We start from the raw sequence: 52,500 nt of genomic DNA, 5'->3' as shown, positions 1-52,500 counted from the left end.
ATACTTCTTGAAGCCACATACTCTGGAAAAAGGCCTATACAGCTGAACACACACACACTGCGGCTGGACTCTGTGTGTGTGTGTGTGTGTGTGTTAGGGAACTAAACACATGTTGTGTGTTCTGGTAGGAATGAACTTCTCTGGGTCGGCGGATGTGGTCTCAGTCTGAGCCTCAATCAAGAGCGGCTAAAATTAGTGGCCAACTCGCTTTCCGGTAAGAAGATAATTCCTCCTTGATTGGAGAAAAAAAAGAAAGAAAGAGGCAGAAGAAAGAGAGAGAGAGAGAGAGAGAGAGAGAGAGAGAGAAGGCCAGAGGTCAGATGTTGACTGAACCATACGACCCGGCACACACACACACACACACACACACACATGTTTGTTTTTGTGTAAAGTGTGTTCATCCCATAGGTGTAATGGTTTTTATTCTGTACAAACTGTATATTCTATGGTCCTTCACCAACCCTACACCTAACCCTAACCCTCACAGGAAACTTTGTGCATTTTTACTTTCTCAAAAAAACTCATTCTGTATGATTTATAAGTGTTTTGAAAAATGGGGACATGGGTTATGTCCTCATAATCACCCTCTCCTTGTAATACCTGTGTCATACCCATGTCATTATACAGAGTTGTGTCCTGATATGAGACACACACACACTCTCACACACTCTCACACACACTCACACAGACATACACACAACATGACTTACTTAAAATGGACAATTTATAAATTCATATTCTTATGTTTTTTATAATATGTAAATATATTTAATATAAATGTAACATATATTTTTTTGAATACATACATATGTTTGTTTTTATAGATGCATAATAAACATGCACAGTATACACACATGCATTATGTAAACTAAAACTTTTATTATGGATGCGATTAATCGTTTGACTGCACTAATATAGATAGATAGATAGATAGATAGATAGATAGATAGATAGATAGATAGATAGATAGATAGATAGATAGACAGATAGACGGATAGATGGTTTCCCCGTCGTTGGCTGTGTGTCGCTGGAGGATGGTTTCTCCTGGCCGTGTTTGTGTCTGAGGGAAGACAAGGCTGTAATCAGAGTTTCAAATGAAGGCCACGAGGGGAAGCGCCGTGTCTTTTCTTAGCTCCAAACTTTACCACGCTGCAAAAGAGACAAATTTTGTGGCTCCCCGCGCGGAAGAGACAAGCTCTGGTGTGTTCGACATCTGTAACGGGTTTGGAAAGCCTAGTGCTCTCGTCTAGAGACCTGAGAGCTGAACACATCTGAGGAACTCAAACTGTCGGAGAGGACAGAAACAAACTCTGAGCTGCTGTAAGTGTTTGCCATCGCCTGCTCGAGTCAAAAGAGTTTTCAGACGTGTTTGACTGCACGGATTAAAGCTCCTCTGATCCACCTGGAAGAGACTTTAATGTGTTCGGAGGATCCCGGCGCTCCGGGACAGACAATGGGGTGTTACTGAAGAGATCTGCCCCCATCTGTTACTGCATGTGTGTGTGTGTGTGTGTGGAGCGGTGTGAGGTTTCACACACACTCATTCACTACGATCTGTAGCTTTGACTATCAATTAGCATGATAACAGCATCATGTGCTAAACAAAGCCAAGTCACATTTCTTTCTATAGCACTTCATGCAATACTAAACTAGAAGATTTAAACAGCATGCAGTTTATTTCACTAAAGTTCACTAAATATAAACCCATAGAAAATGTTTGTTAAAAAAAAAAAAAAAAACGTTAATTGAAATAAAAATCCATTCAACTTGTTGCCAAAGAAACATTTCTTGAAGTACTAAAATAACTAAAAGTAAATAAATAAAAAATGCATAGAAATTTTATTAAAAAACTAAAACAAATACAGCAAAAATTACAAAAACTTTCATTTGAAATTAAAGTGAAAAAAATTTAAATATGTAAAATAAAGTACAATTAAAAACTTGAACAAAAACTGTGAATAAAAATAAAAACTAATTAATAAAATGAGTAAAAATTACACATACATATATATAAAAAAACGGATAAAAAAATATAGTAAAATGACCAAAACGTCAACTGAAAACATGAGAAAGTATAAATAAAATTCAAACTAATAACTAAAAAGTATTACAAACTATAAAGACAAAAATTTTACAAGGTTTTAGGTAAAATTGTAGTAATTAAAGGGAAAACAGAAAATACACAACTAAAATATTATTCAAAGTATATATATTAAAAAATTTTTAATTAAAATGAATTAATAAAACTGAATAAAAACAATACGGACACTTGAAAACAGCAATACATACTAAAACTCTAATTTAAGTGACAACAGAAAATATTTTTAAAAATCAGTTTCAAAACATGAATAAAACTATATTTAAAAATTTAAAATATATATATACAAACATAAAAAAGTAATAAATATGCAACAAAATTTGTATACTAAAATGAATTCAAAATATGCAACTAATTATACTAATAAATAACAATTAATAAAAACAATATAGACATAAAAATACAGCAAAATTACTAAAACATAAACTAAGCTTTAAGTGAAAAAAAAAAAACTTAATAAAAAACTATACAGACATTGCAATACAGCACTAAAATTTTAACTAAAGTTTAAGTGCCAACAGCAAATATCAGTTAAACTCTATGTCAATGCTTTAAATGTGATCCTGCACAAGTGTTCAGTTTTGAGGTTTAGTGGCCTGTGGACGAGCTTTAATCTGGAGGAGGGAGATTTCCTGCAGCTGTGGTGGTCTGATCAGCCCAAAGACAAGACTGCACATGCTGGAAATCCTGCCGCACAAAGAGCCTTCAGTTCCTGCCTCGCTCGACCTGTCGTCTCTCTAAAGAGCTAAGCCCAGCTTCGGAAGCGCTGTGTTTGTGCGCCGCCTCGTCTTTTGTGTCGTCTAAACCCAGTTCCGTTGAGCTGAGCCCAAACACAATGTTTTCAACCGTCGCTCCAGTGCAGACGTACACAACATCGACGACAGCGACACCGTGAAGATCACCGTCACACCACAAACACCTCAGAAAAACAGAGCTGACAGATCTCATGCACTCGCTTCATATAACAATCAAAGAAACAAACAGAGTCATATCTCACCCTCAAATAAAAAAGTATGATATAAAATGTATTTGCATTAAGAATGAGATCAGGAACACTGTTTACACATTTACTTGCAAATTATCATTACTCATTCTCATCACAGTCCTGGATATCATCCTGGTCAATGTGTTTTTTTTTTTATCTTTTATTATGTTTTTTTTTATTTTGGAGTAATAATTTTTATTAATTTGTATTATTTTTAATTAAAAAAAATATTTGTAATATTTTCATTTTATTGTATGAATTTAATGAATGAATTTATTAAATATTTTTTAAATAGTTTTACTGTAATTATTATTACATTTTACAATACTCATTTGTATTGTATTGTTTTTTTGTAATGTTTTAATGACTTTATTATTATATATTATTTTATTTTAAAGGAATAGTTTCATTTTTTTTTGTTTATTTAAAGTATTTTTTATTCATTCGTATACACTGTTTTTTCATTGTACAAAGGATTTAATTTTTTTTTAAATTTATTTTATTTTTTGTTTGTTTTTCTTTTACTTTGTTATTATTAGTTATTGATATTTAAACTTTATCATTACCCTTATGATAATTACAATTTTCACATAATAATAATAATAATGAAAAGGTGAATGAAACCCCCCCCCCCCCCAAAAAAAAAAAAATAGGCTTGATTTCATCACACAACATATAATCTCTTGATTAATTCCAGTGAATGTGACCTGCACGTGTTCTTGAAGATGATTTATTCGACACAATCCTCCAGTCATGTTCCAGAGGAGGCTGAGATGTGTTCTTCAGCGTTTGCTGTAATCAGACACCGACCGGCTGCTGAAGTCTGAGAGCCGTCGGGATCTTTGAGCTGGATTTACAGGATTGTTCCTCCCTCCACAGATCAGTTACCTGTTCACCACACACACACACACACACACTTCCTGCTGTTTTTCCTCTGTGAAACATCTCAAACATGCGTCTCTGTCCAGAACAAACACTCAAACCTTCACATTCCTGCTGTGAGCTCTAAGTGCTTCCCGTCCTGGAGCTCTTCCGAGGTTCTGGATCCCGTCGGGAGGAATCTGGATCCGCTGTAGATCTCACATTCTCTGCTTGTTTTTCTGAGCGCTTTCCTCAAACCGCTACGAGTGTTTGGTTAAAACAAGAACAAATGTCTGTCAATGGAGTCACTAAAATGATCTTGTTTTCCCTTGAATTAAGTTTATTCTTGACTTTATTATGCTAGCTAAACATCTCGAGTGCATCTATCATATTATATTTTACATGGATATTATTCTTAATTTGCATTATTTTCATCTAAACATAATTTTATTATTTTTATTTTACGAAGTACTTTGTATTAATTTCTAACATTTTATTCTTTTAATTTATTATATTTTATTCATATTTTATTTTTCAACTCGAATTTGCAGTGAACGATCTTTCAGAATGACTAAAGTTTACACTTAAAACAAAACAATAATATCTGCCAGGGGAAAACTGCACTTTTCTGACTCCATTAACAAATCATTATTCATGTTTACAGCAAAAATGCACTTTATTGTAATGCATTGCTCAGAAAACAAGACAATATCATGAGCCATTCTTCAGGAGACTCACCTGTCAGACAAACACACAAACCCTGCAGCCACACTGAAGCATTATTAATTGTTAATAATAAACTCATTAACTGAGTCAAAATCATCTTAAATTATAATTGATTCTCTGTGGAAATCTAAATGATGTTTGCTGAAGGAGAGAAAGCTGCTTTATAGAAGGTCTGGAGACATGTGAAGTGTGTGTGTGTGTGTGTGTGTGTGTGAGAGAGAGAGAGATGTGTGTGTTCCTGCAGCACAGAAGCAAGGAGGGGACAGTTTAAGGGACAGTTTTGACACCAAACTATAAACTGCAGCAAAATAAACACACACACACACACACACACACTCACTCATGGCAGCTGAGGAGAGTTCAGGTGTGTGTTTAACACTCACTGTGTTTCTCCATTTGCTTGTGTGAGATTCAAATGAGGGTGTGTGTGTTTTATTCTGCAGGGGTCTGAGACTGAAAAAGGAGCTGTCAATCAGGATGAGTGACAGCTGCTGTTAGCCTCTAGCTGCAGGAAGTGGAAGCACTCAAACACAGCAGGAGGAAGTGTGTGTGTGTGTGTGTGTGAGAGAGAGAGAGAGAGATTCTGCTAAAAACACATCTCTCCCATCTTTAATTGACCCTCTAACTCTAGCACACTCTATTCTGATTCTATTTTTCTTTTAATGTTCCCCTTTTAGTCATGCACTCTATTCATTTACTAACTGTTTTCTTAAAATAAATAAAAAACAACAACACTAGCTTCTCTATTCATTTTGTATTCTATCTATTTGTTTTCTTTTTATTCATTACACAATTAACATAAGCAAAAAAAGGCGTCTAACACGAGCTTGCTCTATTCTATCTGTTTTCTGTTTATTCATTATATAATAATAATAAAAGAGCCTTGTTCTAGCACTATTTTGACGGCTTCCATTGTCCTCATTTGGATAAAATGATGTGGTTTGGTTCGGTAGAAATGATGATTTAAACAGCTTTACTTTGAAGTCAAACATAAGACAGAATAGTCAAATTCTGCATCCTCCAGAATTGTAAAAGTGTGTTTTTGCAGGTTTGTACACCATTTTAGTAATTTAATTTAATTTCCTGTGGTAAAAGACACGAGTTTAACTTGCACTGGAGCTGGAAAATGTCCACATTGCAAAGTAAAAAAGAGAAACAAGTATGAATTCTCCTGGAGCATTTCCTGTAAGAAAGAGAGTCGTGCAGGTTTAATATAAGATGAGGATCAGTGACAGTGATTTTGAGGCTCTTATTGACTCGTGTATTTACTCAGTAACTCTGAAACCTGTCGAGACACAGTCAGCATCAGCAATACTTGAATCAATCTCCAGTGCATCACAGAGCTGTAAAGATGAAACCGAGCGTCTAAAGTGCATCTTAAAGTACGGGACATGACGCATCCGTCTGTGTTTGCATACTTGAGTTGAGTGTGTGTGCTTCTGGCCTAAACAGCAGCAGATAAGAAGCGAGCGAGACTGATCTGAGCACGTGAGAATAAACGGCTCGTTAAACATCAGCAGCACAGAGATTAATGAGACCATCACCTGGACAGAAACCTGAGACAAATAACAAAGACTGCAGGGCAGAGCCGGGTAAATACTCTCTATGAAGTCAAGCTCGCTTCCTCTCGTCCTACAATGCATTTCAACACCTCCTGACACACACACACACACACACACACACACACACAGGCTCTGGGCTTTCTCTCTCCGAGTGTGTGTTTTCTGTAACTTGCTTTGAGAGATTGATATCGGCTCTGCTGCAGAAATGTGAGCGTCTCTCAGACTAAACATCCTCCGGTGAGGAGATTCACTCCCAAACACGTCTGATCTGATCGAGATCACACACATTCACACAAACACATCTCCAGCTACAGATGATCTGGAGATTAATGAGCAGACTCCTAGCGTTTTCATATCAAGGTAATTCAAATGACTCCAAACCAACACAATCTCTACAGAAGCTCATTTCCAGCACTGAATTAAAAAATGCTAATTGCGATTCTGTATCTTACAATTCGTACTCTAAAAGACTGATATTGGGATTTGAGAATTGATATCGTTTCTTCAGAAGTGAGGTTTTTGAACAGTAAGGTTTTCAGTGTTTTATAAATGTGATCGTTGAACAAAATGAGTAGTTTTACACATCATCATCATCCTGTTCAAAAGTTTACACCCCCCAGCTCTTAAAGCGCCGTGTTGTCTTCTGCAAGGGGTGTGTAAACTTATGAGCATAACTGTATTTCACCTAAATCCTTAACAGATTAACAAAACAAAAGTAAAAAATGTGCTGAGTTTCGACTGTGAAGCGGCACACGCTCCAAAGTTACGGAAACAGAGAGAGAAGAAATCCATTTTCTTTATTTTACAAAAGCTTTAAGATCCTTGCACACAAAGTCTGAAATTTCCACATGCGTTTTAACTGTATTCATCATCTTTTCCTACATCAAAATGCATGCTATTAATGCGAAAACGCTGAAAATTTGTTTAGATCTGTTTAAACGCTGCTTGATCTGTGCAGATTTCTCTCCTGATTCAGACCAGAACACTTTTTCACTGGAGGAAGTGTTATTATGGATTATAGACTCTATGTGTTTGAGTTAAAATCATCTTAACGCTGGATGTGTTTCAGGTTTTGTCTTCTCCAGATGTTCACTGATGGACTGGAGTGCTGTGGATTATTGTGATGTTTTTATCAGACTCTCATTCTGACGGCACCCATTCACTGCAGAGCATCCACTGATGAAACACTGATGCAGTGCTACATTTCTACAAACCTGATGAAGACACACACTCATCCTGATCTCAGATGAACTGAAGTTGATCACAAAGCGGATGAACTATTCCTTTAATGTTGGGGAGGATGCGGTGGATCCGGTCAGGTGGAGTGTTTCAGTGTGTTTCTCTGCAGCAGCTCATTCAGAGGAAACTGTGCATTATTGATCAGACACTGACTGGAGATCAGTTTCAGTGAATGAGAGAGATTTGAGCTGAGTGACTGCAAGCTGAGCACACACACACACACACACACACACACACAGCTGTCTTGACCTTGCTAAAGAAAACCAACCTTCAGACTCACTGATGGAGGCTATTTTTACCTCTCTCTCTCACACACACACACACACACACACTCTCTCTCTCTCTCTCTCTCTCTCGTCTGCATGCATACAGGTCATTGTGACCTTAAAGACACATTCAGCCTTGAGAATACGAGGAGAAGCACAAACATCTGCAGCAGAGAGTGAAAGAAAGGAGAAGAATAACTGAAGAGATAAAGAACAAACATTTGTGATCAGTAAATTAATGCTTTTATAGAACAAGGCTGCATTAAATTGATTAAAAGTGACAGCAAACACATGTATGGTGTTATAAGAAAAGAAAAGAAAGCCTTGCCACCCCTGCTGCCACCCAAGTTGGCAGCAACGAATTAAAGGTTATGGCCAATTTGAAACTGACTCAAATGATTCGAACCCGCTCAGAACTCTCAAACTGATTCAAATGATTCGCGATCCCCAAACTGACTCAAATGATTCGCGATCCCACTCCGAACTCTCGAACTGATTCAAATGATTTGCGATCCCCAAACTGACTCAAATGAATCACGAACCCGCTCCGAACTCTCGAACTGATTCAAATGAATCGCGAACCCGCTCCGAACTCTCGAACTGATTCAAATGAATCGCGAACCCGCTCCGAACTCTCGAACTGATTCAAATGAATCGCGAACCCGCTCCGAACTCTCGAACTGATTCAAATGAATCGCGAACCCGCTCCGAACTCTCGAACTGATTCAAATGATTTGTGATCCCCAAACTGACTCAAATGATTCGCGAACCCGCTCCGAACTCTCGAACTGATTCAAATGAATCGCGAACCTGCTCCGAACTCTCGAACTGATTCAAATGATTTGCGATCCCCAAACTGACTCAAATGATTCGCGAACCCGCTCCGAACTCTCGAACTGATTCAAATGGTTTGCGATCCCCAAACTGACTCAAATGAATCGCGAAACCCGCTTTGAACTCCCATTATTACAAATGCCATGTGATTGCTGCTGTTACACATACAGGACAATCAAATCCTTGTTTAGGAGACTGACCAAACATTTCATTAAATATTCACTTAATCTTTCATTTTTGGACACCTTTTTGCTATCGATGACACAGGCTTTATAATTACTTCAACAAAAAACAACCCTTACAAAAATAAAACCATGGTTTTTATCATAGTAAAACTGCTTAGTTTCCTTTTGCATGATTTCTGAATGCTTGAGACTATAAAATAAATTAGAGTCATAATAAAGTTATAGCCACAGGTAAATGTCGAGAGCTACAATTGTGACTTGTAAATAATAAAAATAAATTTTTATTTGATATAAGTTATTTTTTCCCCCCTATAATAGTTTTTTTTCCATCACCATATTTGAGGAAGGGGGCACAACAATAAATCCTGCTTATGGGAACCCTGAAGGTGTTTAATACACGTCTCTGGGAATGTGTGCTCTACTACACACACACACACACACACACACACACACACACACTGAAGCACGCGTGGTGTTTTCAGCTCTTCACTATATTAACACATGATGAATGCTACACATGTGGACACAAGCGCACTATGAGAGGATTTCACCATTTCATTTGATAAAACTATCATCATTCGTATCGTATCGTATACACAGACTGACAGAAACGGCAATGTCTTTACGACAACCTGTCAAAATAAAATTTTGGTATAACTTGAAGAAACTCAAACAGAAATATAGGACTATTGCACAGAAGAGTATGCTATACTTCAAGAAGGCCTAATAGCTAATAATAATAGTTAATAAAAAAAAAAAAACACAGAAACTCAAAAGTTTGGTCTAACTCAAAGAAATTGTTGAAATTGAAACGGTGTTCAACATTGATAATAATCAGAAATGTTTCTTGAGCAGTAAATCATAATCATATTATATATCAATACGGCTATAAAACAATCCTAAAATGTTGGTTTAATATGATTTTCTTCATGAAACAGACAGCACATATTTATTTAATTAAACTGCAATGATTGAATTAAATAAATATATATATATAAAAATGTCAATATATTAATATACACAAGTAATTACATTGAGTTTATTTCTATTGAGTGTGTCTCTAAAGCACCTAGATTACTTTTCATTTTCATTTATCTTTTATCATCATTATCATGCAAATTTGTGCCAAGGGGGAAAAACGGGGAAATAAAAATAGATAAATTAATTTCAAAGTGCACAAATAAAAATGTACAAACATACGAACAGTGGATTTCTTCTTTTAAACTTTCAGACACTATTGGCCCGTTTACTTTCTTTATAAGTGTGTAACTGTGCACGTGAGTTTTGGGACGGTGTTTGATGACATGTCGTAAATGTATTATTGTCCAGCTTTCTCTAACCAGTCAAATCATTAAACCCTGGCCAAGTGTGTGTTTGTGCTCTCCAGCAGCAAGATGGCGACATTCTCTCAGTCTGAAGACTGCATCTTCACTGATGTTAGTCTGATGATGATCTCTGGTGAGCTCGAGCTGAGCGCAGTGTTGCCAGATTGAGCGGGTCAACATTAGTTTGGGCGGGTGGATAAAATTTGGGCTGGTTTGGGGTCAGTTTGGCGGTTTTCAAACATATAAACTGAATAGGATGACTGGCTAACAAACAAGCCCAAGTGTGCATATACTGCATCACGCAAACAGTCATCATGACGCTATATAAACACACAGAGGCGATGCAGTGCAGAGGCTGACGCTGATGTGACGTCACGGCCGCACTTTTAGCCAATCACTTTGGATCTGAGTGATGGGGTTTTAGCGTGATAACGGACCTAATTTTAAATGAATGAACTGTATGAGTGACCAATATAACCCCAATATAAGTGTTTTAATCTCAAAACGTGAATTTACACCTGTTGAGGGATAGATGACACGAAGGATTAAATATCACTGCAGCTCCGAAATTAGAGCACAGTGCAATTATTTAATCAAAAATATTTTTATATTTAATCTATATATATATATATATATATATATATATATATATATACATACATATACATATATATATATATATACATATATATATATATATATATATATATATATATATATATATACGATCATTTCTTTTATCTTCTAAACTGTCCAGACTGGTATATCTTGAAAGCAGCTGGACTTGTTACTTTTGACTGCAAACAGGGACGGATCTACCGGGGTGGCATAGGGTGGCAAATGCTCTGAACTCCCGAACTGACTCAAATGATTCGCGAACCCCATGACTGACTCAAATGATTCGCGATCCCGCTCCGAACTCCCGAACTGACTCAAATGAATCGCGATACCCATGACTGATTCAAATGATTCGCGAACCCACTTTGAACTCCCGAACTGACTCAAATGATTCGCGATCCCGCTCAGAACTCCCGAACTGACTCAAATGATTCGCGAACCCCATGACTGACTCAAATGATTCGCGATCCCGCTCCGAACTCCCGAACTGACTCAAATGATTCGCGAACCCGCTCAGAACTCCCGAACTGACTCAAATGATTCGCGATCCCGCTCAGAACTCCCGAACTGACTCAAATGATTCGCGAACCCCATGACTGACTCAAATGATTCGCGATCCCGCTCCGAACTCCCGCACTGACTCAAATGAATTGCGATACCCATGACTGATTCAAATGATTCGCGATCCCGCTCCGAACTCCCGAACTGACTCAAATGATTCGCGAACCCGCTCCGAACTCTGACATATATTCAGATATAAATGTAATTTAAAAAATAAATGTATAATTTTTGATTTTCAAATATTTCACCTGTCAAGCATAGTCTACTGTTGACGGTGTCCTTCATCAGTAGGCTTTATATTTATGCTCAACATGAAGTATTGCTGTCGTGAAGACAAGATCCTGGTCTGTCGGTGGTCTCTACAATGCACACCTTATACATTTTTATATATATTAAAATAAATTATAAATCATTTAGGTAAAAACGAGGCCCGTTTATCACTTTCAGGCACATTCCTGTGAAAGATTTTTTTTTGTTTTTTTTCAGGTTCCCTTAAGAAAATTACCCATGGTTTTAAAAATAACACCACAAATCATTGTTCTTGTAGCCATGGCAACTGCAAAGTAACCATGGTTTTGTTACTTCAAATAATAATTTACAAAGTATTAATATAGGCTACTGTAATATTTTTGTTGTTGTTGCTATAAAAACAGATCTAAGCCATCACTAGCCTTTAAAATGGCTTAAAATGCATTATATAAAAAATAATGAGGCAATAATGATTGGTTAATAATAACACTACTTAAAATACACAATGTAGGCAAATACAAAATAAACTATTTATGTACACGTTATTACAAATGCCATGTGATTGCTGCTGTTACACTTACAGGATGATCAAATCCTTGTGTAGGCCATGGTTTTATCACAGTAAAACTGCTTAGTTTCCTTTTGCATGTTTTCTTTATGCTTGAGACTATAAAATAAATTTGAGTCATAATAAAGTTATAGCCACAGGTAAATGTTGAGAGCTACAATTGTGATTTGTAAATAATACAATTTATTCATTTAGTTTTTTAGTTGATTAAAAGTTATTTTTTTCACCCCTATAGTAGGTGTTTATTTCATCATCATATTGAGGAAGGGGGGCACAACAATACAGTCCTGCTTAGGACACACATTTGGCCAGCAGTTGTTATACACGTCTCTGGGAATGTGTGCTCTACCACACACACACACACACACACACACACACACACACACACACACACTGAAGCTCTTCACTATATTAACACATGATGATGCTACACATGTTCACGTCAGTGCGCTATGAGAGGATTTCACCATTTCATCTGATAAAACTATCATCATTCATTCGTATCGTATCGTATACACAGACTGACAGAAACGGTAATGTCTTTACGACGACCTGTCAGAATAAAATTTTGGTATAGCTTGAAGAAATTCAAACAGAAATATAATACTATTGCACAGTAGAGTATGCTATACTTCAAGAAGGCCTAATAGCTAATAATAATAGTTTATTAATAAACACAGAAACTCTGGTTACAACCCACCAAAATAAAAGTTTGGTCTAACTCAAAGAAATTATGTAAGAAATTGCTTAGTAAAATATACTTAAAAATATATACTAAAACATTATTTAGAAGGAATATCACACAAGTTTTCATAGAAGTTTTAATTTTAACTTGCAAAAACAATAACACCATATTTTTCAGAAACATTTTCTAAAAGTACATTTGTATTTGTGCCTATAATGTTTATTTATTTATTATTATTGTCAGCTAATAAAAGCTATGCTTCAGGATCATATTCATATAACATCGAAGGCTAAATGTAGCTCTTGACTGGTTGAGTTAGATGATGATTAACACTAAACTGTAGAAAATCAGGTGAGTCTCCCCAGCTGGAAATGTCATTGTCTGTTAAAATCTTGTGTTTCTTATAATAAATTAACATATTGATAACACTGAATCTTTTATAATGCTCTTAATAACATGTGGATGCATACTGTATGCATTAGTGAGTGTGAGGGGCTTATGGGTGATGGTCACTTATTCCTGATATGAACTGTTTCAAATGCAAGACATTGAATGCATGAGATTAAGTTTGTAAATGATAGCCTGTGTCCTTTTGTAGTGTGCACATATATTTATCATCAATCTGTGATAACTGTGACTAAATCCAGTACATAAATGTCTGCCATATGTTGCCACCCCTCAAAATTCCTGCCCCCTTCTCGCCACCCCATCAATATTTTACTAGATCCGCCCCTGACTGCAAATATAAATGTTCAACAATATGAACTTCAGGAAAGACAAGCCCGCTTCGGACAGTAATTGTTTCTCATGGGGGACCTGTGTAAAACATACATTTACATATCACCTCATTGATAAAACTCATGGATAATAATAATAATAATAATAATAATAATAATAATAATAATTATTATTATTATTTTGTAGTGTGCACATATTAATGAATGACGACACAATTTTGATTGTCATATGTCTGCATGAACAAGTGTGAAATAAATAATGATGTTGCTTTTTCCACTTATATTGGGCACTTTTTTTTTTCATTTAAATTCTGACTGTTGACCTTGAAATTAATGCATGAGTTTTTTCGAGGGTATCGGTGAATGACAGCTTGCATATTTTAGGCAAAGCATATTTGGTCAATCTCTTTAATATATTTGCCCCAATTTTATCCATGGGTAATATATCTAACTTTATTATATATTATTTTGTCTTCATTATTTTGTTTTAATTAGTTGAAATTTCTCTCAACAACCTTGACTGACATATTCTATCGCACTATTTTGACTTTTAAAATTTTGGGCTGTTTTTTTTTTTTGTGTTGGAATTCGTCCATACAATCTGGCAACACTGGCTGAGCGTCAGCTCTCTCTCTCTCACTCTCTCTCACACACACACACACACACACACACACAAACACACACGTCGTGAATGTAAACTTCCCGATGTGAAAGTTCAGCTCCTCCCATCAGATACCGTAAAACACACAATGTAGAGACCTTAAAACCTCTCTGTTACACAACACAACTCTTAAAGACACAAAACCAAGATGCGTTTACTTTAATCGATATGTATAGTTATTCTGGTATCATGGTATTGCAGTAAGATATAATAATATCGAACTATGGTACCAAAGTGATAAAACCTAAAGCGTTTTTAAGATTAAAATGTATTCATTAATGAATAAATATTAGATTAATACAAAACCTAAAAGTAGACTAAAACTAATAAAAAAAAAAAGACTGTGAAATAAATAGATAATAGACGAAACATGATTGAAGTAATTAAATGTAAACAAACGATTAAAGAAAATAAATAAAGAGATGAAAACAAATCGTTTTTAATAATTAAATGTAATTAAATAATGACAAATACAAAATAAGATTAAAATTAAATAAATGAGTAAATGAAATGATAAAATTAAATAATGAAAAATAGATTAAATTATAAAAATATAAATTAAAAAAGCAAATAAATAATAATAAATTAATAAATAAACATGACGATATATATATATATATATATATATATATATATATATATATATAATGATATTCAAATAAACAATAACTAAACAATTAAACATATTAAACCAACAAACTGATTAAAGTAAATAAGTAAATCAATTCGTAACTAAAAATAATTAAATAAAAAAATGATAATTTAGAACATAAAAAGAAATAAAATAATATTAAAATAATCAAAAATAGAATAAATAATAAATAAAATGTAAAAATAATCATGTAACAATATTTTCAAAACAAACTTTGTATATTTATTAATTAATATTATTTATTACATTGGGTTTTCACATTATAAAATGGGTTCTTATAAAATAATAAATGTGTTTTTAATTCTCGGAGGGGGTCTCTCGCGCGAGGATGATTGTGTTTGGGGCCCGTATGTTAGAGATGACAGCTCTGTGTTAAAGCGCTTGTGTAACTCCTCGTGCGTCAGTACCGCGGTGATTACGCGTCTGCTCGACTGCTGCTGGGTCTGTGTCATGGGGAGCTGGATGTTGTCCGCCGGGGTTCGCCGGGTGTCTTCGGTTCTCCGGCGGGTCTCCTCGGGTGTTTCCCCCGGCTCGACTCGCTTCGGCTCCGGCTGTCAGGAGCGGCTCTGCTGGCCTCCGCTGTCCGGGGATGTGGATCGCTTCGGCGGCGTCACGGTGCGAGACTTTCCGCCGGACATCAGCGAGGACGAGTTCAGCGAGCTGCTGCGGGGTACAGGAGCGCAATCATCAACAAACACTGACATCAGACGCATACCAATGACGTCATGCACGCGTCTGTGAAGGGCATTGCGTGTTATGCATTGATAATAATCAGAAATGTTTCTTGAGCAGTAAATCATCTTATTTTCATGATTTCTGAAGATCATGTGACACTGAAGACTGGAGGAATGATGCTGAAAATACAGCGGAGCATCACAGAAATACATTACACTTTAACACAGATTCACACAGACAACACTTATTTGAAATAATAATAATATAAATTTTTTTTTAAATGCATTTTTGATCAACTAAATGCAACATTTACTGTCACTTTCGATATATTTAATGCATTATTGATGAATACAGGTAATTTCTTGATACTGATCCTAAACTAATGAACTAAGTGCATATAATATAGAGTGTATAGACATGTTTCTCTCTCTCTCTCTCTCTCTGTGTGTGTGTGTGTGTCTCTCTGTATGTGTCTCTCTCTGGGTGTGTCTGTCTCTGTTTGTGTGTGTGTGTGTGTGTGTGTGTGTCTGTCTGTGTCTCTGGTTGTGTGTGTATCTCTCTCTCTCTCTGTGTGTGTGTGTGTGTGTGTGTCTCTCTGTGTGTGTGTGTGTGTGTGTGTATCTCTCTCTGTGTGTGTGTGTGTCTCTCTGTGTGTGTCTCTCTGTGTGTGTGTCTCTGTGTGTGTGTGTCTCTGTGTGTGTGTGTGTGTGTGTGTGTCAGAGTCTCTCGGCCGGTGGAGGTCAGATGGACGTGTCGCTGCATGGCTGCACGTCCCCATCTCTCTCAGCAGACTCTCTGCGGCCGCGGCGCGTCTCGGCTTCAGCTTCCATCACGCTCGGAGACACGAGGCCGTCCTCAGTCTGTGGCTCGGGCCGGGGGAAGACAGACTGCCTGCATTCGCCACACATCAAGTAGGAGTCGCAGGTGAGCGCAGAACCAGTCTATTGGTGTCTGGTGTGTTAGAAGGACAATTACAGACAAATATGGTCCTCCGAACAAACCAGACATCAATAGAGAGATGATTTATTCAGGTTTCAGATACTGTATAAACCTCAGTTTGTGACTGGTTTAGTGGTCCAGGGTCACAGAGATGGGTCAGGTTTAGGGTTCCTCTCCAGCAGGTGGCGCTGGTCCTCCGGTCCACGGTCAGAGAGCTGGACACAGACATGTCCAAACATGCCCAGAGAGACGCATGAGCTCAGTCTGTGTGTGTGTGTTTGATTAAAGCCCAGTGCTGTGAAGGTCAATATTCTAGCAGTGAATAATCCGACCACATTTCCTTTCTGAAGCACTTCCAGACCAACAGCCTCTGCGTGAGATGTTCTGGAGGCTTGTGAAGATCATTCCTCCGCTGAGGAACAGTGAAAGTAAAGCTTCTGGAAACAAACGCTCCTCAGAAGATGTGATCTGATCATCCTTAGACGTGAAGAAACAGAGACTGAGACGGACTCGATCCAGAAGAACTGTGTCTCCGAGACGCTTCGAGAAGCTGAAGTGCACCGAGGACTAAAGCTGCTTTAAACACACCGAATCATGATTTCATTTAGTTAATAGAAGCTAATTGATGAATAAAATATATTTATACATTACTTCTGACAGCATCCTCATTTCAGAGCATTTTTACACAAGTTTCTAAAACTTTTAACAGTACTGGAGCTTTACAGGAGGTTTCTTGAAGCGTCTCGGAGACACAGTTCTTCTGCATTGAGAACCTCTGGTCTGTTTCTGTGGGCAAATGAATGGGGGCTGTGTGTGTGTGTGTGTGTGTGTGTGTGATCGCACGTAGAGGAGGAAGTTGAGATCCGGAGTGGGTCACATAAAACCACTCTCTCTCTCTCACACACACACACACACACTCATCTGGTGTTTTTCTGGTTGACTCTGTGTAATAATGAGTTATCGTGGTCTTGTTTAAAGGTGCTGTTGTGGACGAATCCAACGGCAAAGTCCTTGTTGTCCAGGACAGAAATAAGGTACAGAATCAGTCTCACTTCTAACACTGACGTCTCTCGTGTGTCTGATGAAACGCTCTGCGCTGCTTAAAGACCCGGAGTTATTTTAGTTTGATGTAAACAGGTTCATGTCTGTGTTTGGGCGCACGTCAACAAACATGGAGTCAGCACACTAGTAATGTTTATAAAAATTAGTTTAATGTCCTAACTCAACTATGGCCTAATCATGGCTCAGTCTAAGACCTGTCTGTCAAACCAGGCCTAAATGTCATAATTATAATATCCTAAGGTGTAATTATGAGATCAAAAGTTTAAATTATGACACACAAAATCATAATTATGAGATAAGTAAAAATAATGCAAAATGTAATAATTATGAGATGAAAAAGTCAAAATTATGCCATTCTAAGTCATAATGTACGGAAGTTCTAAGCGGCCATGCATTATAATTTTTTTCCTTTTTGTTTTCTCGTTATAACGACTTAATTTTCTCATTATCTCGACATAACGAAGCTCGTTTTCTCGTTATAACGACTTAATTTTCTCGTTATCTCGACATAACGAAGTTCGTTTTCTCGTTATAACGACATGACAGTTTTACTGTTGCTATAGTAACAAACTCAACTTTGACAGGCATCTGATGGACACCATGCAGGCGCTCTTACTGGAACCTATATTTCAGCAAATTTAGCTTTGCCTAGGTAATAACGACTACAATACTGTATATAAATAAAGGCTGATCAATCACTGTTGATTTTTCCAGAGACAGTACAACTAACGTTTTGTTTTTGTAATTAACATGTTTAAATGGCTACACCATGAAATTAGAGCTGCTTGGATTAAACTCACTTTTCATTTTCCCTTTATTTTACATAAAATTATATATAATTTGTCATTTGTAGTAGTCATTATATGATGTGGCAGATATCATGTGTGTTACAAGCTTCTATTTGAAAAGAGCGTTCATGTGTAGCCTACATGTAGTGTGTGTGTAGAAAAAAATGATTACAACATTATAGGATAAAACTGAATTAAATTAGCCTATGGATTTTACATATACATCACATTTCTCATCAATATGGTTAACAATAAAGATTAGTAATAAGGAAAAGAAGCACATCAGCCTACATCGTTAAATCCCGTCCTACTGTAGATAAGCAGAATACAGTGTTGTCAACCTTGGTTTTGATAAGCAGTTATTTTATGACACAGAACGCGTTGGTGAAACTCATGCATCTAGCAGGAACTTAATACACAAAATATTCATATTGATTCAAGCATTTAACATTTATGAATTAATTAAATGTCAGTAATGAACAAGACTGCACAAACTGTAGCGATCACGAGGAAAGTCCGCGTACAGTAAAGTGGATAGACAACAACCCATCAGTTATATTAAGGTCTATAGTGCCACCTGCTGGCGCAGTTTTGTAACTTCTTAGAGAAAACTAAGTCGTTATAACGAGAAAACGAACTTCATTATGTCGAGATAACGAGAAAATTAAGTCGTTATAACGAGAAAACGAACTTCGTTATGTCGAGACAACGAGAAAATCAAGTCGTTATAACGAGAAAACGAACTTCGTTATGTCGAGACAACGAGAAAATCAAGTCGTTATAACGAGAAAACGAACTTCATTATGTCGAGATAACGAGAAAATTAAGTCGTTATAACGAGAAAACAAAAAGAAAAAAAATTATAATGCATGGCCGCTTAGAACTTCCGTAATAATGAGATTATGGCAAACTAAGTCAAAATTGTTGCAAAAAGTCATATTATGAGATAAAAAAAAATGATGGCACACTGTAAAAACTGATGACAGAAACTTAATTATGGTATAAAAAGTGAGAGATTATGGCAAAAACGTAAATTATGACAGTCATAACTATGAAATAAAAAAGTCAAAATTATAGCAAAATGTCAATTAAGAGACAAGTAACAAAACACAATTATGACACAGGCCTGCTTAGTCATAGATATGAAATAAGTCAAACTCGAAATTTGACATACAAAGTCAGTTATCCCAAAAGGTCATAATTATGGCATAAGAGATAAAAAGTTGAAATTGTGACAAAGTGAAATTATAAGATTTTTTAAGATGTACAGAAACAGCTCACAGTGCATGTCTTATCAGATTCTTTAACTTTTACTCTCAGATTCCTTAACACACTGGTTTGTGGCACAAATAGTTTTATCGTTTACCGCACATTGATATTCGTCTAGTTATTTCCTTCGCTAATGGATTCTGTGTAACCTTGTTAAACCTCAGTCTGGTCCTGGAGAGTGTTTCCCAGTTAAACACACAGCTGGGTTGAGCTGGAGGCAGCTCTGGGACGGAAACTCAAAGGATTGTTTAATCCAGCAGCCAGCAGCTTTTATCTTGCGTCACAGCCGTCATTTACTGGTAAAACGGCCTGCGTGCTCCGGTTTAAAATATCTCTGGGAGTATCAGAGGACTTATTTATCCTGCATGGAGATGTTTCTCTGGTGTGGAAATGATTAAACCCCTGCTGAGCGGTTCATCTTTCACCAGTGGAAAACAGTGACACATTGCAATGCACTCTAAAGCAATAAGATGAGCTCCTCGGCTGCGTCCCAAACCCTGTGAATCTCAGTGTTCTTAAAGTTACTAATCTAATACTCTAATATACAGGAAATATAAACGGCGCTATAAGGTGAAATAGTAATTACAAGGAATATTTCACCCTAAAAATGAAAATGTGCTGGTAATGTCCTCACCCTCAGATCATCTGAGATCAGGATGAGTTTTGTTTCTTCATCAGGTTTGTAGAAATGTAGCACTGCGTCAGTGTCTCATCAATGGATGCTCTGCAGTGAATGGGTGCCATCAGAATGAGAGTCTGATGAAAACATCACATTAATCCACAGCACTCCAGTCCATCAGTGAATATCTGGAGAAGACAAAAGATGATACAAATCCAACATTTTAACTAAAATTTGAATTTCAAAATGTCTTGATGGATTTATTATCCAGATGTGAACAGATGGACTGGATTGCTGTGGATTACTTGTGGATTTTTGTGTTATTTTATTAGCTGTTTGAACTCATTCTGATGGCATCCATTCACTGCAGATGATGGGTTTGCAGACGAGGGGGAATTGTATGAAGTTATTTTTGATTCAAAACAACTGAACACCTGTGGCAGTGCGATTTGTAGTTGTAGAGAAAAGCCACACATGTGTATCAGTAAATTTGAAGTCACAGAGAGAAATGTTTTAAGAGATGTAAACCTGTAGACTTTTTTTCTCTCCCACAAACACAACACAACAGTTACACCTTCTCAAATTTTTCATTGCAGGTGCACAAATCCTATTCTGCAAATCACACATTTAGAAACTCGTACGCTCACATTTTTGAAACAATTGCTGCAGTGAATGTGGTGCAAAACGCATTTACACACCCGCATCAAGAAATGTGCAATCGTGGAGGAATGTTGAACATCCGCAAATCAGTACTTGAATTCATCAAATGAGAGTTGCACACTTGTAGAATATTTTCTCAGAAATGTCTTGTATATTTTTCTAAAACAAACACAAAGTATGTAACTACAGCTGTTTGAATCTGCTGCGATGAATCTCAAACACTGTTTTTCGCTTTCAAGTCACAAGTTTCGCGCTCTCCCTTTTGCACCGAGATATTTGGTTCAAACGTGATTTGTGCATCTGTAGAGGTAGTGGGCGGGGCTGTTTAGAGATTAGAGAATTTCAGCCAATCACAAGAGCTGCTGAGCCGGTAGATATACGCCCCAAGCAGTTTTACGCCCCTGTTGTTCCTCATGCGTCCAGTAGGGGAAGGCAGTATATTAGTATATGAGCCCAGTCATATATAAGAACAGCAGACCATATCTATATGTATGATAGCAGCAGACCTTCTTGAAGCGATACGTATGAGGTATGTTAAATAATCTGCTAAAGTTATTGTTGTTGATTGTATTGTGTAATGATGCAACATTTATTATTTATAAAAGATTGATCAATTAAATATCAATTAGCGATATCAATTCAAAAGATGGGTCAATTTATTTCGAGAGGCAAAAGTAATTGATTGAGTCAGATGTTCTGTCTGACTCAAACTTAACTAACCACAGTTCATCATCAATGGACAAAAAAAAAAAAAAAAAAAAATCAAAGTGGCTTGACACTTTTTCCAAGTGTTCCATCAATATTGTTCATTGAAGATCAGGAGCGAATTGATGTTATCTACACTCAGATGACTTCAATTCTGGACGGCACACCTACACACACCCACAGTGACCAGATCAGATTCATTATGGATGTCCCTTTTCCAGAGGTAGGTCTTGTGTGTTAGTTGTGCTCTGCATGGTGTCATATTCACATTGTTTTTAATGTCAAATAGTTTATCCATAATGTTAGATCATTGCTATACTATAAAATAATAGTTTTGTGCTTAATATAGAAAAGGCACTTTTGATTTTGTTGTAAAAAAATAAAAAATAAAAAATGCAAAATGATGCTTGGCTTATTTGGGCTGTGATAAATCTTTCTCTGGTAGTCCATCATCTGTGCTCTTGCTGTTGTGAAACATGTCCATCTTGGAGGCTGAGGAGAAATTCCTGCGAGGACCTGTCATTGACGCAAGGTACTGTAAGGATCCAAAGAAAAAAAAAATGGAAACATGACATCCTGCCATTATTTATAAATAACCATTGTTTCTACCACTATGCAACTTTTGCTTTTTTATTTATTTTTATCAGTGAGTGGGAGCACTTTGACAGCAGGATAAAGAAACAATTAAAGAAGAGTGGCAAACCATTGGAGAGTCATCTACAGGAGTCATGCTGTTAATAACCAAGTCATGATGTTAAGAAATATTTTTTTTGTGTGAACAACAATATTGTCTCTTTCTTTTAAATGACCCTTGGAATTTTAGAAAAGGATTAAATTGTGTTTGTCTTCATAAAATGCTATGTAGAACATGTTCTGTTGCTGTATGACGAACAATTGTGAATTGTACAGCAAATATTTCATTTAGGATCCATATGATTACACAGTACTGTATGTCTAATGGCCTGAATATGGTTAATATCAAAATATAACTTAATATAAATTAAATTCATAACATCATATATCAGTCAGTCTCATTTATATATAAACAGTTTATAAATAAATATAAATAATACATTTTACAGTAGGTCATAGGTCTGCAGCCTCCCCCTACTGGACGCATGAGGAACAACAGGGGCGTAAAACTGCTTGGGGCGTATATCTACCGGCTCAGTAGCTCTTCTGATTGGCTGAAATTCTGTCATTTCTAAACAGTCCCGCCCACTACCTCTACAGATGCACAAATCACTTTTGAACCAAATATCTCGGTGCAAAAGGGAGAGCGCGAAACTTGTGACTTGAAAGCGAAAAACAGTGTTTGAGATTCATCGCAGCAGATTCAAGCAGCTGTAGTTACATACTTTGTGTTTGTTTTAGAAAAATATACAAGACATTTCTAAGAAAATATTCTACAAGTGTGCAACTCTCATTTGATGAATTCACGTACTGATTTGCGGATGTTCAACATTTCTCCACGACTTCACATTTCTTGATGCGGGTGTGTAAATGCATTTTGCACCACATTCACTGCAGCAATTGTTTCAAAAATGTGAGCGTACGAGTTTCTAAATGTGTGATTTGTAGAATAGGATTTGTGCACCTGCAATGAAGAATTTGAGAAGGTGTAACTGTTGTGTTGTGTTTGTGGGAGAGAAAAAAAGTCTACTGGTTTGCATCTCTTAAAACATTTCTCTCTGTGACTTCAAATTTACTGATACACATGTGTGGCTTTTCTCTACAACTACAAATCGCACTGCCACAGGTGTTCAGTTGTTTTGAATCAAAAATAACTTCATAGAATTGGATCCAAATGCAGTTAAAGTTTATCAAAACAACAAAATCATTAAACACATAAATCTAGGAACTAAAATAATTCAAACTAATCCCAAGTTACAGGAAACAGCGAGAAATCCTAGACCCTGATCACACCGAACGCAATTTTTTAAGGTCTGAAAATGCGAGGCTGATTTTTTTTGTTGTGTCAATCTAATTGAAGGATTATAGCACGAGCGCTCTACAATCTTTGTTTTTTGTTGTTTAGTAAACTGTCATGTTAACAGACTCCTAAAAATAAAATACTACTTTGGGTAACCCACGACAGACAACTAAAGTTTGTCCTCCATCATAGTAGTTTCCAGACTTTCTTTCAGGGCTTTATAAGCTTTAAAGCAAGGGTAAACTTTGTCATCACAATGGAATGCCATTCATTCGATTGGATAATGGCAAAAAAAACCCACAAATGACGTTGGGGCGCTTTTTTTTTCAACTTCAGGCGCTCAGATGCAGAAGCGAGGTGAACAATTAAATAAAAAACGCCTCTCACTGCAAATACTACATTCTGTGTGATCAGGGACCTAAGCACACAAACAATGAATAAATCCTGACAAAGAATAGTGAAAAATCAAGGGCTTAAATACTCGGCGTAATAGACTAACAAGACACAGGTGAAAACAATCAGGAGTTGTGTGTGTTTGACAAGGAGAGCATGAAAGAGGAAAAAGGAACAAACTACAAATCTCTTTAATACTTCCTGTTTACTTTTTTGTTGTTGTTAATTTTTTTTGCTAATTTATTTTAAAAAATCGAATCTTTTAAACAGTATGTAAGGTATTATGAGCTACAAATTGATAGTATTTAGAAAACAATGTTAAAGACATTTTCATTGTTTTCATTGATGTTCAATACACTGATTTCTTTTCATTCATTTGCAAATTAAAATACACTCTTCAGACTTAATTGCCCACAAAAATACTGGTTGATTTTTATTGATAGTACAAAAGATTTTCATGTCACAAACCTTTAAAGCTGTTACATTACACTGTATATATATATTTTTAATTGACCAAAAACGACTCGAGTAAGAATCAATGTTTCATTCATAACTAGCAGCATTTTCTATATTCTTTTAAAACTCAATATGGAAATACTTTGTACTCTCTCAAATCTAAACCCTACAAGACAACATTTTTATGAAAATATTTGAGATTGTGTTGATAGATATAAATACTATTTAGATAATCTGTGAATGTGGAATGAAAACGATAAAATAGCAGAAAGATAAAACGACTAATTTCCATAAAAATATATTTCTAAGAAGTACAGCTAAGTGTACAGCTAAAATAACATGCACGGGTTAAACATGACTTTTCTTCCCTTCTCAGACTACGAATGCTTGGAAGTTTCCCGGTGGTCTGTCAGATCTTGGAGAAAACATCGGTAAGATTCAGATTCAGATCCAGAACTGATGTTAAACTGAATCTAAATTCAATCACAACAGAACGTTCTGGTACACAAGGCTAAAGCAGTAAAAGCAGAAACTTACATTTATAAGAACATCATCTAATATATGAGACTCTCAAGACATTCAGTTACTAAAATAACCTTCTTCAAATAAAAATATGCCTTCTCTGTCAAACAATGACTTGTATATAAACAAAATAGTTATCGATTACATCCTTGCGTAGATCACAAAAGCTTTCTCCAAAAAATAAATGTTCTGTATAAAAGTTCAGTAAATGACATTGTGTTCACAAGCGAACAATGTTGACCTTATGTTTTATCCTACTCAATGTTTCTCTAAATATCATGATCTAAGATACAGTATTAGTCAAACTGATTGAGTTAAAGTATTTAAAAACAATTCACCCAAAAGTTTAAATTAGAGACAAATGTACTCAGGTCATCTACTGATGTAGATGAGTGTGTGTCTTCATCAGGTTTGTAGAAATGTAGCACTGCATCAGTGTCTCATCAATGGATGCTCTGCAGTGAATGGGTGCCGTCAGAATAAGAGTCTGATAAAAACATCACAATATTCCACAGCACTCCAGTCCATCAGTGAACATGTTGGATGTGTTTTAGCTTTTGTCTTCTCCAGATGTTAACTGATGGACTAGAGTGCTGTGGGTTACGGGGTGTGGATTCTGACGGCACCCATTCACTGCAGAGGATACTTTGCCGAGCAAGTGATGCAATGTAAAATTCCTACAAATCTGACGTAGAAACAAACTCATCTACAAACTGAATGGCCTGAGACTGAGCAGATTTCTTTTTCAGAGCTAATTTTCATTCTTGGGTAAACTATGCTTTAAAAACGTTTTGACAGCTTACACGTCTCCGAGATTGGAGAGTTTATTTTGGATTATAAAACAGATTGATTCTGATTGGCTGTGCCGCGTTCAAAGCTGTTGTATATTACTCTACAAACACACACCTTTGTTTACATTTTTGTGTTGCTCGGCAACCACAACGGTTTCTGCGGAACTATATTGTTTGGTGGAAGAATACTGTTTGTATTAATATCATTACACTATATTTGCTCTGTTTTATTTTATATTCTATTCTAACTGGACGCTCTATTTCAGGCGAGACGGCCGTCCGGGAGGTTTTTGAGGAAACGGGCGTCCGATCTCAGTTCTGTTCGCTCCTCAGCGTCCGTCAGCAGCACAATCATCCGGGAGCGTTCGGGATGTCCGACCTGTACCTGATCTGCAGACTCCGGCCGCTCTCCTTCCACATCGACTTCTGCCCTCACGAGTGTCTGCGCTGCGAATGGCTGGACCTGACTGAACTGGCCCAGACCAGCGACAGCACGCCGGTCACCAGCCGCGTCGCCAGACTCCTGCTGTACGGACTGGAAAACGGCTTCCAGAACATCGACCTGACGATGGAGCAGATGCCGGCCGTTTACTCCGGCCTTTTCTATCAGCTCTACCACAGACGACTTCCAGAGACGGCATAGAGCAACCCCACACCACACTAAACCGTTTCAGTACAGTACAATCAAGATACATTCACTGGAGAAGCTCAGTGGCTTGAGACATTTAGGCCTGGTTCCACAGACAGAGCTTAGACTAAGACACAGTTTAATTAGGATATGTAAAGTGTTTTTATAAGCGTGCCTTAGAAAAAAGATAATACTGATGTGCATCCAAACAAAGACTGATATATTTTAAGATCAGTGAGTGCAAGTTTCTTGCTCTCTTAAATTTAGACTTTAGCTTAAGCCTTGTCTGTGAAACCAGGGCTAGTCTTGTTTTCTGAAAAAATACATGAATGCATATGCTTAAAACCTAAATTCAGTGGGGTCCGGAAAATAAACTTTATTTAAAGGGAAAACAAGATTCCTCTTATATTTTTTTTTATTTTCAGAAAACTTGATTTTTATTTTTATTATTATTATTATTTTTTTTTTTTTCAGAAAACAAAACCTAATAATCTAAGGTCATTATGTATCTCTAAATGTGTCCTGATTTTTTTTTTTTTTTTTAAGTGTACTGACAAAAATAAAACAGATAATGTATTTGTACTTGAAAATAAAGCAAAAATACATTTTGATTTATTAATTTTTACAAGGCACTCTTCAAAATAAAGGTCACATTATGAACTGGAAATGCTTTAAATCTCACGAAGACTCGATCTTTAAAATATCTAAGAAATATCTGGGTCTTATTTGACCTAAAAATCAAAACAGAGATGTTTGAATAATGAAAATGAAGCCATGTTTTTGCATTTCTAAGTAACTTACTGTGACATGCAAAAACATATAATTAAATACAATTGTGTATATATTATAAATGACCTTTGAATTAAATATATATATCACAATAATATTTGTAATAGCTGGACATTTTTCACAATAACAGCACTAAGAAGAAAGACTTAAATTTCTGTATTTTACGCATGACTTCTTCATGAGATTCACACCAGAATTACTTCAGGTGCTATAATGAATGGAGTATTTTAAAAACAGCTCAAATGTTCCTTTATTTCCAAGAGTGTGTTGCAGATGGACCAGTTTGATAACTTTATAATACACTACCTCACATAATCTGCCTGGACCTTTTGAGTTTTTAGAAAAATTAACAAAAAAAACCCCAAAAAGACTGTTACTGTTAATCTTACTGTCGCTCGCACAATGACTGTTCTTCTCAGCTAAGACCTTATATATGAGAAACAGAATAAAGTTTTACGAAAAACATTCACGGTGTACTATGAATCCCTTCATCGAAGCAAACCGTTGCATTTGCAAATCCCTTTCTCTAAAATACAGTCTAGAAATACTTGCATATACGAGCGTTTTCCATAAAGAAGCAGCATTAGAGTCAACTCACATTTTGTAGTCGAACGGAAAACATTCCTGCGAGAGATCAGTGACTCTCCGAACCAACCCTATGCCTTTGCTCGAGTAATTATAGTGGAGTAATAAGAGTATTTAAGAATGGTTTTGGTGGGATTTGGAGTCTCTTCTGAGGATATCGGTGATTGAACATGAACTTATAAACCCTGAACTCCTCTCCAAGTGCTTCTCTTTGGGAAGCGTTCCTAGATGGAAATGTTTTTCCGGCCCGGATGAGCTCATCGTGTCTCGGTGTAAGGTTGGTTTGTGTTTGACAGCATCTCTCCATCAGCACTTGGCTGACATGGGCAGAAACAGGACGGCCTTCTGGCCCGGGCCGGTCATCGAGCCCGATTTATACTGGCCTGTTCTCTTCAGAGCCACGTACCAGTCGGGATACTTTCGGGATCGGTACGTGTTGTAGTTGTTTGACTCCAGGTTCTCCAGGAAATAGCATTCATCTGTTGTTCTTCTCTGAGAGAGAGAGAGAGAGAGAGAGAGAGAGAGAGAGAGAGAGAGAGAGAGAGAGAGAGAGAGAGAGAGGACATTAACACACATCAATGTAGAATACACTGCAAAAAAAACACAAAAATTTTTTTTTATTTTTGTCTACAAATTCTTAATTCAGCATGACATGACAAAACAAAGACAAAATGACTTAACATATGTCTTGTTTTCTGTAGTTTTTACTTCAAACAAGTGAAATATCTGCCAGTGGGTTGGGAAAATTATATAAATACCATTTTTCACCACAGAAATATAAACATTTACACATCATTGTAACTCAATTTTATTTTTTTACATTGAATACTTTTTTGTTTTCCGACTAGAAAATATAGTCCACGTTATAATTTGCAAAAGTTTGTAAAAGTTTAATTGTAGTCATTAGTGATGTTGCTTTTTAAAGTAACGCATTGCAATATTACGTTACTCCATGAAAAAGTAACGAATTGTGTTACTTAGTTACTTTTTTTAATGGAAAGTAACGCATTGTGTTACTTTTGCGCTACTTTTTGTCGCCTGGGCTGGGATTGTTTTTGTTTTTTTATAACAAAAACCCCTAAAGTTATATTCTTGGTGTCACGCTACAGTGAGAGTATAAACGCACAAAGAAGATGAAGAGGAATACATATAGCCTCTAATAATCCACAATACAGCAAACACAGAGAACTGAACACAAGCTAAACACACCCAACACTGATGAAAGTCTCATTAACACGTTATTGTAGCTCAAATTGTACATTTACTTCTGTTTTGCAATTTTAACATTAATAGATACACAATGTATCACTAATAAAAAATATATAATATGCATAACAATTGGTAATTAAAGTTAATAAAAATGTGAAGTTGGAAATATTTAACAGAGCGCTTCTCATCACCAGTGGGATCATTTGGAGGCTTAAACTGAACATTCGATCTCTTTTGTATTTTAAGCATCTTTTTTATTATATTATAGGCCTAACAACTTGTAAAACGTTTTGAAGTTTAACTGTCATTAGTCTTTCGTTAATGCACATCATTGTAGTTTAAAGTGTAGTTTTGCACTTTTAGCATTGAAATAAATATCTTTAGCACAAAGCGTATAATCCGCTTTATAATAACTAAAGTTAAGTTTTTAATTTTGACATTTTTAATAAAGAGACCTTCATCACTAATGAGAATATTAACGCACATAATTTCAGCTCAATTTTTTCTTCTTCAAGAAGATTTTTCACAAAAAAAAAAAGATAGAAGTTACTAAGCTTTTCTGTTTGAGACCTGAGACATTAACATGCATCGATGTAGCTCCAGTTGTACATTTATGCATTTTTAGCTTAAATACCTTTTTTTTCACTTTAAAATATGTAATCAGCGTAACAACTGGTAAAAGCTGGATCAGATCAATTAAAACACATCTTCTCTTTATTTGATGTGTTTTTTCTGCTACATGAATTAAACCTGGTGATCATCTCTATTGGATGGATATCTTTTTTTTCGTGTTTGTTGTCTATTATCCACAACCACAAGAGAAACTGGCGTTTATTAGGGGAATATCCTCCGTTTTCCCGCTCAGCTTGAGCCGGACGTCTGGATATCGTCTCCTGACAGGAATGTGTGGCTGTTTTATGTGACCTCTGTGATGCTGACATGCTGCTCAGGTTAAAGCCAACGCTATCTGAAGTGTTTCAGATTCAAACAGGATGTTAAACAACAGTAAAATAAAATAATTCCCATTGATGGCTACATGAAGAAACTTTAGCATTTGTGGAACCTTTCCAAAGTTGTTTACAGTGTAAACATGTTCTTCATATTATTCACATTTTCTTAACAATTAGAAAAAAATAAAAGGTTCTTTGAGGAAACACAATGCAATAAAAATATTTGTTTTTAAAAAACCTGGACATGATTCAAGAAGGTTAAAAGATCCTGGAACGAAATAAAAGTCATCTTTGTATTGTTTTTTGTGGTCAAAAATGACTGCATTGGCAATAAACGATAAGCGAATTTCATGTGGTGGAAAGATTACTGGATGCTCATTTTTTAAGATATCAACTTCAAATTTGGAACACAACTTTATTTTCTAAGATATCTAGCTTTGATTTGCTGGCAGTTTTAGAGAAAAAAATAATTGTTTTGGAACATGCATATTTAATATAAAATCTAAAATTACTATTTTTGTGCATTTTACATAACAACAAACCAAAATCAACAAAAACTTCAATGTGTGTGTGTGTTTTTTTTTTTTTAGCTAGTTTTAAAAGCAACGGTTTGCATTTCAATTTCTTTTTATTTATTTATTTTTTATAAAAGCTAAAACTTAATAAAAACTAATTGTGGACATAAAAAAAACGAATAAAAATGACAAAACAACACAATTATTTAAAATGTAACTACGATTCAATTGAAAACAGAAAATACAATGTTTGTATGTTTGGTCTTATTTTAAGTCATCTCAGAAGTTTTCTAAAGCCCTTCAGTGGACCCCGGACCCCTAACTAACACCTCAACAACATTTTTATATCATTAATTTGCATACAGTAATTTCTTGTTAGTTTTAAAGTAAAAAAACGTTCTTTACTTTTATTAACATTTATTGAATTACATTGAATAAAGTATTAAATACAAAATGTTTGAATAAAGTGTTTTGAATTATCACCATCCATTCCATTTTTTGTTAGAATTTTTAATTATTAAATACAGAGTAACCAAAATGCTCTATATGTGTATTCTTTCTAACAAGACTTTAACGTTTGACTGTCCTCAGATTGTAAAACCTGATACTTAACTAACCAAAAATATCTAAACCTTGACAAAAAAGAATTCTTTTAAAATGTCTAGATATATATAAATGCAAAACCCAAAAAAGGAAGAAATTATGTCTAAAAAAGGTTACACAAATATTACACACATTTTAATTTTTCGATGCCTCCAGATTGCCCAATTCTCACTTCCAAAAAATATGTTAAATGCCTTCACTCTGTTTTAATGTGAGAATAGATGAATAAAGAAATAAATTATATATATATATATATAAATTCTAATGGAGAAAATAGCTCATTAAAATTTTATAAATATTGTATAATATCATAAAATTACCCTCAAGTTCATAAATAATAATCAAAAAATATTATTGAACAAAAATTTATTAGATTGATTTTACCTTAAAAAAATAAAAAAAATTACATTTCAAGGCTTTGGTCACTTTTGACTGTTAAAGAGGCGAGTGTGACTCCTAAACGAAGTGGACTAGAGGGTTAATTAGATGAAGCCTGGGAGCTGTTAGATGAAGAGAGCGTCTCACCGTCCCGAACAGTCGTCCGTCTGCGTTCATGGCGAGGTAACGGTTCGCACAGATCCCTTTGATCACCACTTCACCGACGGCCGTGGCCTGGAGCTGCAGCCGAACTGTGTCACACACACACACACACACACACACACACTGTTAAACAGCTCCTTTCATATACTCACTTGTTTGTGTGCACACTTTGTGAAGTGCATCAGTTGTTTCTATTTACAACTGCTGTGTCTCAGTTCGCCTACTAATACTGTGCCCTAAAACGATGTACTCTTTTTGTGAGGAAAAGGTGCATACTTTTGAGTATGTAGTATCATAGTATGCAAGCTTTGGACATAATACTTCATCACAACTATGCTCTGTCTGCTTTTAAAAAAAACCTTTACAATGTCATTGTGATATAGAAAAGGAAAAGGAAAGATGGGCACAAAGATGAAAATAAGTCAATTTTTCAGAATGTGTAACTCTTGTGTTGTCCTCTGTCTGTACAGTATAAGCTTTCTAACTAAATATTCATGAGATGAACCTTTGAGCTATTTCAGAGAAATGGTTTATTATTGGTTTATCATCTGCATTCTCTTCATTAGTCAAGATTCACTTGCACAATTCATGCCAAATTTACAAAAAGTCTAATAATAAATGTGTAAAAATAAAAATAAAAAGTGTGCTTGGCAGTTTATGACAAATAGATTAACCATTTTGGATTTAATGACTTATACGATGAAATAAATACTAGATGTTTTGAGGGTAAGACTATTGCACAGAAAACTATATAATACATTTTGAGCGACATGACATTATGAAATGATACTAAAGGGAACCGCAGATAAATGTGCGTAATCTAATGCATGGATGTACAAAAGCAATCGCAACTTGTTCAAAAGAACGAGAAACTGGTTTTGTGATGAGTATAAATGACTAGATGATGTGGAGATTGTACGAGCAGTTTTGAGAAGTTCATTTCTGATTTGAGAAATGCACCAAAGTGACTGAGAATAATGATTTTTGGCATAAAATAAAAATCTATAGTTTTGACCCATTCAATGCTTTTTTTTTTTTTGGCTATTGCTAAAAATAAACCTCAGCGAATCTGAAGGTGCAATGTTTGATAGTGCAACCAATTCCACTGCATAAAAACAAATGATGATAATTTTATATCCACAGAAAAAAAAAGTGCCCAAATAGTGAGTTGCTTTATGGTTCTTTACAGATTTAAAGGGTTTCAGAGATGATTTTCTAAGCACAGGTTTGTTCAGTGTTGAGACAGTCTGATTGGGATCAGATTAAATCAGAGATGCTCAGATCATGACATCACGAGAACATGTGTGTGATTAATGAGTTAGTCGTTAGCTGATGAGTGGCGTCATTCATTCAGTGTTTATGTCTACAGCATTCAGACTAATGCCATGAGAGACAGACACACTCAACAAAACACCAACACTGTGTGTGTTTGGATCTACTGGACCATATTTCAGGTTCAGATCTGTCCCAAAAAGACTTAAACCTGACAGAACCTCCATTTGAAGACACTGAGAAACGTATGCATAATACACTTAATTTATATGCATCATATTTGCAATGGAAGTCTGTGTGTTAAAGCGTTTCAGAGTCAATAAACTAATAACACTATATGGTTCCATATGATAACATGAATTAAACTGAGCTATGAAACTAGTTAATGTTCAACATTACCAGCACATTTAAAATCAGAAGTTGCATCTGTTTATATTTTATTAGTTGAACCAGAGCTGACATGAAAAAACATTGTATTTTTATCTAATAAATACTGTAACAAATGTATTTCTCTGTTAGTTACTGCATTCATTTTTGCATTATTGATAATGTTTTCCATTGTTATTTTCAACAGTAACAAATATGATTGATTACTGTCTGACAAACACAGAGGCTCAGCTCAGAAGAAATGACGCGTGGAGTGGGCGGGGCTTGTCAAATGTCACTCAATGGTCGCCCTTAACAACAGGATTTTTAAACCCAAACAAAAGACGTCACTGTTTCAGTTTCTGTTTTGACTGAACTGAAGATTTACTTTTCATTTACACTCACTCACCAGTCTTTGTTTTAATACGTTGAAAAACAACGATGATATCACATGATGTAATACTTTTCAAAACTGAACACAATTTCTTAACAATGTGTGTTCATTTATTTTTTAAAGAGACATAAGGTTAGGAAAAAGCAGATTTTTTTTAATCCATCCATCCATCCATCCATCCATCATCTTCCGCTTATCCGGGGCCGGGTCGCGGGGGCAACAGTCTAAGCAGAGACGCCCAGACTTCCCTCTCCCTAGCCACTTCGAGAGCTTTGCCGTACAGCTCAGCTCCTTCTTCACCACGACAGACCGGTACATCGACCGCATTACTGCAGAAGCTGCACCGATCCGTCTGTCAATCTCCCGTTCCATCCTTCCCTCACTCGTGAACAAGACCCCAAGATACCTGAACTCCTCCACTTGAGGCAGGAACTCTCCGCCAACCTGAAGTGGGCAATCCACCCTTTTCCGACTGAGAACCATGGCCTCGGACTTGGAGGTGCTGATTCTCATCCCAGCCGATCCACACTCGGCTGCAAACCGTCCCAGTGCACGCTGAAGGTCCTGGTCTGAGGATGCCAACACGACAACATCATCCGCAAAAAGCAGCGACGAAATCGCATGGTCCCCAAACCGGACACGCTCCGGCCCTTGGCTGCGCCTAGAAATTCTGTCCATAAAAATTATGAACAGAACCGGTGACAAAGGGCAGCCCTGCCGGAGTCCAACATGCACCGAACAGGTCTGACTCACTGCCGGCTCTTGCTCCGGACGTACAGGGACCGAACAGCCGCCGACCCCATACTCCCAGAGTAAAGGGTATTTATTCTGTTAAACTTTCAGCGTGACGTTGTTTTGGACAGTTTTTGAGAATCACGAGTGATAAATTCACAGCAAATTAATTCAATTAAATTCCATTAATTTCCTATGTGGCAGATACTGGTCACTCTCTAAAATATATGTGCTAATACTGCAAATTTCACAAAATGATAATTAAATAAAACTTTATCAATAGCAAAAAAAATATATATATATAGATATATTAGAGTTTTTCTGGTGTTGTTGTTGTTGTTTGTGTGTGTGTGTGTGTGTGTGTGTGTTGTTGATTAATCTGAAATTTCAAAGAATTTCTAATTTTGAATAATTAAAAGGCGTAAATGCATTTTTCACATTCGCTCATTAATAGGAAGTTTCTGATTATCTATAATACTGTTTTAGCCGAAACATTAGCCTGGTCTCATGAAAATGCGTATAAATAGCACGCGCCGAATTCACAAACAGAAGATCTTGCTCCTGATATGAAGAAACTGACTTGGGTGTACGCAGTTTTCGCGCGCATATGATATCCATTACGCATCATATGAAGTCAATTTCTGCGTTTATAGCTAGTGCAATAACTCGTGCTACTGATACGCAATTTCTTGAGATCGGGTTAAAATACTGAGTAACGACTGGCCCCAAACAGACCCTGTATTATATAGGGTTAACTGGAGGAACGAAGTTCACAACTTTGAGAAAGAACCAAAACGTTCTGAAACATTAGAGACGCTTTCTGGAAACAAGCAAGAACTCAGAGACTGAAGGTGGACCTGGAAATCTGACATCATCATCATCATCATCATCATCATCATCACCAGGGCCTGGTGCTCATCAGACGCATAAAGAGTCTTTGTCTGCTCGGGGTCGGGTCGGACGGAACTCACTGTGCGGGTCGCTCTTCTCGCGGATGCCGTCCACTCGCCCGTCGGGGTGGATCCGGAGGAAGAAGCCGCCGTTCTTGCAGTAAAGCCGCTTGGGCTCCTTGAAGTTCACCGGGGGAAAGCCTCCGCTGGCGCCGTCCTCCGGTAAAGCGGGAAGCGTGGTGATTCCTCCCGCCGCCATCGCTCTCTCTCTCGGTTTCTCCGTCTCCGGAGCCCCTCCACGGCCTCCGCGCGCCTCCTCCGCCGTCTCTCCCGTCTCCCTCCGCCGCTCCCCGGAGCCACGGAGCCTCATCACAGCGCGGAGAAACTCTTCCAGCTGCGGGACACTGTGTGTGTGTGTGTGTGTGTGTGAGCGGGAGAGAGAGAGGGGTGGGGGGTGGACTAGTCCTGTCCCAAAGCCTCCGTCATCTCACTCACAAACTCACAACAGAATGTGTTTAATTATGATCAATGAGCACAATATCATTCCTGATGCTGAAACAAATATTTTGTTATGTGCCTTTGCTATTTCCATTAGTTCATAACTTGTTTTTTTTTTGTTTTTTTACATCGACTTATTTTATTTTAGTTAGTTGTAAAAGGCAAAATGTTTTTCATCTAATGTTTGTATTCCATTATAGTTAATTTCGATACCAAAAAATTATATGTATTTAAGTTTTTACACGTTAATTTTTAGTTAATTAATATTTCATATTTGTAATATAGTAATGCAATAATTGTAATAATGTAATATTTAAGCCTATTTTTCATTTTAGCTTTATTTCAATCACCAAAATAATTTTTAATAGTTTATTTTATGTGTTTTGTTTTGTGCTTTAATTCATTCATTCAATTAAATACAGTCAACATTTGAAGTAGATAATTTCATCAAAGTTTCCCAAATTCATTCTTGTCTTAGGACAAATTCACATTTCAAATCTTGACTGGTATATTTTAATATAGCTTGATTTTATTTGAGTTTTAGTGATGTTAATACTTCAACATAACATTCATTTTTAATTTGAGCTTAATTTCATTGACCATAAACAATATTAATAGTTTAAGTTTTAGTAAGTTTGTTATGTGCTCTTTTTTTTCATTTTAAATAGTTAAATATTTGATATTTAGCTTTGTGATATTTCTGTTTTAGTTTTAACAACTAAAATTTCTGTAACTGAAATAAAATGAAACAATATAAATAAAAGAGTGAATTTGTCGAAATGTTTTTTTATTTATTTACACTGGGTTTCAAACCTTTACACACACACACACACACACACACACACACGTATGAAAATAATGTAAACATGAGTGTAATGTGTTGTGGGTGTGGTCTCCTGTAGCTGTAAACATCTGGCTGTAATCCTCACAACAGGACACAAGCACTTCCTGTCAGATCTCTCTGATATCTCAGTTGTTTCTCTGAGGCTGCGTGCAATTAGATGAAGCGGAGGAGATGAAATGCTTCTCAGATGTTTCTCCTGCAGTGATCACACATGAGATTCAGAGAAGATCTCAACCATGTCCTCCACCGCTCGGATTTGATACAACAGTCAGAGATCTCGATCTGAGCTCAAATATTTCTAATCTTATGATCAGAGCTGCTCCACACTCCTTATATCCCTCTGTGGACCCGGGGCACAAAACCAGTCATAAGTCATCAAAATGAAGCCATCCATTTATCGAAAGATATACAACCAAAAAGAAAAAGAAAGAAAGAGCACAAAAATATAGGAACACTGGCTTGGCTTTCAGCTGGAATTGCAGTTAGTTTTAATCATTTTCATAAATATTCTGCTAAGATTTTATATTTCAGTATAATTCCTGCTCTGATTTGAAAGTGCTTTTATCAGTTTTGAAAGCGCTTGAAAAATGTGCTGAAAATATATGTTTTGCAGAGTTTGGAGTATGAATGACAAAAGAGTTGTGGATTTTGAAAAATGTGGTCATTGCATGCATTTTGTTTGACAGCAATGATTCACAGTTTGGTCATAGACTTCTGTATCATTGAATGTATGAACACTTTTGAAAATGTGTCTTCAGTATTGGACAATGCTTGTTAGCAATTTAAAAAAAAACTGATGTTTTAATAAAAATTTAAATAAACAGAAAAATAAAAAGAATACAAATACAAATTAAATTGGATAAAAATTATATTTTAATAAAAATGAAATTAATTAATTTAAATATAATAAAATAAAGCTAAATAAATTAAATAATATAATATATTATGAAAATATATAAAATAATGAAAATTTAAATCAGATTCTAAAAAACATGCACATGAATAATAATATTTAAAATAATATAATAATAACAACCAGATAATTTATTTAAAATAATATTTTACAAAAAAACAAAACAAAACAAAACCCGACCATGGATTAAATAGTTTCTTCCTTACATCTGTCAGCTGCGTACCGAGTCGAGTCTGTAGTGCACTGGTGAGCAGCGGCCTCTGGCGGCGGGAGAATGAACTCTGGACTGATACTTATGCTTTTTAGGGTGAGAGCATCATGGCGTGAGTTTATTCCTCATAAACAGGGGCGGATCTACCGGGGTGGCAAAAGAAAGCTTTTGCCACCCCAGTTGGCAGCAACGAATTAAAGGTTATGGCCAATTTGAAAATTTACGAGCGCGATTCTTTCGTAATTCGTGATCCCGCTCCGAACTCCCAAACTGACTCAAATGAATCGCGAACCCGCTTTGAACTCCCGAACTGATTCAAATGATTTGCGATCCCCAAACTCTAATAATTTACAAAGTATTAATTAAAAAAAAAATTGTTGTTGTTGTTGCTATAAAAACAGACCTAATCAATAGCCTTTAAAATGGCTTAAAATGCATTATATAAAAAAATAATGAGGCAATAATGACTGGTTAATAATAACAATGTTAAAATACATAATGTATGCAAATACAAAATGAACTATTTATGTACATGTTATTACAAATGCCATGTGATTGATGCTGTTACACTTACAGGACAGGATACTGACCAAACATTTCATTCAAATATTCACTTAATCTTTCATTTTGCACCTTTTTGCTATAGATGACACAGGCTTTATTATTTCTTCAACTAAAAACGTGCATATCACAACCCTTACAAAAATAAACCATGGTTTTGTCATAGTAAAACTGCTTATGCTTTCTTTTGCATGTTTTCTTTATGCTTGAGACTATAAAATAAATTAGAGTCATAATAAAGTTACTGCCACAGGTAAATGTCGAGAGCTACAATTGTGATTTGTAAATAATAAAAATAAATTTTTATTTGATATAAGTTATTTTTCACCCCTACAGTAGGTTTTATTTTTTTTCCATCATCATATTTGAGGAAGGGGAGCAAAACAATAAATCCTGCTTATGGGAACCCTTAATGTGTTTTAATACACGTCTCTGGGAATGTGTGCTCTACCACACACACACACACACACACACACACACACACACACACACACACTGAAGCACGCGTGGTGTTTTCAGCTCTTCACTATATTAACACATGATGTATGCTACATGTTCACGTCAGCGCGTATGAGAGGATTTCACCATTTCATTTGATAAAACTATCATCATTCATTCGTATCGTATCGTATTCACAGACTGACAGAAACGACAATGTCTTTACAACAACCTGTCAGAATAAAATCTCGGTATAACTTGAAGAATCTCAAACAGAAATATAGTATGATTGCACAGTAGAGTATGCTATACTTCAAGAAGGCCTAATAGCTAATAATAATAGTTTATTAATAAACACAGAAACTCTGGTTACAACCCACCAAAATAAAAGTTTGGTCTAACTCAAAGAAATTCTGTAAGAAATTGCTTAGTAAAATATACTTAAAAAGATATACTAAAACATTATTTTAAAGGAATATCACACAAGTTTTCATAGAAGTTTTTATTTAAGCTTGCCAAAACAATAACACTATATTTTTCAGAAACAATTTCTAAAAGTACATTTGTATTTGTGCCTATAATGTTTATTTATTTATTATTATTATCAGCTAATAAAAGCTATGCTTCAGGACCATATTCATATAACATCTAAGGCTAAATCTAGCTCTTGACTGGTTGAGTTAGATGATGATTAACACTAAACTGTAGAAAATCAGTTGAGTCTCCCCAGCTGGAAATGTCTGTTAAAATCTTGTGTTTCTTATAATAAATTGACATATTGATAACACTGAACCTTTTATAATGCTCTTAATAACATGTGGATGCATACTGTATGCATTAGTGAGTGTGTGGTGCTTATGGTCACTTACTCCTTACATGAACTGTTTCAAATGCAAGACATTGATTGCATGAGATTAAGTTTGTAAATGATAGCTGTGTCCTTTTGTAGTGTGCACATATATTTATCATCAATCTGTGATAACTGTGACTAAATTCAGTATATATACGTCTGCCATATGTTGCCACCCCTCAGAAATTCCTGCCCCCTTCTCGCCACCCCATCAATATTTTTCTAGATCTGCCCCTGCTCATAAACTCACAGAAACAACCGCAGATATGCCATGTGAACGATTTAGTGTGCAGAGGTGAACAAGTATGCAATTAAGAAACAATCACGAGCTGCGATACACTGTTGCATCGATATTATACATAAGTATATTAATTATTTGACTTCACAGTAGTGAATAAATTGCAATCCTTATGACTTAATTTCTTCACTTGCAATAGTTTGAGCTCTTATAAGACTCTTATAAAAAAGATCTTTACGTTTAAGTCTTACAAACTTATATACTGTGCAAAACTGAATTGATACACCCACGATTTACACCCACGACTGCAAGCCTGTGCATGGATCCAACTCCATCATTAAGTTTGCAGACGACACCGCGGTGATTGGCCTCATCACAGAAGAGGTAGAGGTACAGCACCTGGCCACATGGTGCGCTGACAATACCCTGCTCCTTAACACCAATAAGACCAAGGCCCTCACCACCCCCCACACCACACACACAGACTCCTCCCCCTCTTCAACACCACATCTGACTGATTTATTTATTTATTTACAACAAGCAAAAAAAAAAACAGTAACTTGATATTACTTGCACTACTGTCTGAATCTGTGATTGGCCAGCTGAATCTTGACTCCATGTTTCCTCAAGAGAAGCCCCGCCCACATCAGACATACGACCAATCAGAGTCGCTCCCTCATTCCTGGAGCACTGGTAAGTGAGTGTGCTGCCCTCCATCACGCTTCAGACGCTCAGTGCGTGAGATAACATGATCAAGTCATCTCTCGTCTCATATCTACATCTTCAAAGCAGCTTATCTGACAGATACAAGCATACACACAAGCATATAGTCTCAGCCAATCAGAGGAGAGCTGGAGAGTTCAGAGCTCAGTAATTGGCTGATTAAGATGTGATAGATTATTCATGAGCCACTTTAAAGATATTTTGCCAGTGGGAAGTGTTTGGTTGTACTGTATATATATATATATATATATATATATATATATATATATATATATATATATATATATATATATATATATATATATATATGTGTGTGTGTGTGTGTGTGTGTGTTTGTGTTTTGGTTGTGGAGGGAATGTCTGAATCCAGTAGAATGAGTGTTTTTTTATTGAGTGTGAAGAAAGAGGATGCTTATCTATATATATATATTTTTGTTCACAATCGTGGTTTTAAACGGTCTGTGCTATTTGAACACATTGTTTACATGATTATATTAAAACATTAAGCTCACATGTTCATTCATCAGCAGAAGAATTATTGTTTATCAATAATTAAGAACAAAACCATTTGATTGGCACCGTTTACTGCTAAATGAATATGTTTCATTAACATGTGCCTTAATCAGATGTGTGCAGTTCATGGAAAGCCAATGGTATTTCATCATGAGCCTCAATATCAGAGACAACTTTTGGACCCACTTTATATTAAGTGGCCTTAACTACTATGTACCTATTGTGTACATACATGTTTTTACATTGTACTTACATTTTAAAAAATAACAACATGTAATTACATCTGTATTAAAGTTCTGTAATTACATTTATAATTACACTGTTGACCCATGCTTTACACCTTAACCCACCCTTAAACTTACCCATACCTCCAACCCTCTCCCTAACCTTACCCCATCCCACCTCAATAGCAGCAAAAGTGTTTTACAATACAATATGAACACAATAAGTACATTGTACGTATTTTTTATGTAAGATGTAAGTACATAGTAGTTAAGGCCACCTAATATAAAGTGGGACCCAACTTTTTTCTTTTTTTTTTGCCTTCCTTCATTTGCATTCAAATTATATATATATATATATATATATATATATATATATATATATATATATATATAGTCGATCCTCCATCCCTCCCATCATTCTATGTGATCATTCTTATGAATATTAAATCAGTTTCTAGACGCTCTAGGAAACTCGCGACGCGATATCATGCACGTCCTGATTTTGCCAAGTCCGATGTGTTCCTAGGTCAACATATTTTGTTGACCCTGGAACAACATTTTACTCCAAAAATATATTCTTAACCATATCCCTACACCTAAACCTAACCTTAACCATAAGTAATCCCTAAAATCAGAGGAAATGATAGATGAATGACACTGATGTACAAGCACCAAACACTGATTTTAAGCGTAAACTTCACAAAATCTATAAACTGGTTCTTCAAATCTGATTGGTTAATCACAATGTTGTTCCAGGGTCAACAACGATGTTGTCCTAGGAACATGTCTCACTTGGTGAAATCAGGTTAGGCCGATATCATAGCGACCTGATTAATATTCATGCTGAACCCTGCGCTCGACGCTCTGATTGGTCGGGGTGAGCGCGCACAGGGGCAGTGGCGCGGGGCGCATGCGCAGAGAGGCGCGCAGACAGTACGCGGTGCGGAGAGCAGAGGAGCGGTCTCTGATTGCGGGCGTCGGGGCTTTAAAAGCGGGCGTCACCTCGCGGCTCCGCATCAGCATCTTCAGGCGAGAAGACAGCGGAGCGAGCAGGTGAGTGACAGTCTCACACACATTATTGATTATTCCGATTGATCTGATGCATCTTCGGTGATGCAACTTCATAGAATTGATGCTTGCATTGAGTTTGTTATGCACAGGATGCGCGTAACGAGAGCGTGACTTGACACTTCTCGCTGTCACATCAATGTCACGCAGGGATAATGTGTGCATATGTGTAATAATGTTCGAGATGATGATGCTGCATGGAGCATTTGTTGCAGAATGTGTGTTTGAGTTCAGATGTGCGTCATTCATCGCACAGAATGTTTTGGGCCGATCAGAAGCGATCTGTCATGATCAGGAGGACAAACAACTTCTGTGCATCATGATGTCATGGCTGTATTTATCAAACTTGGGGGAAATTGACTTTTATTCTAAATACTTAAAATGCAAGACTTAAAAGCACTAATATTTGTGACATTTTGTATTGATTGCGTTTTGCATAAAGGATTATAATCAAAGAGTTGTTTTAGTTTTTATATTTTTTGCATTATGGAGTCCTGCTTTTTTTCTAGTAGGCAATATCTAATTTAAAATCTTATTGCATACATGATTGAATATACAATTATTGTTGTTACAATTATAAGTTATTAGGTTTTGCATTCTTGATGGCATATCTTATTTCAGATTTTATTATTTATTGTTGTTCTTTTATTATTGTTTTATTACTGTTTTAGTGCCTTGAATGTAAGAAAGGTGCATCACAGATACAATTTATTATTATTATTATTATTATTATTATAGGATTAATCAAATAGTAGTATGAATTACCCAGTAGTCTATATTATACAATAATGTACTATTAGTAATCAGATTCTCTTGCATTTAGGATTATAATCAGAGGTAGAATATGCAGTATTAGCAATACTTTACTATACTATAATACAGTTTCAGTCTTGCACTTTTGCTCTTATATCATTCTTAATTTTATTGCATATCATATTATAATCAGATTTAGCATGTGTTATTATATGTCTTTTGCTACATAATGCAATATTAAACTAATCTTGCATTTTATCTTATTTCAAATCATGTTGCACAATTGTAATCAGTCAGAATATGCAATTATTGTAATAATATACTGAAGTTATTAAGCTTTCTTTAGTCTTTTTCAATGCAATACTGTATTATACTAGTCTTGCAATTTTATTGCTCATATGATAATAATCAAATTTAGCATACAGTATTTTTCAGTAGTCTTATATATTGAAGTTACTGAATCTTGCAGTTTTCTTGGTATGTCATATTACAAATCCTAATGCATAAATAGATAAAATAATAATATTATTGCAGTGCTGCTACTCTAAGACTAAGTCGTGCATCTTTGCTTTTATGTTGTATTTTAAATTTGATTTCATATGGATTATAATTCGTTTTTGCATAAAAAAAGTGTTTTACAATGTTATAAACTTGTTACAAATGTTATTGTATAAAGGATTATAATCAAAGAGATGGATGAAATATGAAAAATGCATTTAATATCCAGTTGTGTTCTTGAATAACTCTGTATCTAAGTAAACCTGAGTAATTAAAGAACACAATAACATAATTCTGAACACAGTATCAGGGTTGTGATCAGTCAAAACAACATTTGGCTGATGCACAGAAAAACAGTCACGCATGTGGAGACTGACACGCACATTGTGTGTGTGTGTGTTTTGCATGCAGGTTGTTATGCTGAATAATGCTGTATAATCACACTGATCTTCAGTGGAAATCTGCAGCAAACACATTTTCCAGCCCAGTCCATCACAGCTGTGTGTGTGTTTGTTTGTCTGTGTGTGTGTGTGTGTGAGTGTGTGTGTGGACTGAAACTGTTTGTCTGTGTTTAATGTGAGACTCTGTGCTGACTGTGCAGTTCATGTAAAGGTGATCCGGTCTAAGAGTCACAAACACACGGTGAATGTTATTATTCATTCTCATTCTCAGTTATGTTTCATACACAGTGGCTTGTTTGTTTATTGTTTATAAAAAGATGTTTTAAGATGATGTTTAGAAGTCATCTTTTCTTATTTGTAGGATTGAACTGGGTCATGAAATGTCAGCAGCAAAGACACTGGTTAATAAAATGGCATTAAATGCATAAAGGATATTTGTGTTACTTAACATTTATTTTTGTTTTTGCATTTTCAGTTTTTATTCATAGAGGAGATTCGTCAAGACATCTAGAGAGAAACATAAGAAAAACTGGAAAAAGAGTAAAAATCTCCGTTTAATCTCATTGTCTAGGAGAAAGGATTGAGGAGTCAACCAGATCTGATTTGTGACATTCTTTAATATGAGAAAATACTAAGATGTTCTCCTTTGGCAAATATCTAAACCTCCTTTCCCCGCTCTGTTTTCAGACGCATGAATTAATGAAGCTTTAAGTCAGGATTGGTGGTCGAAAGGTCAGAGTCACAATTGTAAGATTCAAATAGAATTACAAGAAAAAGTAATTTAAGGTTAAAGTTAAAATTGTTAGGAAAAGTATGAATTGCGAGAACAAAAAAAATATTTGTAAGAAAACCATCTGAATGGCAAAAATTTAAAGACATAATTGCAAGAAAATATTTTTGAATTGAGTGAAAAAAGCCAAAATTGTAAGAAAAATAATTAATTCAAGATAATAAAGTCAGAATTGTGAGAAAAAAAAGAATTGCGTAAGAAATGTGAGTAAAATTAGAATTGCGAGATATAAACTCAAAATTGCAAGATAAAATAGAATTGTAAGATATTTTTACATTTTTAAATAAAATATTAAATTAAATTATGATTATTATTTTTTTATTATAGCCTTGGCAGAAACGCACATCTATAACAATGAGACCAGAAACATGAATTATAAATGAACCATCTTTCTCTCTCTCCGCAGACGATTAATCATTTGCGATGATGTCACTGCAGAAGCCTCCCCTCCGACGCAGTGCATCGACTGTAGAATCAACCAATCACAGCGGGCCTATATTGACTCCGCCCACCTCTCTCAACTTACGCTCCTCCCACAACCTGCAGCTGAGCTGCGACACCATAAAGGAGGGCGTGGTCACCGTTTCCAAGGAAACACAAAACTCGAAGAGTCGGCATAAATATGCCCTGACCAATATCCAAAATGCCATGGGTTTGAGCCAAAACCCCGCCCCTTTTACCCAAAGCCACGCCTCCTCCGACCGAAAACCCGCCCACCCCACGAAATCCGCCTCCTCCTCATCCCTCTACTGCTCCTCGCTCTCCTTCTCCACCTCAAATCCCAAACTAGCCAAAAACGGCACAAACCTTCAGCTCAAAGAGGAGCAGCTGGACCTCAACAAGAACGACAGGAACCTGGTGAGGAGCAGCTGTGATTGGCTGGAGGGGAAGGACAACCAGAAGAACCCCACCATCAGGAGGAGGACCAAGAGCTTTCTAGAGTACCATCGAGAAGAGGACGCCCCGAACAGCCCCGATAAAGACACGCAGCCCGAGGAGAAGCACCTCCTGCCCAAACTAGAGGCGCAGACGTGGGCTAAAGAGAACCACGTGGAGGCGCACCTCACCCTCCCCCAGAACCACCTGCTCCTGCTGGCCAGCGAGGAAGAGGAGGAGGACGAGGAGAGTCCTGGAGAGACGCTGGAGGTCCACCAACACTCGCTCCGGCCCAATAACGAGCGCCTCAGCCGCATCAGAGACGGATCTCTGCTCAGGAGTCCGTTACGCCTGAAACTGAGAGGAGACGAGCCGGAGGAGTCGCCCGAACGCCTGTCCAGAGCCGAAAAACAGGAGGAGGAGGAGGACTCCAGCTGGACCACACTGTCACAGGAGAGTCCGTCCGAGGAGACGCCTCAGGACACAGGTGACCAGCATACTGACACAAAATAGCCGTTTCATATGAGATTATATCATACACTCTAAAAAATGATTCTGAAGCGTGTGTGTGTGTGTGTGTGTGTGTGTGTAGGTGTTTGGGAAGAGCCTCCTCAGGTTCAGGACGTGTCTCAGGAGTATTTCTGGCGTATTTCAGCCGATTCCACTCCTCGAGATCAGCCCGTGGCCGGCGACGCCAACTCTGACCAGGAGGCGGAGTCAGGGGTGAAGGGGGCGTGTCTCCCCGTGCCCTGCACTAAAGCACAGACTGAGGTCAGATTCTACACAGCATCTTCATCTCACGCAGCACAATCATAATGTGTTTCCTGTACTGGAAGATTACTTCATAACTTTGTTCATAACTGTGTGTGTGTGTGTGTGTGTGTGTAGCGTCCCAGCAGTATCGTGTCGGACAGCTCTGTTGAACCCGTTCCTTCATCAGCAGCCTCTTCACCCTCCTCTTCCTCGCTGTGTTATGAGACGATGGGTCGCGCCGCCGGGTTACTCAACAACAACTACCTGGTAAACACCCGAAATAAAGCTGCGCTTAATAAAGGCTTCATCCAGTTATTCTAATGAACAGTGCACAAACTCTGCGTACAGGACCTGACAGAGACATGTGAGTCCCGCGAGCGAGAGAGTGTAGGAGCTCAGGGCGGCCCGTACAGCTTCATCAACCACAGGTGAACACAAACACACCTGAGTGTCATATTCATCTCTCATAGACTGTAGACGCTTCACACTGAGCCTCTCTGTGCAGAGCTAGAGTCCCATCAGCCCCAGCAGACACCGTCATCCCCATCAACGACCCGGAGACACAGGTGACCCGCACAGCCTTCACAAACACTGTGTACGAAACTATCACAAGGGATGACATGAACTCTTTAATATAATATAATATAAAAATATTAAAATTAAGCAATAAATGAACTACATAACATATAGAAATATTATATATTTTTGGTATTATTTATTAAAAAAAGTTTTTTTTAAAGAAGATGCAAAAAACAGTAGTATATATAATATAATATAATATAATATAATATTAGATCAATCAAAATTAAGCAATAAATGAACAATATAACATATATAAATATTATATATTTTGGTATTATTAATAAAAAAAAAGGAAAAAAAAAATGATGCCAAAAAACATTAGGATATTAAATAAAGATGTATATATAATATAATATAATATAATATAATATAATATAATATAATATAATATAATATAATATAATATAATATAATATAATATAATAAAACTTAAGGAATAAATGAACAATATAACATGTATAAATATTATATATTTTAGGAATTATTAATAATTGCTAAATAGTGTTTTCTTTTATGCCAAAAATAATTTGGATATTAAATAAAGATATATAATATAATATAATATAATATAATATAATATAATATAATATAATATTAAGTACAAATGTTAATAAAAATATTAATACATGAACAATATCACATTTAATATGTTTATATAGATCTATTTTTTGTTAATATTAATAATTACTAAATATATTTTTTCCTGTCTACCTAAATATTTGCTCTAATTATAATAAACTTATTAATCGAAGTTAAAACCTGTGATTTTTTGATGACTTTTTTCTTATTAATTCAAGTAAGACAACAGAAAATATAAGTTTTGAAGCTGTTGGTCTAGAAATATTGGTATGAAATCATGAAATCTAGAATTGGTATTACTGTACACAACCATGTCTTCTTTGATTTCTATTGATTTCTACTGAAAGAGGTGACTATAAGTGATAAGATCTCCTTCCAGAATGAGACTGAATCAGCACATGTGAAGAATAGATGAGCGGATTTATTTCCAGAAGCACAAAAATAACAAATTTGGATGAATTTCCATGAATTCTGGATTCAGACTGAACAACAGTGACATCGAGTGGTGCCTCCTGGAAGTGTGTGTGTGTGTGTGTGTGTGTGTGTGTGAGTGTGTGTGTGATGGAGAGACTGCAGCAGAACACAGGGCACATGCAACAGCAGCAGTTTGACGCAGTGCATTGTGGGAACAGAAGAATGACATCATCTTTAGGTTTAAAAACAAACAGCTAATGTCTAATAAACAGGAATGTACTGCAAACAGTATCTGCTACAAAATAAATCATTAATTCAATTTAGAGCAAATAATCCCAAAGGAACGTACATTATATGAAATTAATCCTTTTATAAAAATTAACAAATCTAATATAATGCATTAACAAAAACTATAATAGTATGTCAATGATACTAAAATAACACTGGTATATAAATTTATTTAAATGTAAAAATAATATTGTTCAATAACTGTATGCATTTCATTAAAGCTGATATTGTTATGGAGCCATATCCAAATAAAGATTTTAAAACACAAGCTAAGAGTCAGTAATTAAACAAGTACATGTTCAGCTAATTGTCATCCTCTTGCCCGTGTCATAATTAGTGAATATGCATATGATCAGCCTTTTAATAATCATGCAAATGTAGAAGAAATGCGAGCTGGACTCAAGAAGAGCCGTTCTGTTTCGCCCCGCTGTTGAAAGAAAAAACGAGGATATAATCAAAGGTTCCTGAAGGTGTTGTGTGCTGCAGGTGTTTGCGGTGTGTTATCTGGGCTGGCTGGAGGTGCGAGACGCAGATGTGAGGTCAGTGAGGAGCGGCGCAGTGTTGAGCGACTGCATCCAGCAGCTGCAGCAGCACAGAGAGACACAGAGACCGAGGGTGAGACGCACACACACACACACACACACACACACACACACACACCCGTCTGATCTCTCTTCTCTCTCGTCTCGCTCTCAGACTCGAGCCATGCTGCTGGTGCTGCAGGACATCACTCTGACCCTCATCGACCCGGCTGACCACACCCTCCTGCACTCTCAGCCAATCAGCTGCATCTGCGTCTGGGGAGTGGGGCGGGGCTTCAGCAGGTCAGTGACTCCATTATTATGAAATCTGTTTTTCATATTTGTGTTGTTGTTGTTTGTTTTATATATGTATATATATATATATATATATATATATATTAGGGGTGTAACGATACGCGTATTCGTATTGAACCGTTCGGTACGACGCTTTCGGTTCGGTACGCGGTACGCATTATGTATACCGAACGGTTCGTTGGACTAATTAATTATATTTGAAAAAAAAAAAAAAAGAGAGAGAGAAATATAATGATATGCGTTCAACAAGGTAGCCCAATAACCCAAACAACGTAACAGGCAACGCCCCTGACACTCCCGAAGAAGAAAAAAACACCATCTTATATGTTTATGTTTGGCTACTCAGCAGGCGCTCGCTCACTCAGTACGCGCTGAAGGCTCGTTGCAAAATGGCCAATGCGTTTAACAGACTAGAAATGAGAAGATCCTCCAATAACCAACAGGTCTGGTGTTTGGGTGCACTTTGGATTCCCTTTAAGCTATAATGGTGATGGCAAGAGAGTGGTGGATAAAAAAACAACGGTATGTCGCATCTGCAACATGACAGGGTACACCAGCGGGATTAAAAAAAAAAAAAAAAAAAAAAACAGCGGGAATATCTGGGATATATGCGTCAGTACTATCTGGGAAAAGACGAAAAAAAGGAGAAACATGCACGCAGCAAACTATCCCTGCAGCATTTAGACACTATAGCTTACAGGGAATCCAACCCAAACACCAGACCTGTTGGTTATTTTAGGATCTTATATTTCTGGTCTGTTAAATGCATTAGACATTTTGCAACGAGCCTTCAGCGCGTGCTGAGTGAGCGAGCGCCTTAGGGGCCGTTCACATATCGTGCCTAAAAACGCATGGAAAACGCTAAGCGCGTCTTTCTCCTGAGGCGTCTGTCTTTGCTAAGCAACAATGACGTGCTCTCTCCATGAGACGCGGAAATTTCAGCGAAGGATAAATGGATTTGCAGCTCTAAAAATCGCTTGCAGTAGCTCTGCTACTAAATTTATTTCAAAATTGCAATCCATATACAACTATGATCAGCTGATCCTTCATCTTGGCTGAGCTCTCAACGTTGTTACGGGAAAGGATGAAGCTGATTGGTTAGTTCTTGTCACATGACCCGCGGTGCGCTTGCGGCATTCTGAAAAGTTGAGATGTTTTTACATTTTGCTGTATCTAAAACGTATCGAACCAAACCGAACCGAACCGAACCGTGACATCAGTGTATCGTATCGAACCGAACCGTGAATTTTGTGAACCGTTACACCCCTAATATATATATATATATTGGAACAGGAACTTTTTCCCCCCAGACCTGTTGCTTTCTGTGTTTCCACCTTGGACTAAATTACAGGGAAGATAACTGAAATAAATAAAATATATATTTAAAACATTTTCAGTTTCACATTGTTTAACATAAGAAGTACTAAAATAAGTAAAACAAAACTAATAAATACAAATAAAAATAATAATAATAATAATGATTAAACATTAAAAAAATGACTAGAAAATATAAAAATACAATCTAATAAAAAAATAAAAACACTGATGGTACGTCTAGTCAGGGTTATTAGTTAACTAAAACTAAGATTAAAACGAAACGTAAAAACAACGTTTTGTTACTTGAAGACTTTTGTCTTTAGTTAAACTTGATGCACAGTAACTAAAAATGACAAAAACACACCACAAAATAAAGAAAGAAAGATTTAAATAAAAAAAAAAAAAAAACACAATCATAGCTCTAATGCAGGACACTGGGATAACATGTGAAGTCTGCTTTGGTGGTTTACTGCAAATATAGTGGATCGTTTGTTTTTTGGTAGTTGATTTTATTGAACAACACACTTTTGCTTCTAAAACTTTTTCGGGAGCCTTTTTTTATTTCTATGATTTATATTTATTGGCTGTGCATGTGTTTTAATTGTTAGACATTAGGATGATTCATACATGAAGACAAAAAGTTTGTGCACAGTACACACACAGCAGAAATGTGTGCAGTGCATTGTGGGAAGCAGTCTGCTCTGGTTAATGTGTTGAGCTGATGAATGGAGCACAGCGTCTCTGTCTCTGAGGTTGATGAGAGCTTTAGTGCTGAAGTGTCAGTGGTAACGGCACAGACCACAGACAGAGACTGTGTGTGTGTGTGTGTGTGTGTGTCTGCTTCATTCAGTCCAGTGCAGAGTGAATCTCGGTGTGTGAGAGAATCCAGTGATGTTTTCAAGACGAACGAGGCATTTCTAGAGCGCTTTACTTTGATATGATCTTTACTTTAGTATCACACTGGAGACAGAAGGTGAAGTTAATCATTGCTATCGTAATAAAATCATACTCGCTCAGAAACCTAGTCAGCACACTGTGTGAACACACATCTAGTGCACTTACTCTGGATCTAGCTACTGGAGATGATTCAGCTGATTTAAACAGAGAGAGAAAAGCTTTTTTAAGATGTATTTCGTGATATTAAACGCAGGTCATCTAAAGGTCATGTGTCTGTTTGAAATGTACTATTACGGTATACACAAATACACAAAAAAGAGAGTACTAACTCTCAACAAAAAATACCCAAATGACAATGACATACGAAACATAATTCATAATATTAACGAAAACTCTTTTATAACAGTATCTCATTTTATTTAGACTCCAGGATAATGGAATATTTTTATTAAAATCATCGTGTGTTTGCACCAGCAGGTGGCGCTGCAGATCTGTTATTAATGCGGTAAAACATCATCTCAACTTTAATGACTTCTGTTTATATTATAAAGTGTCACCTCAAGTTGTTTCATATAAAAGTATCCTCTTATATAAATACTTCACTCGTTAATAAACATACTGTGGTGTTTCAAACCATTCATTATTACATTCTGCTGTAAAAAGAAATACTGGTCAGTAGTGTGCACTATATACTACAGAATTCATATTGTGTTTTATTCTGAACAAACCCAAATGAGTCACAATAAAAGACTGCTAGTGCTTCCAGTCAGGGTTATTATAGGGAACTAAAACCACTAATAATAATACTAATAATAATAATAATAATAACCCCATTTTATTTTCACTAGTGGCCAAGGCAAGATTTCAATTTTAATTTGATTTAACTTGTACTAAAGTAACTTAAAAATAATAAGAAGAAAAAAAGGAAAACATTTGTTTACTTGAAATAAAATAAACTAAAATAATTTTTTTTAAATTTCGGCAAAATGTATATTTTAATTGTTTAAATGCACTAAAATAACTAAAAATACCAAATTATTATAATTTTTTTTTGTTGTAAAAAACTAATATTATATTATAATAAAAATTATATTGACAAAACAATTGGTAATTAATGAATTGAAGTGTGAAATTATCCAAGAGCAGTCATTTTTGTTTTTTAAATGATATTTTAAGCTCTGTAAGAGTCCTACAGTGAGAGATGCAGACGGATAGAAATAGAGAGGAGACATCAACGTTAACCTGGTTAAGAAAGGAAAATGGAAAAGATTGTGGGTGATATTCCCTTTGCTCTCTCTCTCACACACACAAACACACACAGAGAGAGAGAGAGAGAGTT

General features: G+C 36.1%; 3 protein-coding genes across 4 annotated transcripts; 2 read left to right on the top strand and 1 right to left on the bottom strand.

Moving 5' to 3' along the window:
- The first annotated feature begins 15,143 nt into the window (after positions 1-15,143).
- nudt6 (nudix (nucleoside diphosphate linked moiety X)-type motif 6) lies at positions 15,144-26,293 on the top strand. Its single transcript, XM_026281330.1, has 5 exons — positions 15,144-15,482; positions 16,208-16,411; positions 17,405-17,460; positions 24,688-24,742; positions 25,891-26,293. The coding sequence occupies exons 1-5, from the start codon at positions 15,263-15,265 to the stop codon at positions 26,265-26,267; spliced, it is 912 nt and encodes a 303-aa protein (XP_026137115.1). The 5' UTR covers positions 15,144-15,262; the 3' UTR covers positions 26,268-26,293.
- An 85-nt stretch (positions 26,294-26,378) lies between these two features.
- Positions 26,379-35,646, bottom strand: LOC113114425 (fibroblast growth factor 2-like). The gene is made up of 3 exons (XM_026281363.1): positions 35,179-35,646; positions 31,429-31,532; positions 26,379-28,118 (listed from the first exon to the last, which is right to left on the bottom strand). The coding sequence occupies exons 1-3, from the start codon at positions 35,465-35,467 to the stop codon at positions 27,933-27,935; spliced, it is 579 nt and encodes a 192-aa protein (XP_026137148.1). The 5' UTR covers positions 35,468-35,646; the 3' UTR covers positions 26,379-27,932.
- A 6,402-nt stretch (positions 35,647-42,048) lies between these two features.
- On the top strand, positions 42,049-48,989 carry LOC113114380 (amyloid-beta A4 precursor protein-binding family B member 2-like). 2 transcript variants are annotated; one of them, XM_026281305.1, is made up of 9 exons: positions 42,056-42,162; positions 44,318-44,369; positions 45,026-45,982; positions 46,088-46,266; positions 46,384-46,515; positions 46,597-46,676; positions 46,754-46,814; positions 48,598-48,726; positions 48,808-48,989. In XM_026281305.1, the coding sequence occupies exons 3-9, from the start codon at positions 45,043-45,045 to the stop codon at positions 48,955-48,957; spliced, it is 1,671 nt and encodes a 556-aa protein (XP_026137090.1). In that variant the 5' UTR covers positions 42,056-42,162; positions 44,318-44,369; positions 45,026-45,042; the 3' UTR covers positions 48,958-48,989. The 2 variants fall into 2 exon arrangements, with proteins under 2 accessions (XP_026137089.1, XP_026137090.1); XM_026281304.1 differs by lacking the exon at positions 44,318-44,369 and having other exon boundaries at positions 42,049-42,162.
- The last annotated feature ends 3,511 nt before the right edge of the window (positions 48,990-52,500 follow it).

Source organism: Carassius auratus, chromosome 14, assembly GCF_003368295.1.
Source record: "Carassius auratus strain Wakin chromosome 14, ASM336829v1, whole genome shotgun sequence".
In the NCBI taxonomy this organism is placed as follows: domain Eukaryota; kingdom Metazoa; phylum Chordata; class Actinopteri; order Cypriniformes; family Cyprinidae; genus Carassius; species Carassius auratus.
The sequence above is the reverse complement of the archived record's forward strand: the minus strand, read 5'-3'. Positions and strand labels throughout refer to the sequence as shown.

Excerpts from the sequence above, each read along its gene's own strand:
- LOC113114425 (XM_026281363.1), bottom strand. The coding sequence starts at position 35,467 with ATGAGGCTCCGTGGCTCCGGGGAGCGGCGGAGGGAGACGGGAGAGACG. Across the intron at positions 31,533-35,178 it reads CGAGAAGAGCGACCCGCACA|TTCGGCTGCAGCTCCAGGCC; the intron begins GTGAGTTCCGTC and ends TGTGTGACACAG. Across the intron at positions 28,119-31,428 it reads ACGGACGACTGTTCGGGACG|AGAAGAACAACAGATGAATG; the intron begins GTGAGACGCTCT and ends TCTCTCTCTCAG.
- nudt6 (XM_026281330.1), top strand. The coding sequence starts at position 15,263 with ATGGGGAGCTGGATGTTGTCCGCCGGGGTTCGCCGGGTGTCTTCGGTT. Across the intron at positions 15,483-16,207 it reads GTTCAGCGAGCTGCTGCGGG|AGTCTCTCGGCCGGTGGAGG; the intron begins GTACAGGAGCGC and ends TGTGTGTGTCAG. Across the intron at positions 24,743-25,890 it reads AGATCTTGGAGAAAACATCG|GCGAGACGGCCGTCCGGGAG; the intron begins GTAAGATTCAGA and ends GCTCTATTTCAG.
- LOC113114380 (XM_026281304.1), top strand. The coding sequence starts at position 45,043 with ATGATGTCACTGCAGAAGCCTCCCCTCCGACGCAGTGCATCGACTGTA. Across the intron at positions 45,983-46,087 it reads GGAGACGCCTCAGGACACAG|GTGTTTGGGAAGAGCCTCCT; the intron begins GTGACCAGCATA and ends GTGTGTGTGTAG. Across the intron at positions 46,516-46,596 it reads TACTCAACAACAACTACCTG|GACCTGACAGAGACATGTGA; the intron begins GTAAACACCCGA and ends CTCTGCGTACAG.